Source organism: Diceros bicornis, chromosome 20, assembly GCF_020826845.1.
Source record: "Diceros bicornis minor isolate mBicDic1 chromosome 20, mDicBic1.mat.cur, whole genome shotgun sequence".
Classification (NCBI taxonomy): Eukaryota; Metazoa; Chordata; class Mammalia; order Perissodactyla; family Rhinocerotidae; genus Diceros; species Diceros bicornis.
The window spans coordinates 55,780,749-55,844,695 of NC_080759.1; the positions used below are offsets into that span (position 1 = coordinate 55,780,749).

The 63,947-nt window shown below is 41.1% G+C and overlaps 2 protein-coding genes across 5 annotated transcripts; one reads left to right on the forward strand and one right to left on the reverse strand.

The window, feature by feature from the left end:
• Window positions 1-19,089: 19,089 nt before the first annotated feature.
• Window positions 19,090-51,266, reverse strand: MTRR (5-methyltetrahydrofolate-homocysteine methyltransferase reductase). Of its 3 annotated transcripts, none has more exons than XM_058564367.1 (15): window positions 51,193-51,266; window positions 49,053-49,216; window positions 47,121-47,274; window positions 45,182-45,299; window positions 41,799-42,177; window positions 36,682-36,804; window positions 34,770-34,923; window positions 33,599-33,687; window positions 30,373-30,553; window positions 28,171-28,213; window positions 27,414-27,600; window positions 23,930-24,048; window positions 22,770-22,862; window positions 22,472-22,654; window positions 19,090-19,876 (listed from the first exon to the last, which is right to left on the reverse strand). In XM_058564367.1, exons 2-15 carry the CDS (start codon window positions 49,179-49,181, stop codon window positions 19,732-19,734), a joined length of 2,097 nt encoding a protein of 698 aa, XP_058420350.1. In that variant the 5' UTR covers window positions 49,182-49,216; window positions 51,193-51,266; the 3' UTR covers window positions 19,090-19,731. The 3 variants fall into 3 exon arrangements, with proteins under 3 accessions (XP_058420350.1, XP_058420349.1, XP_058420351.1); XM_058564366.1 differs by lacking the exon at window positions 51,193-51,266 and adding an exon at window positions 50,216-50,724; XM_058564368.1 differs by lacking the exons at window positions 27,414-27,600; window positions 28,171-28,213; window positions 30,373-30,553; window positions 51,193-51,266 and adding an exon at window positions 50,216-50,723.
• A 168-nt stretch (window positions 51,267-51,434) lies between these two features.
• On the forward strand, window positions 51,435-60,584 carry FASTKD3 (FAST kinase domains 3). 2 transcript variants are annotated; one of them, XM_058564369.1, is made up of 7 exons: window positions 51,435-51,490; window positions 52,371-53,841; window positions 54,484-54,569; window positions 56,943-57,117; window positions 58,266-58,335; window positions 58,669-58,783; window positions 60,221-60,584. In XM_058564369.1, the coding sequence occupies exons 2-7, from the start codon at window positions 52,404-52,406 to the stop codon at window positions 60,317-60,319; spliced, it is 1,983 nt and encodes a 660-aa protein (XP_058420352.1). In that variant the 5' UTR covers window positions 51,435-51,490; window positions 52,371-52,403; the 3' UTR covers window positions 60,320-60,584. The 2 variants fall into 2 exon arrangements, with proteins under 2 accessions (XP_058420352.1, XP_058420354.1); XM_058564371.1 differs by lacking the exons at window positions 51,435-51,490; window positions 58,266-58,335; window positions 58,669-58,783; window positions 60,221-60,584 and adding an exon at window positions 58,152-58,259 and having other exon boundaries at window positions 51,507-53,841.
• Window positions 60,585-63,947: the final 3,363 nt, after the last annotated feature.

Consider the following 63,947-nt stretch of genomic DNA (forward strand, 5'->3'; position numbering starts at 1 on the left):
ACTGCAAATGCCTCCTCAGTTTTGCACTTGCTCCCTTAGCAAAGCTGCTCCACTTTGCCTTCCTCTTCACTTGTTTCTTCCTCCGTCTCTTAGCAGTTATTTGCATTTGTCTGGGAGCTGGCCTTTCAGTCCACTGGGGTTCCAGACACCTGCAGCGTGATTATAACCAGCAAAAAGAACCTGCGTCTTCCTGAACAAGGTGTTTTCTGCTGGCACAGCGCCAAAGGCTCCTCTGTCTCCTTTAATACTAGAACCATCTCTGCATCCCTCCTGCCACAGCTCTGGGTGCAGCCCTGTCACCTTCATGGTTTCCACCCAACCTTCCCACAGGCAGAGGATCTGTAACCCGGTGCCTCATGGCCATCCAGAGTGCTGGTCTGTAGCTGTGTATCCTGCCTTTGGCTTTTGTCAGAGGGAATGCTCCAGGAGGACACAGACTTCTGTGACAGTCTCACTCCCTGCAGTGCCCTCAGCTCCCAGCACGGGCCTGGCACACACTAGAAATAAGTATTAGTAAAGGTTAGTTGAATAAGTGAAGAAAGAAAGAATTGGTCACTTGATCTTCCTTGCTGGATGGATGATGGATGAATGAGTGGATGGAAGGATGGATGGGTGGATGGGTAGATGAATGATGAATTCAGGGATGATGAATGGATGTATGATGGATGATGGATGGATGGATAGATGAATAAACTGTACATTAAACTGAAAATATACAGTTCTCAGCTTTGTAGCCAAGGCTCCCAACAATATCCCTGCTCCTACAGCTGCTCTGCCCCTCCTAGGTTGTCTCTTCCTGAGTTTCTCCATTCTCAGGAGAGTCTTCTCTCTGACCATCCAGATATCCTGGCCAAGCAATGCTGAGGGGCTGGGAAAGGTCACAGAGCCAGTTCTTTCCCACAGCCCCAGCACGGAGAGTGGAAAGATTCCTCTTCTGGGGCTGGAAGGAAGCCTGTAGGGTGACACCATTAGATTAGGGTCCATGCTGTAAACTGAGCAAGGAGGACAACATGAGAATGTCAGGACCCCTCCATCCACCATTGCTCCCCAAGGCTCCAGGCACGATTCCTTGTTGCCATCGGCAGAACATGCAGACTCATCCAGATGCTTGGATGCTGCACTGGTCATTGAGTGCAAGGCCAGGCCCCCTCAAAGACACCCCATTAACATGATCTGGTGGCTGTTTTTATTTTTATTAGCCTTAATATCTTGGCCCCACAGCTATTCCTTCCCACCCCTTCTTGCTAAAATCTAATTGCCCAAAGGCTGATAAACTGCAGAAAAATTTCTCTTTCTTCTGAGAACCATCTTTAACCAACTATTCTGGAAACTAGCTAAACTTAGACGGATCCACTTGCTAGGGCTCTATAAAAATTCCCCACTTCTTGCCCAAGGCAGAACACTCCTAGGTAGTAGTCTCAAACCATACTCTGTCCTCTGGTTCATCTTCTTCCACTGGCAGACATGTCTTCCCAGACCATGCCAGCTGTTTATCAGATATGGAAAACCAAGAGACAAAGAGTTCTAATATGGGTTGAATTGACTTGAGACTTCAGCTCAGCTCAGCTTTGGCTCGTTGGAAGGAGGACTTGAGCCCCATGAGTGTTGTTTGAGTTCCTTAAGGAGAACCAGGGCATTTACTGCTAGGTGGGGAACTATTTTGAGTTTTGGTTACTAATACTTCATTTAACCAGCAAGTGGAACTACAGATCTGATATTTTAGGAGAAGGTGGGCAAGAAGTATCTCCCTTCACTTTTCCCTTGATTGTTTAGATTTAATATTGAATTATTTTGTCTTATAGAATTACAACAAGAGCTGGGAACTGGGTCTAAAATTATTGAAGCACGTCAGTGCATCACTGATGGGCTCCACATAGCTGCCTAATTAGCAGTATGTTCCCAAATATTATTGGATCAAGTCACATTCTTCCTCTGGATTTTTCTAGTCCATCTCTAAATGAAACCCTCCCCAGTCAATCCCTTTTGACCCAAAATGAGGCAAAAACGCAGGTGAGTGATACCCTGCCACGACTCGAGCTCATTTATCTGTAGCTGCTATTACATAGGGTGCCCGTGAGAAAAGAGTCTGTGTGTGTGGCAAAGTCCCTTAGCTGTGGTAGGTCTTGTGATGGTAGTTCACATATTTTACTGAGAAACTTCTTACAAAGAAAATACAGCTTTCTCACTTCCCCTTGAAAATCTTGCAGGAAGAAAAAATCTTAATAACCTGCAGATATGTTCTGAAATAAATGCAGAGTTTAACTCACAATGGAGTCACGCTCTTTTGTTAAAGCCCTCCTTCTGGAAAAATAGAAACATGATTTAGACCTTTTCTGAATCTGTTCCTTTACCCGTTAACCTTTGGAAAGTGAATTCAAGTTGGTGAAAGGCGCCAAGTTAACTGCTGTTGAATCAAGGACCATGGAGACAGATGTGTGTCCTGGAAGCATGCAGTGGGATGGGCGCTTGCCAGGAGAATTAAAAAAGTATCAGAGTGACCCTGCCGTACATCAAATGCTCCTCTGAAATTCAGAGCACACCTATCCACAAAACGGTGTTTCTCCAGAAACAATTGTAGAAGTGACAGTAGTAACAGTAGCAGCAGTAGCAGTGTTAGTAATAAGCACTAACACAGTTTAAATCCTTATTTTGTATCAGGCATAGCTCTGAGCACGTTACATGTGTTAGCCCATCTAATAGACCATCATCAAAATTCCTAGTAATTTAGGTTAAAACTCCCACCCAGTTGCCAAAATTGATAAAGATTTAATAATTTCCTCAAAAGGCAGGCAGTGTGACACAGGCTTTCCCACAAAGTCTGCCTGTCAGAGTTCTTGGTCATGAGAAAGCAAGCGGACCAAGAGGTGTACGCATCACTAAATGTCACCTCTCCTGTTTACCTAGAGTCTCCAGCTCAAAATGCTGTCGGGATTCTTTTCAGAGAAAAAGAATTAAAAGTGTCAGTCTGTATACATCATTAACTTTATGATTAACCACTAAAGAAATACTACGCAATTAAGTCTTAGTTGCACGGTCAGAGTGAAGGAGTGGCCCCTGCCTTTTCAGAACATCCATACCCACAGTGGGGTCGTATCGTGGGCAGAATTTGAAGCCATGAAGACCGACAAAGTCTCCAGACCTTTATAAGGCAAGTTCATCATACACTGTTAAGGGGAATAAAAGACATCTTTTATGAATGAATACTGCACTTGCCCTTGGCTTATATTCTAATATTTACAACAAAGATCAGCTTTGGTTATATGTAACTGAAAACTGGAGTTAAAAAAGGTGAATGTTCAGAAATTAGAATGTAACTAATACATATGGAAACACCATCACATATTTTCTCTTCAATTTGTTATGATTTAAAAGAAGATATGAGGCAGTCTGCTTTGCAATAACGGGATAGAGGACTGGAGGGGTGATCGCACTGGTCACCATGGACCTCAGTCTCTTAGAGGTGCCTAGCAGTCTTGGCTCCAGCTGTCACGGCAGGATTTCAGGAAGATGCGTGCAGGACTGTCAGTGATTCCATTTTCTTCCTCGATTTTCAGGGCTGGCAGATTGCTCCATCAGAGCTGGTGCGACCCATATGGCCAAACTGCAAGTCAAGGCAACAAAACTTTCCTGGCAAAATTCCTCTTCATTTTCTGGCTAATATATTACAGCAGGCTTAACATAGCACTTCAGCAACCTCCCACTCACAGTTTCTGGGGCAGTGTACAACACTAAACAATGAAGACAGTGCATTTTTTTAAATGACAGAAATAGTAAAAACAAAGGAATGACAGTCAGATGCTAGACGTTCTGTATTCCAATTTCTGTATTTTAACATAGTAAAGGAAAATACAACATGTTAAGAAAATGGTAAAATGTCTTTCTTTTTCTTTCATTCTGTTTTTTTTCATTGATGTCATAATAGTTTATAACATTGTGAGGTTCCAGTTGTACATTATTATTTGTCAGTCACCATATAAATGAGCCCCTTCACTCCTTGTGCCCACCCCCCTACTCCCTTCCCCCTGGGAACGACCAAACTGTTCTCTCTGTCCGTGTGTTAGTTTATACTCCACATATGAAAGAGGTCATACAGTGTTTGTCTTTCTCTGTCTGGCTTATTTCACTTAACATAATACCCTCCAGGTCCATCCATGTTGTTGCAAATGGGACGATATTGTCTTTTTTTTTATGGCTGAGTAGTATTCCGTTGTATACATATACAACATCTTCTTTATCCAATCATCTGTTGTTGGACGCTTGGGTTGCTTCCATGTCTTGGCTATAGTGAATAATGCTGCAATGAACATCGGGGTGCATAAGCCTCTTTGGATTGTTGATTTCAAATTCTTTGGATAAATACCCAGAAGTGGGATAGCTGGATCATAAGGTATTTCTATTTTTAATTTTTTGAGGTGTCTACATACTGTTTTCCATAGTGGCTGCACTAGTTGGCATTCCCACCAGCAGTGAATGAGGGTTCCCTTTTCTCCACATCCTCTCCAACATTTGTTATTTTTTGTCTTGGTGACTATAGCCATTCTCACAGGTGTAAGGTGATATCTTAGTGTAGTTTTGATTTGCATTTCCCTGATGATTAATGATGTTGAACATCTTTTCATGTGCCTGTTGACCGTCTGTATATCTTCCTTGGAAAAATGTCTGTTCATATCCTCTGCCCATTTTTTGATCGGGTTATTTGTTTTTATGTTGTTCAGATGTGTGAATTCTTTATATATTATGGAGATTAACCACCTTGTCAGATATATGGTTTGCAAATATTTTCTCCCAGCTAGTGGGTTGTCTTTTCATTTTGATCCTGGTTTCGTTTGCCTTGCAGAAGCTCTTTAGTCTGATGAAGTCCCACTTGTTTATTTTTACTTTTGTTTCCCTTGTCAGAGTAGACATGGAATTCGAAAAGATCCCTTTATGACCAATGACAAATAGTGTACTGCCTACATTTTCTTCCAGGAGTTTTATAGTTTCAAGTCTCACCTTCAGGTCTTTGATTCATTTTGAGCTAATTTTTGTGTATGGCAAAAGCAGATGGTCTACTTTCATTATTTTGCAAGTGGCTGTCCAGTTTTCCCAGCACCATTATTTGAAGAGTTGTATGTTCTTTGCTCTTTTGTCAAAGATTAGCTGCCCATAGATGTGAGGTTTTATTTCTGGGGTTTCAATTCTGTTCCATTGATCTGTGTGTCTGTTTTTGTACCAGTACCATGCTGTTTTGATTACTATTGCTTTGTAGTATGTTTTAAGTCAGGGATTGTGATGCCTCCAGCTTTGTTCCTTTTTCTCAGGATTGCTTTAGCTATTCGGGGTCTTTTCTTGCCCCATATGAATTTTAGGATTCTTTGTTCTATTTCTGTGAAGAATGTCATTGGGATTCTGATTGGGATTGCATTGAATCTGTAGATTGCTTTAGCTAGTGTGGACATTTTAACTATGTTTATTCTTCCAATCCATGTACATGGGATATCTTTCCATTTCTCTATGTCATCATTGATTTCTTTCAATAATGTATTATAGTTTTCATTGTATAGGTATTTCATCTCCTTGGTTAAATTTATTCCCAGATATTTTATTCTTTTTGTTGTGATTGTAAATGGGATTGTATTCTTGAGTTCTCTTTCTGTTAGTTCACTATTAGAGTATAGAAATGCAACTAATTTTTTTAAGTTGATTTTGTACCCTGCAACTTTGCTGTAGTTGATTGTTTCTAATAGTTTTCTGATGGATTCTTTAGGGTTTTCTGTATATAAAATTATGTTATCTGCAAACAGCGAGAGTTTCACTTCTTCATTGCCTGTTTAGATTCCTTTTATTCCCTTTTCTTGCCTAATTGCTCTGTCCAGAACTTCCAACACTATGTTGAATAACAATGGTGAGAGTGGGCACCCTTGTCTTGTTCCTGTTCTCAGAGGGATGGCTTTCAGTTTTTCCCTGTTGAGTATGATGTTGGCTGTGGGTTCGTCATATATGGCCTTTATTATGTTAAGGTACTTTCCTTCTATACCCATTTTGTTGAGAGTTTTTATCATAAATTGTTGTTGGATCTTGTCAAATGCTTTTTCTCCATCTATTGAGATGATCATGTGGTTTTTATTCCTCATTTTATTAATGTGGTATATCACATTGATTGATTTGCAGATGTTGAACCATTCGTGTGTCCGTTGTATAAATCCCACTTGATCATGGTGTATGATCTTTCTAATGTATTGCTGTATTTGGTTCACCAATATTTTATTGAGGATTTTTGCATCTATGTTCATCAGCGATATTGGCCTGTAATTTTCCTTCTTTGTATTGTCCTTGTCTGGCTTTGGTATCAGGGTGATGTTGGCCTCGTAGAATGTGTTAAGAAGTGTTCCATCTTCTGCTATTTTTGGAATAGTTTGAGAAGGATAGGTATTAAATTCTCTTTGAACGTTTGGTGAAATACTCCAGAGAAGTCATCTGGTCCTGGACTTTCATTTTGGGGGAGGTTTTTGATTACTGTTTCAATCTCTTTACTTGTGATTGGTCTATTCAGGATCTCTATTTCTTCTTGCTTCAGTTTTGGGAGTTCTATGAGTCTAAGAATCTATCCATTTCTTCTAGATTGTCTAATTTGTTGGAATATAGTTTTTCATAGTATTCTCTTATAATCCTTTGTATTTCTGTGGTATCCGTTGTGATTTCTCCTCTTTCATTTCTAATTTTGTTCATTTGAGCCTTCTCTCTTTTTTTGTTGGTGAGTCTAGCTAAGGGTTTGTCAATTCTGTTCATCTTGTTTATCTTCTCAAAGAACTAGCTTTTTGTTTCATTGATCCCTTCTACTGTTTTTTTTTGTTTCAATTTTGTTGACTTCTGCTTTAATTTTTGTTATTTCCTTCTTTCTGTTGACTTTGGGCTTTGCTTGTTCTTCTTTTTCTAATTCTGTTAAGTGTAGTTTAAGATTGCTTATTTGGGATTTTTCTTGTTTGTTAAAGTGGGCCTATATTGCTATGAATTTCGCTCTCAGAACCACTTTTGCTGCATCCCATATGAGTTGGTATGGTGTATTTTCATTTTCATTTGTCACCAGATATTCCTTGATTTCTCCTTTAATTTCTTCAATGATCCATTTGTTGTTCAGTGGCATGTTGTTTAGTCTCCACATCTTTGTCACTTTCCCAACTTTGTTCTTGTAGTTGATTTCTAGTTTCATAGCATTATGGTCAGAAAAGATGATTGTTATGATTTCAATCTTCTTAAATTTATAGAGTTTTGCCTTGTTTCCCAATATATGGTCTATCCTGAAGAATGTTCCATGTGTGCTTGAGGAGAATGTGTAATCTGTTCTTTTTGGATGGAGTGCTCTGTATATGTCTATTAAGTCCATCTGGTCTAGTTTTTCATTTAAGTCCACTATTTCCTTATTGACTTTCAGTCTGGATGATCTATCCATTGATGTAACTGGCGTGTTCAGGGCCCCTACTATTATTGTGTTGTTGTTGATATCTCCTTTTAGGTTTGTTAATAGTTGCTTTATGTCCTTTGGTGCTCCTGTGTTGGGTGCATATATATTTATAAGTGTTATGTCTTCTTGGTGGAGTGTCCCTTCTATCATTATATATTGCCCCTCTTTGTCTCTCATTGCCTTTTTATCTTGAAGTCTACTTTGTCTGATATAAGTATGGCAACACCTACTTTTTTTTTTGTTTGCCATTAGCTTTTTGCCATTAGCTTGGAGTAACATCTTTCATCCCTTCACTCTGAGCCTGTGTTTGTCTTTAAAGTTGAGACGTGTTTCCCAGAGGCAGCAAATTGTTGGATCTTGTTTTTTAATCCATCCAGCCATTCTGTGTATTTTGATTGGGGAATTCAATCCATTTACATTCAGAGTGATTATTGATATATGAGGGCTTAATGCTGCCGTTTTATCTCTCATTTTTCAGTTGTTATGTATTTCTCTTGTTTCTCGTCCCATGTATTTTGGACTGCTAATTCAGTTTCGTGGCTCTCTATCATGGTTTTCTCAGTTTTCTCTTTATCGTTTGTGTCTTTGTTCTGATTTTTTGTTTAGTGGTTACCGTGCGGTTTGTATAAAAGATCTCGTAGATGAGACAGACCATTCCCTGATAGCCTCTTATTCCCTTAGTCTAAGCAGGTTTCGTCCCTCTCCTCTCCCCCTTCTAAGTTGTTGCTGTCACAACTTATTCTGCTATGTATTATGAATTTGTGGTTAAAATGAAGTGATAATATTTATTTTTGATGTTTTCTTTTCCTTATCTTTAGAGTTGTAATCAAGTGTTTGCTAATCTGTTCTGACAGAGTTGCAGGTTCTGATGTTGTCTGCCTGTTTACCTGCTTGCTCAAGGCTTTGTAAACCCTTTCTTTTCATTTCAGGTATGAGGGCTTTCTTGATCAAATCTTGTAGGGGTGCTCTTGTGGCAATGAACTCCCTCAGCTTTTGTTTCTCTGGGAAAGTTTTTATTTCTCCATCATATCTGAAGGATATTTTCACTGGATGTAGTATTCTTGGCTGAAAGTTTTTGTCTTTCAAAATTTTGAATATGTCATTCCACTCTCTCCTAGCCTGTAAGGTTTGTGCTCAAAAATCTACTGAAAGCCTGATAGGGCTTCCTTTATAGGTTATTCTCTTCTGCCTTGCTGCCCTTAATATTTTTTCTTTATCGTTGACTTTTGCCAGCTTTACTGATATATGCCTTGGAGAAGGTCTTTTTACATTGGTGTAATTAGGAGTCCTGTTGGCTTCTTTTACGTGTAATTCCAGCTCCGTCTCCAGGTTTGGGAAGTTCTCAGTTATTATTTCTTTGAACAAGCTCTCTGCTCCTTTTTCCTTCTCTCCTCCCTCTGGAATACCTATAAATCCTTATGTTGCATTTCCTAATTGAGTCAGATAGTTCTCGGAGAATTTCTTCATTTCTTTTTAGTCTAAGTTCTCTCTCCTCCTCCATCTGAAGCATTTCTGTATTCCTATCCTCCAGATTGCTAATTCCATCCTCCATATTGTCAGCCCTGTTGTTTAAGGACTCCAGATTTGTCTTTGTCTTATCCATTGCGCTTTTCATCTCTAACAATTCTGCTTGATTTTTCTTTATAGTTTCAATCTCTTTTGTAAAGAATTCCCTCTGTTCGGTAATTTGGTTTCTGATTTCATTGAACTGTCTTTCAGAATTCTCTTGTAGCTCATTGAGTTTTCTTATGATGGCTGTCTTGAATTCTTTGTCATTTAGATCATAGGTTTCCATGTCTTCAGGATTGATTTCTGGGTGTTTGTCTTTTTCCTTCTGGTCTGGAGTATTAATACATTTCTTTATACCATTTGATGGAGTGGATTTGTGCTGGCGTATAGTGATAGTTTCCGGATGCAGGTTCCACCTACGGCCACTTGCGGGGGGGGAGTGGGCAGGAGCTGTGTAATCTGAGACCACTGTCGCGATCCCTGTCAGCTGTGCCCTTCCAAGTCTGGGTCACTCTTTGGGATCGCAGTGGCCCTGTGGAGTCTCCCACCAAATGGGAAAGTAGTCACGTGTGCAGCTCAGGGCCGCTGCCACCTGCTCCCACTGACCCCAGGGGTTGTGCTCCCTGCTTCTGGGCCACAGCGGTACTATGGGTGTTCACAGCAGCCGGGAGCTTGTTTGCCCAGATTGGGATCTCAGCCGCCCTCTGTTCCTAGGTCACATCAGTCATTATGCTTGGTTGGTGGGATCTCCCCCCTGGGAGCAAGCCAAAGCCTCTCCCTGGCACTGGCTAGGATTGTGGATTCTCCCACCAGATGAGAGAGTGATCACATGGGGGATCAGGGCCACTGCAGCCTGCTCTCACAGTCCCACTGAGACACGCTTCCCCCCTTTGGGGCCGCAGCAGTACTACGGGTGTTCATGGCAGCCAGAAGCTTGTTCACCTGAGCAGCAGCTCAGCTGCTCTCTGCTCCTAGGTGGCACCGGCCTTTGTGCTTGGTGGGCGGGGCTTCCCCACTGGGTCCAAGCCTGTGCCGCTCTCTGTGGGCTGCATGGCCCTGAGGGCTCCCCCACTAGACAGGGAGGTGATCACACAGGGGTCTCAAGGCTGCTGTCAATTTTTTCCACAGTCACGCTGAGGCATGCTCCCACCCTCAGGGCCACAGCAGTGCTATGATTGCCCGAGCCTGGAAAGTAATCACCCACGTGCGCTGGGTTGCCTGGGGTCCAGGGGGTGCTCACCTATCTCCAGCACCTCCTCAGGGTGGGGTAGTCCATCACCTTCCGATGTACAGCTGCTCGGGTCTCTCAGCTGTCCTGGTGTGCTGTGTGGGTATCCTCCGCTGATCGATGAATGTCCTTTTAGTTGTAATTCGAAGGGGGAGAGACACAGAGAACAGCTCACTCTGCCATGTTGCTGACGTCACTCCTCATTCTGTTTTTTTAATGAAATTCTTCCTCCTGCATGACAGAAAGCTCTTCCCTCAGGACACTGTGTTATTTACTGTTAGGATCTCAAACTTCCTCCTTCTGAAGCCTGCCTACCTAGGGTCAGCAGGGACCTACCTAACACATTCGACACCCTGAACAGATCATGGTTTCACACCACCCCTTCTATGTGACAAAATTATTTTCAGTAGTAATTATGTAATGAAACACATAACTATAATGGCAGAACAAAAACATAGACAATGAAAATTTCCTTTTATCAAACTTGCTATATGCATATATAATCACACCAGTTAAGAATAAGAAGTAAAATAAATATAATGTAAAAGATAAAAAGCAATGGATTAATTCTTTTTAATTGCACTAATTCATTTTTTGAAAAAAGGGAGAAACACATATCTACATATTGGTCTGACACCTTAATAAATTGCATTAGTGTCTATTTTCAATCTGTAACATTTGCATATTTGTCAAAATTAATACTTTACATATTCATGTTCCATAGACGTATAACAAGATTTGTCATGTTATAAACCAATGTTACTGCAATAAAAAAATAAATTTAAAAAAAATACAAGATTTGTCATGTCTCTTCACCCACAGTTAATTGAAAAACACTTCTTAAATTTTAATTTTGAAAAGTTTTTTTCACATGAAGGAACAGATGTATGAATAGTTAGAAAAAGTCTTAAATATAAGGATAAGTTTGTCAGAGATTCATAAAAATCACATTTCACAATAAATTCTAGAAATTGAAATGCTGTTCACATCTTTGTTTCTTCAGGATTGAGTCTAATGGCTTTCAAATGTCTCTGCAGTAGAAGAATTTCCCCTATTATATCTAACCAGAAAATTCACCATAAATTTCTATTATATTAAGTGAAAATGTCCAAAAGAATCTGAGAAAATGGCTGAATGTTAACAAACACTGAGAATGTTTAATCCATCATTTTGGAAGTGTCAGTTCTTGGTGGAATTAATAAAAATACTCAAACATGCCCTGCAGTCCCTTCTGGCAACACAAGGCCAATATCTTTTGTTCTTTTCCCTGACATTTTGCCTTGAAATTTGATTCTTTTTTTCTGTGTAAATGTCCATTTACTTATATTTTATTGTTGCACAGTTAATGGCTTTCTCCACAATGTCTGTGTGCTGAACTTGAAGGAACAATTTTAAATCTTGATTTTCACTATACCATTTTTAGGGTTGATCTTGGCTGTTTGTAAATATTTTTATATCTGATTTAAAATTTCACACAAGAAAAAAGATATTTCAGGAAAAAAACATCACATAGAGCAGAGAACAAAATCTGAGAAGAATCTCTTGTGTCCCTGCAAACTTTCAGACAGCAACTCACTTCCAAGGCTGGGGTAGACTGTCCATGCAGAGTTTGACTTTAGTCCATGCAGAGCTTCCTGAGCATAGCACATCATCGGGGGAGTCTTTTCATGGTTATACCTATATTCTAAAGCATTTCCTCCTATGAAATGAGACTGAAAGAAAACTAATTGTTTCCCAAATGTTAAAAAGTCACCAGGAAGAAAAACTTCAAGAGATCACACGGAATAACAGAACTGAAGTAACTCAAGTTCTATTTCTTTGCGTTTATAATCTCTATCCTATCATTTTAAATTTTGCTCTCCTGTTTAAATGCACTGGTAGATAATCCTGCAGAGACTGGAGACGTGGACTGCCCCTGAAGCAAGCCCTAACAATGCTGAACTCTTACAAATTTACTCTCAAAATACATGCATGAACTCTCATTCATTGCTGTTGGGAATGCAAAATGAGACAGCCACTTTGGAAGACAGTTTGGCAGTTTCTCAGAAATTTTTTTAAAAAGAAAGGAAAAGAAAAAAAAAACTTAGCATATGACTCAGACATCCCACTCCTAGGTATTTATCCAAGTGTACTGAACACATGTTCAGGCAGAAATCTACACACAAATGTATATAGCAGCTTAATCATAATTGCCAAAACTGGAAGCAACCAAGATTACCGCCAATAGCAGGTGAATGAATCTACAGTCGTATATTCACACAACGGAATACTACATAGCATAAAAAAGAACCAGCTATGAATTCACACAACAGGAAGGAATCTTAAAGACATTTTGCTAAATGAAAGAAGACCCTCCCAAAAAGCTATGTATTGTGTAATTCTAGTCATTCACAGTGCGGAAAAGGCAAAATCATAGGAATGGAAAAGAGATCAGCAGTTGTCAAGGGTTCTCTAATAAAAGGAATTAGGGCTCTTTGGAGAAATGGTTGATTCTAACACTGGGGCAAAGAAAATACAAGATGATGTTGGAGCATCTTGGAGTGCCAGAAAATAGGGAAGTGCTCCAGAAATAAAACAAAGGGAGCATGTCAAAGGGACACAAGAGTCAACCTGAAAGACTTTGAAGTAGCCAAAGATGAAAAATTTGAGCAACAAAAACAAATAATGTAGGATTGTATTATAACTCAAAGTATTAAATAAATACCCATGAGTCCATATTGATAGAAATAAATGATAAAATAAATACATAAATTAGGAGAAGGGACAAATTTTCCTTACAAAAGAATTACATATTATATACATAGAGACTCACTCCTCCAGTAGACCGAGTTTAATTTCTCTCCCTTTTAATGTGGGCTGGACTTAAAGAGACTTATTTCCAAAGAATAGACCAGAAAAAGGAAAAAAAATAGTAACTTCACAGTGGAGAAACCTAGCTGGTACATCTTAACCAAATGACCAGGGTTAACCTCACCAGTTATTAATCACATTGTACCACGTACCCCGTGAGACAAAGCAATGAGAAAGTCATGTCACCTCTGGAGTATTCTTCACGAAAGCCCATAACCCCAATGTAATTATGAGTAAATATCAGGCCGACCCAAACTGAGGGTCCTCCTACAAAACACCTGTCTAGTGCTCTTCAAAACTGCAAAGTCCTGAGAAACAGTGAAAGACCGAGAAACTGTCACTGATTGGAGGGGACTAAGGAGACAAGAAGACTAAATGCAACGTGGCGTCCTGGATGGGATTCCGGAACAGAAAAATGTTAGTGGAAAAAGTAGTGAAAAGCGAATAAAGCCTGGAGTTTAATTTTTTAAAATCTCATCAGAACTAATTCTACAATAATAATACTGTGTGGTTTAATAAGTTATTTATTAGTACTTGATAAATCTACTAAATTCCTATGATTAATATTAATCTAAATCATGTTTTCAAACTAGATTTTTAAGTTTTAGAAATTCATTGATTTAAAGTTTTAAAAAGGTAATTTAGAAATTATGGAATATCTAGTGTGCTGAAGAAAAAAATTAACAAAAGATGTGTAAACCCTGTGTGAATAAAATTACAAAAATTTATTGAAGGACAATGCAAAAGATTAACCAAATGGAAAGCAATACCATTTTCAGGGTAGCCAGCCACCATATGACAAAGATTTCAACCCTTCCAAAATCTATTCAAGGCAATTCCAATTTAAAAATCTCATCAGGGTGTTTTGATGAACTTTAAAAGCTGATTCTAAAATTTACAAAGAATAACAAAGACCAAGAATAATCAAGACATTCCTTCAGAAGAAAAATAAGGTTGTGTGAGTTTATGGAGCAGTTAAACCTTCTTAGCCCATACCTCCTCATTGCAAAGTGAAAATAACGACACATATCTCACAGAATTTCAGTGATGACTCTATGAGGCCAGGAAAGGTTTTCTGACACTGTCTTGACACATAGGAGTTGATGAACACTCTTAATTCTTTGAGGAGCATGGCAGATGAGGGCAGACCAAGGAACACCTGGGTTTTGAACTGGGCTTATTCCCTGACCACGCTTTCCTTAGACTAGTGGATTATGCACACACGTACACACAACATAAGAAATGCCGAAGAGAGACTGATAGACGATAAAATGCATTCAATCTACTTTGGCCAACTCTAGTTTAGCATTCTCTCACTAAAAGAACACTTTTAAAAATAAAATTTGTCCTAACCTAAGAAAATACATCTGAACCTCTAGTCATGAAAATTTAGTGGATGTCAAAAGCAGTATTTGGATTTCCATGAAATGTCAACCAATCACATTTAAAACGAAAAATGTTAGCATTAAATAAAACACAGATGAAAGCCCACAAGCCTAGAAGAATTGATTTAACGTCAGTATAAGTAACACTGCTTTTATTAGTGTTTGAGTTAATGTTCCTTTCCAAGTGAGGAAAATATATGCATTCAAATATTGCAAATATATTTAAATTATCTATTTGCGCTTTGATGTGTATGTCCGCATCCATTAGGCAAATGTGCCACCTGTAAAAGAGAACAGATCTTAAGCATTCTCATCACGCACACACAAAAACTGTAACTATGACAGGTGATGGATGCATTAACCTGATTGTGGTAATCACTTCACAAAGTATATGTGTATCAAATCATCATATATATTTTCAACAAATACAGTTTTATTTGTAAATTATACCTCAGTAAAGCTGGAAAAATCTTAACTTTGGCTTTGCTGGTTTTCTCTATTGTACTTTTTCTATTTCGTTGAATTCTTCTCTCATTTTTATTATATCCTTCTATATTCTTGATGTTTAACTTTAAGGTTCTTTTCTAACTTCCCAATATAGGAGCTTAGATCATTGACTTTTAAGCTTTTTTATTTTACAAGAATTTAGATCCATAAATTTCCCTGACAGCACTGATTTAGCAGCATACTACAGATTTTGGTATGTCCTTTTTTTCTTCATCAAAATATTTTCTAATTTCCCTTGAGAGTTTTCTTTGACTCATGGGCTATTTTGTGTGTTGCTCATTTTCCAAATACTTAGGAGTTATTCATTTCATTTAGTTATTAGCTTTCGGTTTAATTCTCAGACAACCTGTTGTATGGTTTCTATCCTTTTGAAGGTTGAAGGTTGGTCTATTCCAGTATTCAGTGGAAACCAGAGGAGAATTTCTATTTTGAAGTTGTTGGTTTTAGTGTTCTATATGTCAGTTAGGTCCAGTTGGTATTACGTTACAACTATTTTAAATGCTTACTATTTTGTCTGCTTGTTCTTCCTGCTACTAAGAGTGGTATGTTACATTTTCCAACTCTAACTTGGGATTTGTCTTTTCTGAAAATTTTTATTCGACAATTTTTTATACATTTTGAAGCTTTGTTATTAAGTGCACATATATTTAGAATTTTCATGTTTTCCTTATCAATTGACTCTCTAATCACTATGAAAATATCTATCTCTAGTAATAGTTCTTACTTTAAGTTTGAAAGTTTGGAAAAGGACATACTGTGCAAACAAAAAGAAGGCAGATATAGTTTAATATGAAAAGGAGTCAAACTGTTCTAAACAGCATATGTGGGTTTGCTTAATCTTTTTTTTTGGATTTAGTACAATTACATTTAATATAATTATTGAATACTTTTGGCAGGATGTATAGACATATGGGCATGGCTCTCCGGAAACGGTTACATTAGCTGTGTAATTTTCGACATATCAGAGACATTCCACGAACCCAATAGCTCCTTCTGTGTAAGTGATGCCCCATATGCAACATATGCATATTAAATCTCAGTGAGGAACTAAGGCAGCACGGAAGGACCTGGGGAGTGGTGTAGGGAGTCTTTGATTTCTCCACACACCACCTGTGTCCTGAAATTACCCGCACCCTTCATATTAGTCAAGCTTGATACTGGTTAAGATTTCTTTTTTTTTTTTAATTTTTATTTATTTATTTTTTCCCCCAAAGCCCCAGTAGATAGTTGTATGTCATAGCTGCACATCCTTCTAGTTGCTGTACGTGGGACGCGGCCTCAGCATGGCCGGAGAAGCGGTGCGTCGGTGCGCGCCCAGGATCCGAACTCAGGCCGCCAGCAGCAGAGCGTGAGCACTAACTGCTAAGCCACGGGGCTGGCCCTGGTTAAGATTTCTGACTCTTGTAAGTCTGATTTGATGATCTGACCCTTTGCATTACGTCAGCTCTCTAAGTGGTTTCCCCTCTTCAATCCTTGGCCCCTTCAATTCAGTCTCAACCACAACAGCCAGAGTAAGCCCTTTAGAATGTAAGCCAGATCATGTTCCTCTCCAATCAAATGGCTTTCTAGTCGCTCCGAGTAAAAGCCAAAGCAATGTATCACCAGACCTCTCCATTTCTTTTCTGTTCCTCCCATGTCCAGACACTCCTACCTCAGGCCCTTGTACAACTGTCCCCTCTGCCTGAAGGTATCCACAAAGGCGGTTCCTTTGTCTCCTTCCCAAGGGGACTTCCCCTGACGGTCTGCAGTTGCCAGCCCCTCCAACACTGCGTACCAAACCTCCTTTAGCCTGATTTCTTTCTCCATAGCCTTTATCATCTTCTCAGACACAATGTAATTGGTTAGTTATTTATTCATTACTTTAGGTTTCTCCTCAGCATAAGAATGTAATCTCCCCAAGAACAGAGGTGCTTTATTTTGTTCACTGCCAGATCCACAGCACTTTGAGCAAAGTAGGCACTCAAACATCTGTGCCATAGATGAACGAAATTTCCCTCTGGGTACTTTTTTGGCTGCATCCCACGTGTACATTTAGTACTTAAAGAAATCAGTCCTAAATATTCTATGATCCGTTCTTATTTCCTCCTTATGCCATGAATCATTTGCATGCATTTAAAATTCTTCATTGTGGCCTTTGTGAGTTGCTTTCTCTTAGGGTCAGAGAAAAATGACTGACTTGATGCAATTTGTTGAGTGTCCTTTATGGTGTAGTTCACCTTCATGGTCAACTCTAAAAAACGTTCAAGTATATTTGAAACCAATGTGGGTGCCCAGTTTGTTGGACGCAGCATATACATCATCTAGTTTGCTAAACGTGAAGTTCCAATTCTTCTATTTCTTCACCTGACAGTTTACGACTAAACATCAGTGGCCCAGTATTAATGTGTAATTCAGATTTTAGAATACTTCAACACAGATATATAGGTGTGCTACAGAGTAAAGAACCTTCTAGGTGCAGTTAGCATTCTAATGAGGAAAACCGTATTGCAGACAGCTACAAGCTCTTCTCTTATTTTCATCACTGATCAGCATTGTTACTGAAAATAACGGGTCCACTAGTGGCTTGTTAGAATAACAAAGGTTAGAAAAGCGTCTCTTATTGGTAAAACTAGTGGTATTCAAGATATTGTGGAGTTTGGATAGAATTCAGAGGCACTCCCCACCCCTATATAAACAAGGTCAAAGACTACCTAGCAAGGCCTTGGGGGGGTGCCTGAGGCTTAACCCTAAAATAGCAGTGTGTCCAGCCATTGGGTTGGAGGACAGCTCACAGTGGTAAGAGGAACAAAATCTTGCCCCTGGAATACTCACAACCACTTTGAATAAACTTTTCACGCAAGATGGGAAACTTTTCATGCAAGGTGTGGCTAGACCACCTAAAGAAACAGGGTTGCAACTTCGCCAAGCTTACAAAATACGTTCTAAGAACTGTTTTGTGACTGATTGCTAACCAACTTTTAATAAATATGTTGCGGAATCTGAACTGAGACCTATTTTCACTGTCATTCGCTGACAAGGCTGTGAGGGAGCAGCTGATCAATACTCACCTAATAGTGAGCTGGTATCTAACAATATCTAATAGAAATAACCTGCATGTTGTACATAAACAAGGTGGCTCAGGTCAGTGCCCACTATGATTAAATATTGTTGTCACCTTAAGTCTACTTTGGCTGACACATAACACGTATGCATGTAATTTTGTATGTAATCGAGTATTCCTTTGATTGTTTCCTTCCGCCTTTCATTTTTTTAGATTTGTTTCTATCGTAAAATATATGAAATACATGATTAGAGAATAATGTAATGAACAGCCAAAAAGCCTTATCAAATCTTAAGATTATATTTTCTTCAGATCTTTATTTTTCAAAATGACCATACGTCTCTGACATGTAGAGATTTGTTTTTTAAATATCAATCTCTTTAATAAAAAAAGCAATATATATTAAAGCCTAGAAGGAAAATCATATACCTTTACATTTTGTTTTCTGTTTTGGTAAGTTTTAAAGAGAACATTTGTCACTGGGAATTGTCTTAGTCTGTTCAGGCTGCTGTAATAAAATACCAGACACTGAGTGACTTATAAACAACAGACATTTATTTCCCACAGTTCTGGAAGCTGAAGTCCAAGACCAGGGTGCCACTGTGATTGAGCTCTGGTGAGGGCCTCTTCCGGACTGCAGACTGCTGACTGCTCACTGTGTCCTCACAGGGTGGACGGAGCTAGAGAACTCTGTGGGGCCTCTTATACGGGCACTGATCCCATTCCTGAGGGCTCCACTCGCATGACCTAATCACCTCCCAAAAGCCCCACCTACTAACACCATCACACTGGGGGTTAGGATCTGAACATATGAATTTTGGGGGACATAAATATTCAGACCACAGTAGGAATTTGAAAAACGCAAAGATATTAATTTAAGTAGGTATTTTAAGTCTAGGATATAGCTTGAGTGATATCATGGAGGTAAGATCAATTATGTGGAAAAACTAAAAAACACAACAAAAGGAGCAGAAATGAAAGGACTCGGGGGGGGGCTGGGGGGTGGGGAGGGGGTTGTAGCTTTACTAAAATATCTACTTGTCGGCGACTGTAAATCGAATGCAAATTTCCCTAAATTCTGGAATTACGATATTAAAAATAACTGTGATAAATAAATCATACATCAGAGTAGAATTTCAAAATATATTTCACATTTCTAGCATCATAAAAAGAAATCCCTGTAAGCATTACCTTAAAATACTTTTTATCAGAAATATAGTTTGATAATAAATAACCATTTGATAAAGTTATATAAACATATAATCAGATATGCTGTACATGTATCATTTGAACATATTAATATGACTATTCTTTATGGCATATTTCATATAAGAAAATGACAAATTGCTTTTACATTATTAAAAAAACCTGGCAACCTAAGTTCACCAGCTTTAACTCTCTACCCAGTCAACTCTAGTGTCCATATCCTGGACTAGGAAGCCATCGCATGTACAGACATGGATTCCCTGTGAAGTGCTCGAGGTTCTCCAGGATGGAAAGGGCACCTCAGGAGGTGCTGGTGGAGGAGTGGGGGCTGCCTCTCAGGTCAGGGGGCCCACAAGCAATAGGATGGTTTGGGGAGTGGCAGATATGAAAAACTGAACCGGAAGTTTGCTATACTGTTAAGTGACCCACACTCCCCATCTTTCCTTCTCCAAGAAATGTTAAAAAAAAATTTTAATTTTAAAAATTGAAAGTCTCAGCTTCCGTAAAATTGTCTTTTAGTACTTTCAGCCAAAAAAGCTTAATTCTCTTCCTTTATTTTCTGATTTTATGACCAAATATCCTGAAGATACCGTTTTTCTTCTTTTAAAGTAGCCAATGTTTTCATCGCTTCTAGTTTTTCAACTCCAGCCTCTTTACATATTATTTCCACAAGGGTATCATTCACATCCTTCGCCATATTCTTAGCATCTCTAGAAAAAAGAATAATACCATCAATGTTTAAGAAAGGAATTTTTACCAAATCCTTCTTAATTCACCCATCTAATTCCCGTTGCCTCTACTATCACTACACCTTAATCCTCCCTCCATTTCTCTGGAAAGTCTCCCAAGAGATTCCCCAGCCTCAGTCATCTATCACTCCTCCTGAAGCCCAGGCCTTCACCCAGTGATCACTCTAATATGCAGAGCTGACCACGTCGTTCACAGCTTAAAATCCCTCAAGGGCGTCCATGTCCCGGGAGCAGCCTCAGTTGTAGTAAGTGTCTAAGGACCTCACAGTCTGGCTCCTGGTCATCTCACTCATTCCCTTCCCTCTAGTCTCAAGGCACATGGTGAGACTTCACTCCTGAAGGCAACAAGCTCTCTTACATTTCTAAGCCTTCATACACTCACAAACGCGCAAGCGCGCACACAATTATTAACAGGCACATGCACACAATTAACAGACTGACTGAGGACTCAGTATGCGCCTGGTCCTTTGCCAAGTGCTTCGACAAGTCTTCGTCCTTTTCATTTCCAGGACTGGGTGGGATGCCCGCCTGTGTGCTCCCACAGGCCCCTATCAGCACCTGCTACACTCTAAGCATCTGCTGATGTGGCTTTCTCCCAGAGCGTAAGCTGACTGGGGGTAGTGAGTGAATCTCATTTATCCTTCTATCTCTCAACATCTAAACAGCATCAAAGCACTCAGTAGCCACTCGAATGTTTGTTGAATGACTAAAAGTATCAGAGAGGACTCTAATGTCAGTGACTGAATTGTCTTGGCCCTGTACACTAAAATTTCCTGAAAAAGTTGTCTATAGTGGCCATCTTAACTTTCTCAACACACTCTCCCCTCAACCACTCCAACGGAGCTTCTACCTCACAGCCCTTCCCTATATCACAGCAGCTGCCAGCTGCCAAACCTACTAGTCCCCTGTCTTCTTCTTACTTGACTATCAGCAGCACAAGCCCCCCACCCCCTTGGGAACATGTCCACTAGCCTTAGGCCTCCTTCTTCTGTGGTTGCTCCTTCTCAGTCTCCTTTGTCTGATCCTGCTTCCCCGAGGGGCCAGTCCACGTTAAAGGGCCACGGAGTTTCACTCTGAGCCCTCACCTCCAACCACCGTTATGAACGCTATCAACTCCACCTCACAGATGTGAAAAGTGAGGCATCAGTGATCGTGAACAGCTATTTCTGGGTTAACGTTTTAACCCAGTTTGTACATTTAGGATATCCTCCAAGTTCTCAATGATCAGTTCTTCATATATTTGTACAACTGACTTTGCCTCTATGATTTAGAGGTGCATCTACAACTTTAGCCTGTATTTGACCATCGACAGCACTGTCCTCCACAAACAAAATGAAGATCAAATACTTCATTAAAAGCCAAATGAAAATGTAAACCAACACAATGTCCAGAATCTCTGCCCTTTATCAACCTAAAGAAGTATTTTTCAACTGAGAGTCAAAACCCATTAATGGGCCATGAAATCAACTTAGTAGCCCAAGCCAGCTTTTTTTTTTTTTTAAAATAATAGACAAAATAGAACACAAGTTACCAGAATGTGTCATAAAAAGTAGAAAAACTAAGTTTTATTAAACTTGTTTTAATTTTATTTATATGTATTCTAGGTCACTATGCCAGTATTTCTTCTTCTCTAGCAGTTTAAAAAAAAAAAAAAAAGATCCTGATTATATGACTTAGAGAATGTGTTAAATGCCAGGGATGTGTTAGGATAAAATAGAGTTATTTCTTACTTCAAAATTTTTTTTTTTTTTTGTGAGGAAGATCAGCCCTGAGCTAACATCCATGCCAATCCTCCTCTTTTTATTGAGGAAGACTGACCCTGGGCTAGCATCTGTGCCCATCTTCCTCTACTTTATATGGGATGCCACCACAGCATGGCCTGACAAGCGGTGCCTCGGTGTGCACCCGGGATCCGCACCCGGGATCCGAACCCGGGCCACCAGCAGTGGAGCACGCACACTTAACCTATGCCACGGGGCCAGCCCCTCAAAATTCCCTTTTAATTAGTAAATTTTTTTTTGTCTTTCATTAAAACAAGTAGATAAGTTTAAAAATTTTTCTTTTCTATGGCAATTTCGGGTTTCTATAACAGATCTTGCCTCAAAAAGTAGATAAAACTTAAGAATGACTACAAATTATGCCTTGAAGAAAAAAGAACCTAGCATTCACATTCTCAGAGTCAATACCATATTTCTCCTTAACTAGGTGAACTGCAGAAATCACATATTCTTAGATACGATGAAATCAATCCAGAGATTTCAAGTTAAATGATTAGCTTCTTACAGAATGTAATTCTTAGAGGAGAAAAACATGTATTTAAAATGTCACAAAGCATTCCCCAATGCAAGAATTAATTTTCATGGCTAGTTCCCTGATAATGACAACTTCTTGGCTATTAAATGTTATGAAATCATTTTAGAATGTGTATTTCTATTCCTGTACTTAAGAATCACATCTCTCATCCCTATATGTCTAGATTAAGTGACCAGTCCCTTGTTTCTTTAGTATCATCGGCTGCCCTCCCCTCCCCAGCACTTGCGCAGGACGGCCACTTACCCACACACATAAATGTACCCATTCTCCTGAAGAAGGACCCTTGCCACCTGCTTGCTGTGAAGCTGGATGCTGTCTTGCACGTACTTTGCTGGGGCTTCCTGGTCCCCGACAGGAGCATCTCTTGAGAAAGAAACCTTCAGGTGAGTTAGGATTCCAAGCTTATGGAAACGTCTGAGCTCTTCTCTGAAATACAATATATAATAGGTCACTGGAAGGTTTGTAATCTAAAGTTGAAAAAGTCTGAAATTAGAATTGTATACCCATGGTTGAGTCTTTCAACACTACAAGTGTACAGTACCTGAATAAATAATCTCTATCCTTATGTCTGCAGCCAAAAAACAACCACATGGCTCCAAAGTCTCCATCTGGGTGTTGTTCTTGGAGTTTCTCCCTAAGTGAAAAAGAAAGTTGAGATGTTGGATATTAAGAATATGTAAAACCAATCTCTCTCTTGGGTCAGGAAATACCACCAACAAACCCAGACAGGTCTATAAAATCCATCTTTGCAGTGCCTGAAAGTTCATTCACTGAATTAACATTTTACTCTCCACAGGGGGCCTTGGCCACTCCAGCAGACACTACAATGAGTAAGCGTATCTGTGGGCTGTAGACAGCCATGAGCTTTACATGACATCTCTATAACAAGGGCTATTCAAAATATCACACCGTGAAACCTAGACTACTTTCTACATTAAATATTAACAGCAATTTTATGAACAAGATTAACTCAATTAACATAAAGGAAAAGTGGCACTGGGCTGTAAAAGGCAGAATGATCTGCTGTGGAGTGTTTCTAATATGATGGACACACCAGTAAGTGATGTCTGTCATTACTCTTTTGCTTTCTTGAGAAAAAAACTAAAACAAAATAAAACAACAAAAAAACTGTGACCAGAGGATATTACGCCACTATCTGGTGGACAGTACACAAGAACTGTTCATTACTTCACAAACAGGAGAGAAGCACAGTTTTATATATTTTATACCAAATAGTTCTGAACTGATACAAAGCGTACATCTGTTAATATCATTCTGTTGAAAATTACTGATGTTTGTGGTTTAACTTTGAAACTTCTGGTATACTTAGATCTGTTACTAGCAATTTTATCTAGTTGAGGATTGAATGGAACAGCCTGCACATCATCACAGCATAAAGGTGTGCCTGAACTACATACGCTATAAACTATAGTGCAGCTGGAGGAAAAAAAAAAAAAAAAGTGCTACAGTAAAGAGGGAAGTTCCAGTTCAAAGCAAAATCTCTAGAAAACAGCGTATTTACTTTCCCCATGGTGACAAATTATGTTACGCTATCACACATTTGATAATAATTTTTTAAAATAAAAATTTTACAACCAAAGTCCAATATCCTAAAAACTACTGAAGAAACAAAAAAGCTACTATATTTCCAGCCAGGATCACAAGGGATACATTTTCTCACCAGCCAAAGCAAGCACGTACCTATGCTGCAGGAAACCAATGAAGGGCGCCACACCAGTCCCCGGACCCACCATTATGATGGGGACCGAGGGGTCATCCGGTAAGTGGAAAGAATTTGTTGTTCGAGGAGAGATGGATATCTGGAATATTAAACCAATGGTCATAAGTCTGAAAGAAAAGCTAGACAAAAGCATATAACCAAGATGATCTTTGCTAAAGAAATCAGAAAGCACTAATTCCCCTTAAAGAAGCTTCATTAAATTAAATAGCAGCATTAAATCTTAATAAAACCATTAACACATTTTTTACTACAGAGAAATAAACAAGTCTTGCAAATTTTTCTCTCCATCCAAATCAAAGCTGTTTTAAACATGACAAGCATGATATTTCTGAGGTAGAACACTGATACAATCAAATTCTTTTTCTAGGTCCATGAATAAGATCAGCTTCCTAGTAGGCAACCCATTACATACATTATGGAGAAATGCCCAAAAACATGAAGACATGATTCTTCATGTGTGCACGTAAGGGGGCAATGAAGATTAACAAGATGGGGTGAAAAGTTTTAAGTAAAAATTAGGCAACCGAAAGTGAAATTAAGGGGTTGCCCCTAAAATGATAGAGAAGTGTGCTATAATTGTTATTCTGGGTCCAATGTTATTTGTGTTTGTGCAAAACTAGAAGTGATACATATAGGTAAACAAAATCTTTTTGCTAAAATTTCAGATTTTTCTTCTAAATCATATGCCAGGGACACTCACAAGGAATCAATTTGTAAATGCATTTCACTCACAGTTTCATTTTGTCACATGCATAAGTTACAGCGAGTGATACTAAGAGTTAAGAATGACAAGAATCTGTTCTATACACCATGCTGGTACAATTGTATACATTTTAACCTTTAATTCAAGGGAAATTGTATGAAGTTCATCAACAGGATGAACACCATACTTTAAAATAAAGAACTGGCAGAGCTGTGTCTAATTATTCTTCTCCTTTTGGAATGAATCTGTAATAATATTAGCCTTATTCACTTGATTCATTCATTTAACAATTTTATTGGAAGTACTCACTATGACAAACACTAGGGAGAGAGAAATGAACAAAAGCCAATCCCTGTCTTCACGGGACTTACGTTCCAGTGGAGGAAAGGACAATAAACGTGGAATGACGGGTAATGAGAAGACTCATGAGGCCAGACAAAACAAGATATGATGAGTAAAGCAGGGAACGGCTAATTTAGACTCCAACGTGGAGAAGGCCTCTGTGGGGAGACCCACGACGGAGACCTGACAGAAGCCAGTCAGCCACGCGGGAGTGTGCCCAGCAGAGAGAAGGGCCGTGCAAAGACCCTGACATGAGAGCACACTTTCTATGCCCCAGGGACAGTAAGGAGAACAGAATATCCGTCAGCTCTTGCTGCAGTAAATCTCAAGTGTCTTACAACCCCAGACACTCCCTTCTAGCTCTCCTTAAAGGCCGTAGGTAGGCTGCAGCTCTGCTGCAGGGACCTCCTTCACTTGGATCCAAGCCCAAGGAACATCCCTGACCCGGGTCATCCTGTCCTTATGTCACAGGGTAAGAGCAAGAGACAAGCCACACCACACAATCAGGTTCAGTGCTCCTGCTCAGACGTGGTATGTACCCCATCTGCTCGCCTTTCACTGGCCAAAGCTGGTCACGTGGCCAGACTAAACATCAGTGGGAGAAGTCTACTCCTCCCGTAGATGGGGTATCTGTAAAAAAAAAAAAAATATCTACCAGATGGAGGAGGGCATGTGGTGGATCATGCCAACATTAATACTCTCCATACTTCCTAATAAAATATGGTACTACTGAGCACCATGAAATTTACATAGTTTTAAATTGTATCCTCTATATCTGTACCTCAAGCATATGAATACTGGGTAGTCAATAAAAATCTGTTACAACAGGGAAGGAAGGAGAGAGAAAATGGCAGGGGAGGAAAGGAAGAATATGTGAAAGGCAACTATACTTAGTTCTTGTGATATGTTATGAATGTATTTTTTTTTTTTTTTTTAACTTTCTGGAGATCGTCTGCTATTTTTAAACAACCATGAAATGACATAACACTTTTATGTCACTACTATAATATTTCTTTTCAAAAAAGGAACAGTTTCTCAGGTTCTCAGTATTTTGTTGATGTATAGTCAACCTAGGAGTATGGAGGGGGGAGGAGACCGACACACACTGTAAAGCACCTCTCTGTTCCAGGCAGCAGATTGGGAAAATATCAAGTTAAAGGGCAATTTCCAGCAGTAGTCTTCCCTTAAGCCCTGCAAGTATATACAAGAAGCCTTAATTACCCCTCAGGCTTATGAACTTTTCAACTCCAGTAACTTACAGCAACCAAACTGGTCATGAGATAATGCTACAAATGACACATTCATTTCTTCAATACCATGGTATCGGCACCATGATAAAGCCTGAAATGTTTTGTTGTTGTTGTTGTTTTATTTCAACCATCCTTCTGGGTAAGGAAACACAACTTTAAATTGTTCCCTATGCATGTGGTCTCGAATGAAATTCTGCTGGGTGCTATATCAAAATATAATAGATGTCACTAAGTCCAGATGTAAACATGTCCAAAATCTGTGCAGAAAATCAAACAACACTTTCCTCCTATGTGTTTTAAAAGTGACTCCTGGGGCTGGCCCCGTGGCTTAGCGGTTGAGTGTGCACACTCCGCTATTGGCGGCCCAGGTTTGGATCCTGGGCGCGCACCGACGCACCGCTTCTCCGGCCATGCTGAGGCCGCGTCTCACATAACAGCAACTAGAAGGATGTGCAAGTATGACATGCAACTATCTACTGGGGCTTGGGGGGGGTGGGGGAAGGAGGAGGATTGGCAATAGATGTTAGCTCAGAGCCGGTGTTCCTCAGCAAAAAGAGGAGGATTACCATGGATGTTAGCTCAGGGCTGATCTTCCTCAAAAAAAAAAAGAAAAAAGTGACTCCTCCTCATAATGTCTTAAGCACTAACAGCTCTAATTTAGATTCCACACACCATGGCTATGACAAAGGGAAGAAACAGGAGCAGGGGAAATCCCACCACCCAAAATTGAAGGACATAAAATTAATCTTTGGTTGTCAACTGACCTCCAATTTAAACTACTTATTTGGACACAGGATACAGACCCAACATAAAATGAGGCTGTCCCTCACCACCAGCCTTCAATATTTACTTGGCTCCTTCCACTCTGCCCAGTGCCAACCTACCAAGAATATTAACAGAAAAGGTCTTCTACGAATGCTACAAGCAAGGAGAAAATTCATGTTTACACATGGAAATACACAGACTATTTAATAGTGAGTATAAGTATGTTTTCCTGACTTTCCAACAGAGATTTTAATATTCAAGCACGGCATAAATTTTCCTTGGAATAATTTGATGGTAATGGACAATGCAGGGAAGACTACATTGTTTATTCTAACCAGGCAAAGGGCATAATTTTAACGATGCCACAACTAACACTCCTAGTACCTCCGGAGCCAGGGCTTTCCCGCCATTTGCATGGGACGCATGCGTGTGTGGCTGAAGAAATGATTCAACCAACATGGCCAGCCAGCCCGTGCACACGCCTTTCCGCAGAACCACCGTTGTGGTGTTAGACAGAAACTCCACAATGTTAAAAATGAAACGAAGCTTCCCTGGGTGAAACAGACTTGAGCTGCAAAGACACAGAAAGATGCTTTTAAACTCTGCATTAGGACTAATATCTTCAGGCCAAACCACGTCTTTTTTATTATAGTGAGAAAATATTTCCTTATGGGCTCTAACCTGCTTTCTAAGTCCTCAGAAGAGCTCTTACTTACTTAAAGGCTCCCCTCCCTCATTCTCTGTTATCATTCAGGAAAGTTTCCAATGACCTGCTTGTTTACAAGATGAGGTAAGATTTATATAAACTCTCCTCTCTCTTCCCTGCCCTCCTCCGCCACCCAGAAAAGCAGCTGGGCACACCAATGAAGGCAGCAGATGGAGGACCTGGAGACTCGCTGCCCTAAGTGGGGAACAGGGTTCTGGACCACTGGAGCCACTGACCATTCTATACTCTATGAACTCCCAGAGGACAGGAGTCCTAAGATTGCTCTTCTTCATGCCTCATCATGCCTCCTACGGCCTTCCACAAACTGGGCAAGTTTTCACTGAATGAATTTGTAGCTACTAAAGATTTGGAAGTCGGAGTTTCATAAAATTTTAGGAGAAAGATGCTACACATTATGTTAATAAATATCAGTACCTTGCACATGAATATGGTCTGGGTTGAAGCTTAGGAAGATGTTCTAGAAAAAAATAAAAATAAGCAATTATTAATTCACTCCTACTGAAAACAAATTACATGTAAGGGGTAAAAAAGTCAAGGTCTGAATTTGATTCCTGTTTTATTTAGAATATTAAAAATAAATTATGTTTTAGCTTTAAATCATATTTTAGACCACATGTAAATTCACTGTGTCTAAGTAAAATATTTAAATACTTAAATTTTTAAATAAAAATAAAAATATTTAAATTTAAAATACTAAATAATTTCTTCCAATCCTAAAGTTAAAGACCAGATATACTGTATTTCCTTAAGCTGAAATCAATATTTCTACCTAAAAGTTACTTTCTTAAACCAAAGGATAATAAGAACAGGGTCTGTGATTGGACTTCAGAGTCACGGAACCCATTAAATTTTCTACGTGCATGTGTAGTTTTCTGGGGAGAAGTGTCCAAAGTTTTCATATTTTAAATAATATCATGACTCCAAGAAAATTAAGGACCACTATTTTAAAGATTATGGGAAATACTTAGGCTTGAAATATTTTTCCTTCTTATATTTATATAACAAAAAAAATGAGAGTATAATAGTGAACATTTTTAAGTCAAATTATCTAGAAACCCAGTGGTTTCAAAATACAGAGGTGCTCTTTTAAAAGTAGGTTAAGGAGCCAATATTTGAATACCTGATTATCCACTAAAAGCTTTGGAATTTTCTTTTTGTTTAATATGTTATATTTTTAATAGGTATTTAGCAAAAGTTTGGAAAGACCTTTCTAAAATGGCTTTAAGTTATAATAAATGTCAGAATAAAGTTTAATAGAGAGCTCAACTTAATACTAAGCTTTAGATATACTGTTTTCTTAAAGAAATCAGAAAATAATTTAAATTTTTGTAAGTCTCAATGCCTTTATATTTTTACATAACTATGTAATAAGTGATATATAAATAAAGTTACAAAAGGTAACAGAAAATTCGTTAAAAGAACTGAAACCTATTTTTCTGTGAAGGAGAACTTTATAAGCTTGCTGAGAACTTCCCTGGACGTGCTCTGATTGCCATCCCAAGCCCTCCATTAGCTCTGACAGACGCAGCTGAACAGAGCAGGAGCGTTCGTGTAGACACAGGCAAGCAGGAAGGGCAGCCTCACTTAGTGACAATTGTCTCCCTATGCGGAGAAGCAAAGAGCAGAGCACTAAGAAATAAAGCGGAAGGGAAAGCAGGCCCTGACCTGCAAAGGAGAGCGCCCCTACCTGAGTGGGCAGCCAGAGAGGCCTTGTTGGCCGAACAGTAGAAAGCCCATACACATTTTCCCGTCACCAAAGACAAATGCAAATTTTAAGGCCTTTACTACTTATCACCACAGGAAAACAGAGAGGAGATGACAAAATAACAAGCACAGTAAAGTAGCAAAGGTTTAAAAACCCTATAAAATCCTTATAGTCATTGTCCCTAGTAAAGGTCTCCCACACCTTACTGTGACTGCCACTGAAAGCCCCTCCTGAGGATCTTGACCTCTCTCCTGCGGGAGTATGAGGACCCCAAGAGACGATGCGGACGAAAAACAGGATGAACTTACATTTGAATATTTGGTGACTTGTCTCCCCAAGCTGAACGCCTGGAAGCACCCTGAGTAAGGCCTCTTGTGCTGGGACAACATGAGGAGGCGCCTTTTGCTTCTGAAGAACCCTCAACTTGGACCCGCCCAAACGGGGGCATTTCTGTATACTGCACACAGAGTGCACGCTTCATCAACCTCCGTGAATTAAATACGATGTTCATTATCTTTGGAAAAGATCGTTTTTTTCCCCCCTGGAAAGCTCATTTTTAGATAAAATTTGGCTAAATGCTTTTTCAAAAATAGTAAAATTAATAGAAATGATGTTGAATGCTGAACAAAAAAAAGAGAATTAAGACTGGCTATATTAAGAGACAAAATGATAGTGGCAGTGGTAGAAGAAAAAAATAAGGAAATAAAAAAAACTTGGAAGAGGGATTCCTTCTGACTTCTAGAAGGCAGTTCAGATGCCAAGGCACCCTGAAGACAAATTGTAAGATGGTTACTTATTGATCACAGTTCATTTAAACACATCCCCAAATGCCTGCACAGAATTCAAAGGGTGACACGTGAGCAGCCTTTGTCCAGCACCCTTGGAACTCAGGTGTCTGGGAGCTCACTCACCGAGCAGGAGACTGAGCGGAGGCTGGCAGGACGGGAAAGCGAGGAGGAGGTCTAACAGGCTGGCACAGGCATCTCGCACAAAACGGTTATAGTCGGCCGCTCCTTGTCGACTGCACAGCTCTTGCAGCCTTCGCCTTTCCGCACCATCGCTGGTGCAGTCCACCAGGGCTCGCAAAAATGCCTGTGGCCACGGCAAAGGAAGCAGAGTTAAATTCCCACATGCTCTGTGGTTATGGTTGTTAGAATATTCAGTTAGTATCTACCTGGGGATGTGTCCAATTATTCAAGAAAAGGTGAGAGAGCCACTAGGAGCGTGGTCTGGAAAAGAGAATTTAATTTGCTACTTGCTTTAATGTCAACTGGTTAGGGAAAACACTTTTACATTGTTTTTAGTCACCTTTCCTATGTTCTAAACTGACCTAATCAGTCACAAGTATGAGCAAAAAAGACATGTCAGGTATATCTGAGTGAGAATAATCAGAAAGTCTCATAACTCAACACTTCATCTCTGGACACAACACTGGATCTTTTCTTAGCTGATGGTGACAACCTAGACTTCAACATCTACTTGACAATCATTAAGTGCTCTTTAAGGGACAGGCACTGGGTGGTGACGCATTGAGGACAAGATGACACCTACCCTGCCGGTAAGGGTTCACAGGCTGCTGAGAGCAACAGAAGTCAAGGAGTAATCAGTGTGCAACAGACTAACAGCCCCAAGAGGGGCACTCACAGGATGTGAGGGCTTGCCAGGACACAGGCTGGGTTGAAGGCTGGCCACATGAAACAAGGGAAGTGAAGAACAGCTAACAGATGGCACATCTACATGAAGGCACAGGAGGCGGGCAAACGCATAGTGCTCTTGGGGACCACGTGCAGTTCAGTATGGATCCAGGGAAGTGTGGACATGGGACAGAAGGCTGAAGAGACAGCGAGGGCCAGAACAGCAAGAACTCTCCTACACGTGGACTCTTAGTCACCTCAGATTCATTGTGGAATGAGGAGAATATGAACAAATAAAGCTAAACAAAGGCCTGAATCCCAACTCTCAAAGACGGAACCAAGTCTAAACTCTTGGACAACAGACCAAACTTGCTAATTACAATTTTTGGTTTCAACGCAATTCTAAGCTTATCAATCACATGACATATATATCTTTTATTACTCAAGGATTCTTCAGGTACAAAGTACTTCAGCAAGTTATCTGCGTCAAATGCTATCTGCAGTGCTACTGGTACTGCTACTTGGTATTCCATGGTCAAGCACCGTCCTGTCATGGAGGGACGACATTGCTGTTCTCGTGGGGGGATCACAGGTCTCCACTGGCTGAGCTAAGAATCTCTGCCTAAACGACCCAGAGACTAACAAACTGAAGGGCCTGATACAGTGCCCAACACAGTACAGCACTCGGGAAACGCTGTGGAATGAATGACACCCGAGGTCCCTGCCTGGATCTCTGGTAAGATAAGAGTTTACCAGTAACACTTTCCACCATAAATTCTCAAGTCCATAAAATTTCCTAAATTACAGGCTATAACAGTGCCAATCATAAATCCTTTAAAATATTTTTCACTTTAGAATTACAGAAACTTTACAGTACTAAAGTAGGAAATACTACACTGTCTGTAGAGAACAAGCTGACAAACACTACTAAAATTTAAACTGTAAATATATATATATATTTTTTTGTGAGAAAGATCAGCCCTGAGCTAACACCTGTTGCCAATCCTCATCTTTTTACTGAGGAAGATTGGCCCTGAGCTAATATCCATGCCCATCTTCCTCTACTTTATATGTGGGACGCCTGCCACAGCATGGCTTGGTAAGTGGTGCGGAGGTCCACACCCGGGATCTGAACCTGCGAACCCCAGGGCGCCAAAGCAGAGCACACAAACTTAACTGCTACACCACTGGGCCGGCCCCCGTAAATATTTTTAAAATAGCAATTCTACTCTAAAGAACTCATTTTTAAAAAGTACTTCAAACAAGTATGCAAAGATCCATATAGTACAAGAATGTTTACCTAGATATATGTTTTTAATAGTAAAAAACTGGAAACTCAATCATCAATGATTAAATCAATAATTTAATTATAGTGTGCCCATGGCATCTGTTAAAAACATCTCCAATATCTTTCCATGTTGGCATACACAAACTCTTGATTTCTTTTTAAATAAAAAAGGCAAGTTACAGAACAGCATCTATACTACAGAATCTTATTTCTTAGCAATTCAAATGTTAACTCTGAGGGTTTTATTATAAAGGACTCTTGCTTCCTGAGTTACTTATTTTTGTGTCCAGAATTTTTACAATGACCATATTACATAATACTGTAGTAAGAAAATACATGTATATATATTTTAAAAGATTTTTTTAAATGCTAGAGTTGAACTAAAATTGTGAATTTATTGAATTTAATCAATAAGTTCTCATCACAGTGAATTCTAAATTTACTCAAAGCCTATCTAGGGCTGAGCCTCTCTCTAAAGTAGTTTGCTTCCCAAAGATTACAGATGTAATAAACACGTTAATAAAAACTGCAGTGTAGAGAGGGTGGCCGAATAACAGCACTATTCATGCTCTTTGTCAGTTCAAGTTTGGCAAAGCCCAGCCCGGAAAGTTTATCCACTATTATCCACTTGAGGGACTGAGAAGAATCAGTAGTTCCTGGCATAATACTGACACCTCGTGGATTGTTCTAGCTCCAAACTCACCTAAACATGAATATAATCCACCAAAACCCTTTAACTTTACCTGAAGAATGCGACTTAACAATAAGTAATTACAGATTTTTTCACAACAGGGATCTTAACAACAGTAACTGGGTGGCAGTAGAGGGGAATGCTACACTCTCAGAGCTTCCTGTCACCAATCAGAGAGAGAAAGTGTCACTGTGGAGTTGGATAAACACAGGGTCATCTAGGTCACCGTCATCACTGATTAATGAGCTACATCAAGTGAATATCTAGTACAAGCAAGAATAAGAAAAAGCCCTACTTTTAAAATCTCATTTCAATAGAAAACAAAATTCAACATAAGCACAACATAAAAATATTTGTCTGTGACAATTATAAGGATACTACACACTCTTGGGAACTATTTTGAAAACATGCTGTGAAGATCATATTTTCTAAGCCTGTTTCAGAGGGCAAATACCAAATTTAATAAAAACTACACAGAGCTAAGTATATTTTTAAATGGTTACCCAAAGAAGAAAGAAAAATACCTTTTTAGGAATTGCTCGTATTTCTAGGCACCAGGTAAGAATGAACTGGAGAGAACATCTCTCACGTATATGCTGAGGCAAGGATGCTCCTTTTCAGACAGACAGGAAGGAGTTCATGACACAGAAGATAAAGAATAAAATCTTTTGCAGCATTCCTAAAAACGCAATAACTGTAAAACTTCACATTATAGGGCTATCAAAGCGTAATATGATTTGTGGCCATGTTTACTCAGTAAAAAACATTTCCCCAAAATGAATACAGCAGAAAAATCCACCTTACAAAAAAAATAATTACAAACTCGATAGCATTATAATATTAGCCACATCTATCAGATTTAGGCATGGCAAACAAAAGAAAGGAAAATTATCCAAAACCGAGGAACAAAAAGCCAAAAGATGGCAGTGGTCCACTAAAATTACATATTATTCTCAGAAAGAATTTTAGAACTGACTGAACTCTAGTTCAAGATTCTAAGCAAATAACTAAAAACATGACTTCCTTTAATTATGGAAAAACCAATTTTTTTTAATATCATAAGCAATAATAAATATGCTATCGGAAGTAAACATAACAGGAAAACAACTTTCTAAAAAGGTTCATATAATAAAAAGTTTTTATTGCATGATCTTTTTTTTTTCTTTTCCTCAAAACCCCAGTATATAGTTGTATATCCTAGCTGTAAGTCCTTCTAGTTCTTCCATGTGGGACACCGCCTCAGCATGGCTTGATGAGTGGTGAGTAGGTCCGCGCCCAGGATCTGAACTGGCGAACCCCAGGACACTGAAGCGGAACTCTTGAACTTAACCACTAAGCCATCGGGCCGGCCCCTGCGTGGCCATTTTAATATGTGAACTTACAAACAAAATAATGCTAACTACAAAAACTAACAAACCAGTCCAACTAACCAACCTGCTTCTCCAAGACTACAGTTACATTCACTTTTAATGTCCATTAAGCGTCCAATAAGCACGAAATCCATCATCTCATTCAACGTAACTGATGTGGAAGTTAAGAAACCAGCAAGACTGTTGAGTGCCTGTGTTCCGCCCACCCACGGGCATCCGTGCAGCCACCACACAGGGCCTTGAATGGGGAGGGGGACACTCACGCTTGTCACCTCTGATCCATTGGCCCAATGACACCCTCAAAAGTAGCAGATCAGGGCTGTACCTTTCTTCTTTGTGTCTGTCTTAATTTTCAAGAGGACACAGTGTTCTCTTCGGTCTGCGAGCTGCAGTCTTTGCAGGAGGTTTTGTACCTCAGAATCACTGTTGGGACAGATCACGTTGAAGGCATCACCAGGCTGATAGGAAAAATCCGTTTTCTAGAGAAGAACGAACATAAACGAAAAAAATCCATATGAGCTAGACTTTTAGCTGTGGGGTAACAAAAACATCATTTTTATTATATGACCATTTTAATACTTGAATTAGAAACAAAATGATTCTAGTTGCAAAAAAAACAAATAAGCTCAACAAACCGAACAAACATACTTTTTATTAGGAGTTATTTTAAAAAAGAAATTATATAGTTATCCAATGTTTTGCTCTCTATCACTGAGCACTTATAGAATGGAAAGTAAGATCTTCCTCATTTTCTACAGAGTAAGGGACCTCTATAAGTAGTGTTTTAATGATCCATGTAAAAATCCCTCTTCTGAAAAGATACACACAGGCACATACACATTATGAGAAAAAGAAACTACTTAAGGCTGTCTGCATTGGTTTTCAATTTCTTTCTTCTTTCCCTTGGAGAGGAATACGGGTGAGAGAGGACACTTTACATTTTCCTTAATGAACATAAAACGTTATGTCATCTGGCTTGAGAACACGGGCTGGAGAAGGAGCCACTTCCCACAGAAAGTCTATTTACAGAGGGATGCAGAATACAGCCCAGGGTTCCGGAAAGGGGCCTCTGACCACACACACTCACATTCCCAGTCTGTGAGGGAGGCAGACTGGAGCCACCAATCGGCCAACCCTTGCCACTTTATGACAAAAGTGTAGAACAGCAGAATAAAAAATAAAATGTTTTGGTGTACATAGAATATTTAACAATATGGAGTAATATATTCAAAAGAAATACAGAACTACTCAATAGTCTGTAAACAAAACCATCTAGTTTTGACGGCTGCCACATTTTTTTCTATTAGAAGTTTAATTAAATCCACATAGACAACCCTGGTGTGCACTCTTCTGAAAGCACAACCCACTTACCTTCTCAGGACCTTCACCAAAATAAAGAGTTGAGCTATATGACTGTGAAGTGGTACTTCAGCACCGAAGTTTGAGGATTATCAATCAGTTTCTTAACCTGAGGTCAATGGATGTGGGTAGGGGGCGGGGTGGGGGAGGGGCTCATGGATGGAGTTCAGAGATGTAGTACATAACCCCCCTGAAACTGTATGCAAAATGTCTGTATATAATCATGTCTCTGGAGAGGAGGATGTGACTTTTTCCAGATCCTCAAAGGAATGAGAACCACCACTCTGAGAAATGAACCATTATGTGACTCTAGTCTGAGCTCTATTTCCAACTAGCTGGCTGCCCTCAGGTAAACAGCTTCCTTCCCCGGGACTCTTCTTATAAGAAAATGTTTTTCTGGGGCCGGCCCAGTGGTGTAGTGGTTAAGTGCACGCACTCCGCTTGGTGGCCTGGGGTTCGCAGGTTCGGATCCTGGGTGCGCACCAACACGCTGCTTGTGAAGACGCGCTGTGGCGGCCTCCCATATAAAGTAGAGGAAGATGGGCACAGATGTTAGCTCAGGGCTAATCTTCCTCACAAAAAAAAAAAAGAAAGAAAATGCTTTTCTGATTGTGTCATCCTTTGGTGGCTTAATGAGTAAGACAGCAACACTGTTCTCTCAAGCTGGATCACCTCCAGTCACTCCTCATCTTAGCCCCTCCCTGAAGTGGAAAGAAAACAGGTGTGAGGTGGGAAGAAAAGATGATGGGTCCAGAAGAAAAGCCCAGATGTCCTGTCAGAGACTCTCTTTCTTCCTGAGTGTACAGGCTAGAACACCACACAAGTCTCTGTACTTCTTGACAACATAACTGTGCTGAGAAATAAATCTTGTAACTTACTGAAATGTCCAATTCGACCAGAAGAGTGGTTTTTATGGCATCATTCGTAGTCAGTTGAACTGCCTCTGAAATTGGAACTTGAAAAACTTGATCCACTGAAGTCACAGATGCCTGGCTTTCCTCCTTGAGAAACAAATGTGACAAAATATTACTACATGCAATTTTCAATTATACTTACCATTGCCTCCCTTAGTGACTAGGTAAGACTTGTAGGATCTCATGAAACTTACTGTCCATTTAAATATTCTTTTCTAAGGTAAATGGCTACAGAGAGATGCCTCTCAATCTTTCAGAAAAGAAGTTAATCCATATTTTAAATTTCTTGTCTACTGGACATTAGGATTTCTAAGATATATAATGAAAATACCAAATACCAGCATTTTCGTGCAAAGGTCTAATAGTCTTCTTAATAAACTGTGCAAAAGGCAATAGTGTGCATGCATACTTCAGGGAGGAGATTCTAAAGGAAATGACAGATGTTTAAGATTGGAAGGTGTCTATATAAATAGTCACAAGAACTCGCAGAGTGGCACACAGTGCTGTTCAAGAGAGCTTTCTGGATGATGGGAATGTTCCATACCTGGCCAGCAATGAGAACACCACACTGGTGACAGATGGAAAACAGACAGCACAAGGCAGCAGTGAACAGCTAAGTGGGAGGCTATACCAGTAAGAGAGAATGCAGTAGCTGGTGTGATGAATCAGGTGCTCAAGAACTATGAGGAAACAGTACTGATGAGGCCCATAGAACGGGGCCGATGTTGCTAAGCTTCATTGACACTTTTGAAAAAAGCGTAAAAAGCTGAGAAAAATTAGTCAACACTTAAAAATTAAGTGTGAAAGCCAGAGGACATCCTCAGTAGTATACAGGGAAGCACTCATCTCCTGCTGCCTGAGGGCAGAGAAAGCTATGGACCAACTCTGAGAGGGAAAGAATGGACTCCTGACGGCTGGGAGAGGGACAAGTGGGTTGAAAAATCTTGAATCCCTAGATTTCCTTGAAGCCTTTGAGTCTGCAGAAGTGGCCATGCCTTCCTGTTAAAAGCAAGAATTCCCTCTTGCATTAAGACAATGCAGGGACCTCTGCCCTGCAAGACATGCTCATGCCCCCACCCCTGCATTCCATCTCCTCTCCTGGCTGCTGGGCCAATAACTAGGGTGAAGTTGCAACATACCAGGCCGCAGAGGTGCTGGGCCAGCAAAGGCAGACAAAGGACTACACTCTGAAGAAAGTGCAGGACACAGCAACAGACACCAGCAGAGCCAGCAGAGAATGCACAACACAGAATGGTCAGGTCCTGGGCCAAGGAGGGCAGACCATAAATTTGGATAAAGGAGTCTTTTCTAACTGGGATACACTCTCCCAGGACACAGGCTTTAAAACCCTGACAAGAACCCCTCAAGATGATATAAATATGCTGACAGCGTGGCTACCAGAGCAAGGAAGAACTGAGAGCCTGCACTAAGTGAAGTAGAACCGCCAAGACTTCTACCGCCAGCATTTGAAGACAGGATTAAAAGACTCAGAGAAGTGGCCCAGTAGAGTGGATAAAACTATGCAGAGCCAAAACCTGGGAGATTGCGATGTTCCTGGAGACCCAGAGCACACACCACTGCCAGGCCAACAGGACTGTGCTGGTGAGAGAGGCACCGGCATCGCTGAGAAGTTCCGCTGGCCTCCCTGCTGGCCAGAGCGAACAGCAACAGGAAAGCCTGGGCCCCCAAAGAACAGAGGGAGGAGGGTACAGGCTAGAACACCTAAATAAAGCCAGCGGGCACAATCATCGTAGTCGTAGAAAGGCCGGAGGGGCTGGGCTGCCAGATGCCTGAGTCTCAGAATTAGTGGACATGGTTGAGAACATGGCGTCGCCAGGGTTAAAATAAATAGGCAGCCTCATGGGCACTGGATCAATCCTCATAATGAAAAGAAATCAAGAAGCCATGAGCAGGAAGCTGCGGGCAGCTGCCCCAGTGAAAATTCAGGATTCCTTGCCCAGTTTCTGGACCTGAGCCACTTTCCAGACCTGGAGCCCACTGACTTGAGGAGAGGATAGGCCCCCAAGAGGAAGGCCCCTGCAACACCACAGGAACTGTACTCAAGAATGCTTCCCACAGTCCTTCTCCCAAGGGGCAAATGTACACTGGGCCAAGAAGAATATTCAAATATTTCAGGAACTGCTAGAAGGGGGTCCAAGATGATGCTGTTCCTCAGGAACCCAAAGTGTCACTGGGCCCATGTATTACAGTGAGGCCTATGGGGCCAGGCAGTAAATGAAGCCCTGGCCCAAGTCTGGCTCAATGGGTCCAGTGGGTCCTGGACCCTCCCATGGTCCCTTGGTAGGTGGCACAACCCCACAATGGACTATTGGCCTGTGGGGTAAGAGCTGTCATAGTGAGGAAGGCCAAGAGGAAGCCTCTGAATTTGACACTGTCCTCTCCCTTGACCAAGATAGAAAATGCAAAACAATACAGCATCCTGGGAGGAACAAGTATCAATACTATCATTAAAAATCTAAGGGATACAGGGATGGTCTCCACCATATCTCCATCTAATTCACCAGTTTGGCCCCTGCAGAAACGAGATGGATCCTGGGGGAAGACACTGAACCACCACAAACACAAACAAGCAGCAGCCCCACTGTGGCCTCCACACTGGATGGTTTTCTTTGAGAGCAGATTAACATGGCTGCAAGCACACGGCATGTGGACAGCGATTTAGCCCATGTGCTCTTTGCCATCTCTATCCCTAAAGAGAACCAGACACCTTCACTTCCACTGGGAGCAGACAATGGTATATACATTTGTAATTTTGCCCCAAGACTGTGAAAATGCTCCTGCCTACTGTTGTAAGACAGTCTAAACAAACATGGAACATCTGGATATTCAGCAAAACATCACACTAGTCCACAATATCAATGACGTTATGCTAATCTGACTGAATGAGCAACAAGTGGCTAGTATGTTGGAGTCTTTGGGAGAGACCTCATGCCCTACGCAGACTGAAGGGCCAGTACTGTAAGTATGATTTTCAGGAGTCCAATAGTCTGGGACATGTCAGGACACCCTTCCCCAGTAAAGAATACACTACTGCATCTTGTACCTCACTTCCAGAGGAAGACAACACCCAGTAGGCCTCTTCAGAATGTGGGGCAGCATATCCATACCTGGGACTACTGCTCCAACCAAATATCAGGTGACATGAAAGGTGGCCAATTCTGAGTGGGGCCCAGAGCAGGAAAGGGCTCTGTAGCAGATCCAAGCGATGGTGCCAATAAGAGGCCTTGTATCAGACAACCCAGAGACCCCAAAGCAGTGCAGACATCAGTGACGGGGAAAAGACGCTGTGTGGAGTGTGACTGGTCCAGGTCTTGGCATCAAGGCTCAGCTGCCCACTCTGCCCAATCCTGCTTCCACCTACTCCCCCAGTTCCCCAAGGTGATGATCCCAAGAGGACACCTAAATAAAAATCTTTTCCAATCCCCTGCCCTCTAAGTATACCCCTTCAGCAGATTTATACGCGTCTCCCTTAAATGACTGAGATTTTAAAAACCTTTTAACCACATTACCAACAACTCAAGCCTATTAACGACATCCACCATGAAAGAAACTCTTAGCAGATCCTCCTCCTAACCGAAGCCCCTTGTCAGAGCAATCAGTGCTCACTGGGCCCTCTGCCGCACGCATCCATCCTCACAGTGTGCAGACAGGGACTCTACCGTGTCTGCACTCTGTTCCCACGAGTCAAGCCCATGTTTACTAGAGTTACTGCGTCTGTTCCCAAACCTGACTAAAATGTACTTACTGTAATTATCTCACAAACAATTCACAGAATAATGAAGTGTAACTGCAGGAACAATAACCCATAGTTGTTTACATAAAAACATACTTGTTTATCTGAATGCTTTAGAAAGACACTATAAAAATATGCTAGAAAACTGCTAACATATCAGGTGTTTGCAAACAGTTCTAATATACAGAAAACTGTACTTAAATTGTTTCCCAAATGTCTGTCTTTTTTCATTAAAAATAAGAAAACAAAGAGCCAGACTGGCGGCGTAGTGGTTAAGTTCACATGCTCCACTTCAGCAGCTCAGGGTTCGCAGGTTTGGATCCCGGCACGGACTGATGCACCACTCATCAAGCCATGCTGTGGCAGGCGTCCCACATAAAAAGTGGAGGAAGATGGGCACGAACATTAGCCCAGGGCCAATCTTCCTCAGCAAAAAGAGGAGGATTGGCAACAGATGTTGGCTCAGGGCCAATCTTCCTTACCAAAAAAAAAAAAATAAATAAGAAAACAAGAAACTAGAAATCATGATCCCTGCACTGAGGGTGTGGTTTATGTAAGAAAGCCCACATGGAACTCCAATCAGCCACTCTAAAGAAAGAGGGCTTGGCTACACTGGAAATTTACTCTAAGGACGCTGGAAGAAATTTCAGGGTACCAAATACTGGCAGTCGTGGGAAGAAATTAGTTATTATTCAACTTGATGCTCAAAAATTTACAGACCACTTTAAACTCATTTATTTATTGATAGGAAAAATACTCCAGGCCAAAAAAAAACAGAAAGACTTAATATGGACAAAAACAGGTCTATGAGATATTATCAAGAAAAAGAGTAATCTCTAAAGGACAGCTTTCCAAGATTCCAAAAATCCACACTGGAAAAGGGGTTTTACTGCAAAGGAGTCCTTTAAGTTTAGGTGCTAAGACAATTTCATGACTGCCCACAACAACCTGCCCTGGACTCACTCACATCTAAAAAGAAACCAAGAAGTTAATTCTCCAAAACAATGGAGAAACTGAGCTCTTAACCACATCCTTCTTCAAAGATAGACGTAATGTAGTAACACAGGCACTTCTGTAATGCATGGGGGCAGGCCGCTGTAGTAACTATTCAACTCTGCAACTGTAGCACCGAAGCAGGCACAGACAACATGTGACTGGATAGGCATGGCTGTGTTCCAATAAAACTTTATTTACTAAAGAGAGGTGGTGGACCACATTTGGCCAATAGGCCAAGGTCTATTGACCTCTGTTGTAATGTAACAAAAAAACAAACAAACTACCCATGTAAGATAATATACAGCATGAAGCATAGACTGAAACTGCTTACCTGGCCAAGAGACTCCTGCAGACACACCTGTAAATACTCCGGTGGTAAAGCAGGAATATTCAGGGAGGCCTGGGAAAGTGGAGGCACTGAATGGGTAAGTGAGGACTCATAGTCTGCAATCAAAGCAGTCGAGTGACCTCCATTCACTGCATTGTGTTCCAAAACCCCAGAATTCTTTCTTCCTGAATCATCTAATCTCAGAAGTTCAACTTGTGATTCGATATGTAACAATTCTGGTTTCACAGGGTCTGTCCTCCAGAAGGCCTTAGATGCCATTGTGAGAGCTCCATTCATCTCTTCTTTTCCTCTACTTGACATAAAATGCTTCGTGAGGGCAGCCCAGAGTCCGTCAATCCATGGCTCAACCACAAGTTCTAAACTGGATTGTTGTAATAAAAAAAGAAAAAAGAAACAAATGTCTAAGTTCTCCATTTAAATACATAATAACGGCATAACTGCAGTCTGTCCATTTGGCAAAATGCTATGCAAATGTCAAAAATACTAAACATGATGACTATTCAGGATACAAAAAATACTTATGAATAATTAAGTTAAAAAACAGAACATAACGTGTTCATTAGCACTGAGGTGTAAAAAACATGAGCACGTATAAAGGTCAGAGAACAGAAATGAAAATATTTTAGTAACAGGTAATAGGTATGTGATTCCTCTTAATTTCCTAAAATAAAAATAGTAATCTTTAAGAAGTTATGATTTTAAATTCTAAATTCTGATGAGGCTAACAGAACTTACCCAAAATCCAAGCTTACTCTAACATCACAAATGATAATTATATCAACTGAATGCACCATCATTTTGCCTAGCTAATTTACTGGTCTTTTCTTCCTATAGATTAAAATAACACTAAGAAATAACTCTGGATTAATGCTAACTTTTTGACTAAGTAAATCGTTCAAACCTTTTATCAGTTGCGAACACTTTTTTTGTAAACTTCCCAAGAAGGCTGACCACAGGGGGAACAAAAAAAATCATCTTTCAGGAAATCTGAATTAATCATTAATACATTTTAAAATGTGGCAGTCTATTTACTGCTAACAAAGTAGGATAACTCAACAAGACCATTCCTACATTCCCAGAATGGATACGAAAGACTGCGTCAGGACCTTGGAAATAACATCTTGATCATTTTTAATCACAACTCAAAGGAGGTATCAATTACATTCCAATTCATAAAGCTAAATGACAATTAAGAGGAGACACATTTTAGACCTGTCTTCTTATAACTCTGGCTATCATTTCACTGTATTCATTAGGTGCTCACATAGTACATAGCTCAAAATTTGGTTATACAGTACACCTATCCCTCAGGAGCCTTTGGAAAAATATATAAAATTATGGGTCCAATAACAACAGCTACATTTAAAACACCATTCCCACAACTCAGAGATATTAAGATAAAAATACTCATAATCAGAGAGAGAGCTAATGTTCACTGAGTGTTTACTATATGGCAGGTATTGTTCTAAGAGGACAATGTGTATTATTTGATCTTCCCAAGAACCTTGCACAATACATACTATTATTATCTTTTTCATGGAGGGAGAAACCGAGGCATAAAAGGTTTACATGATCTGACCAAAGTTTCACAGTCAGCAAGTGGGGGAATCAAGGATTTGAACCCAGGTATTTGAACTCGGGTCTCCATCCTTAACCCCTTCAATGTGGTGGTCGGTACATTAAGCCAGGACGTCTTCTTGAAAATATTTTATTTTTAGAAAAGGGAAAATTCAAGTAAGGTAGTTAGGTTGAAAATTTAAGAGATGCAGGCTGCTGAAATATACATTTGATTCTTAACACTTGATCCAATAAACAAACAGGGCAACTGAAAGCCTTTGAAGAGAAGTAAAATACGGACTGTGACAGGCCTAATGGATTACATAAGGAGTTAGCAATTAAATAGCTCCTATAGGACAAAAAATATTTAATACCAACAAAGTTCGGGGAAAAAAAATCCCAATATAAAGGGACAAAACTAAAAGCCAGGATGCAAGAAAATGTGGTAGAGCTTTGTCACTGTCAAGAACACACACACTGGGGAGACGGAAAAATCCACAGCATCGCAGCTGCAGAAAATGACGGACAGAGTGGACGAGAAGGGTGAGTTAAGTGAAGGGAAGGGAAAGAGAAGTGCCTCCAACACACTCACGCAAGGTGGTAATACAGAGAAAAGCAGACAACAGCATTCATCAAATGCTGAATTTCCCATTATTCGTAAACACAGACCTAGTGAGTGGGAATTTATTTAAAGCATGCACCTGGGAGGAAAAAAATCAAGATCATGTGCTGTTATCTGGCTAAAATAGTTAAAGGCTAACTGATAGAATAAGTTGTAGGACAACAGCTATAAGATCTTTGAATAAACACATGAAGAGGATTTTAAAAGTGGCGCATAGGGTAAAACAATGAATTTACGAACAAGAATAAATAAAAGTAATAGAAATAGAAATTATATTTCTGGTTGACATGGCGGCAAATGTCCATTAAGATGTATGGGAGAGAGAGCCAAGGAACCCAGCATGCTGTGAAGGCCTCTGACCTGTGTTCTCTATCAGTGACAGTGGCCCACTGGGTGCCCCCCATGTGAGAGGACCCACGTCCAGTCACTCCAGTGTGCACAGCAGAGAGAAGCACACACGCACACTATCAAACATCCTCAACGAAATGCTGATTTGTACAAACACCTTCACGCATGGCAGAGAGAAGCACACAAGCAAACTTTCTCAAGAAAATGTTGACTTTTACAAATACCTACACGCTTTAAGATAAAGCTAACTGGGGCTAGCCCCGTGGCTTAGCGGTTAAGTGCTCGTGCTCCGCTACTGGCAGCCCGGGATTCCGATCCCGGGCTCACACTGACGCATCGCTTCTCCTGCCATGCTCAGGCCAAATCCCACATACAGCAACTAGAAGGATGTGCAACTATGACATACAACTATCTACTGGGGCTTTGAGGGGGGGAAAAAAAGGGGGAGATGTTAGCTCAGAGCCAGTCTTCCTCAGCAAAAAGAGGAGGATTAGCATGGATGTTAGCTCAGGGCTGATCTTCCTCACAAAAAAAAAAAAAAAAGAAAAAAGATAAAGCTAACTGTACTGGGGCACCTTTTCTAATTTCTTCCATTCACAGATACCGAGAAGAACGAGGCATTTTAAAAAGAAAAATTAGCAAAATAGGTGAATCAAGCTCTGGCTGATCATCTTGGGTCCTAGATCTAAAAAAGCTTATGAAACTAAAATACAACTTTCAAGATGAAAGTCTCCGTGCTAAATCAAAAGTCCACACCTTTCATAAACTCGCTAACTCTCATCACCTGCAGACCAGGGTTTCTGGGAAAGGAGGGACAGGAGACATGCGCCGCTCTTACCCCACGCAGTCATCCGCATGGCCAGTGTCATAGAAACGCTGGGCACCAAGCTCCTGGAGCCGTGCATCAATCATCTTCCCCCCATTACAGAAGTACGTGTATTCTGAGTCACCCAGACCTAGAGCCCAAACAGGTTATCAGTGCAGAATAAGGTTTAAATTTAAAGATATGCAGAACAGATAAATATTTAAAACAACACCATTCCATGCTCTTACTGATGGAGTAAGAAATAATGTATAGTTTCACATTTTCTTCTTTTCTGAGTAATACTAAATACGCAAATAATTTTCTTCAATTTTACAATGTAAAAGTACCAGACATACTGAAACAAACACTTTTTGACCACTGTTAACAGAAATATATTTCACATTTTTGTTTCCATGAATCTGTGTAAAACTACGGAAATCTTAAAACAAGGATTAGATAGGTTTAAAAATACATAATATCTGTATTTGCAGACTTTTCTGATCTAGTACAGGGGATCTGCAAACTATAGCCTGTGGGCCAAATACCACCCACTGTCTTTCTTTATAAATAAAGTTTTATTGAAACACAGCCAAGTCCATTTGTTCACATATTGTTATGGCAGCTTTCAAGCTACAACAGTAGAGCTGAGTAGTTCATATTGAGACCACATGGTCTGCAAAGCCTAAAATATTTATCACCTGGTCCTTTATAGAGTTTACTGACCCCTAATCTAGAGCATAGACAGGCATATCTACAACATAAATAATCATTTGCTATGTTTCTGTGTTGGATAAATTAAGAATTGCTTCTGTCTTTCCTGGTAAGAAAACGGATTAACATTTTCATACTTGGTTGAAAATTTAAAATTAAAAGCTTAAATTTCTCAGCTGTTTAATCATCTCCACATATTTTCCCAACAAGAATAAGGTGAACAATTGGTGCATCCATATATGGGCCTAAGATCAACTAGAACAACTGGATGGGCTTCAGTCTTTCCTTTTAATAAGTTTTTTGAGAAATTTTTAAAGCAATACATACATGTTCACTCAAAAATAAATTGGAAAAACCTGAATTAAAAAAATGTAAAAACTCTAAATACTCTCTTGAATATGTTATACACGATAGATCGTTGCCAGGGCCATAATCTCAAATTTCTAATCAGTTATTTATCATAGCATAATCCATCCTCGCTAGATATCCTCCCCATAAAATAATTCTCAAAGATGAATACAGATCACAAACCACGAAAAGGGACCCTGCATTAAGAGAATATCTAGTGTCATATCTTGCTGAGCTGGTCTTTCCGATCCTTTATTTTAATCTTTTTAACCTATAATTCACAGAGCCCTAGGCCAGTGTTTAACCTGGGATACATGCTAGAATCACGTAGGAGCTTTTAAAAATACTGATACCAGGGCCCTACCTCAGAACAACTAAGTCAGACGAACTGGAGGTGGGCCCACGCAATGGAATTTAATGAAAACTCCCCCAGCTGAGGCCAGTGTGTGCGGCAGCACTGAAAACCACCATCCTAGTGGACTGGTTTTCCCCTGGAGAAGGTATTAGATCCACCTGGAAGCTTTTTTTTGAAAATAAACTAATAATAAATAAAACAGCACCCAGGGTTGCCCCTTGCCCCTTAAGGAACCCTGTTTTAGCAGGTTTGGGGTGGGGCCCAGTCACTACTATTCTGAGAATGTTTCCCGGTTGAACTTGATGTGCACCCATGGTTAGGAATGCTACTCAGGGGGTTCTGCAGAGGTGCTGCTGTGGGGTGAAGACTGGGGAAGCATTCACAGAACATAGCACATTATTTACACTTAAAAATTATACATACATAAGATATTTACATAAGGAACCAAAAAGGACAAAAGCCATACAATTATCTCATAGTTTTGAAAGATACATTCAGATACCAGAATTAAAGCCGGTAACCACAGAGTACAGTAAAAGCACAAAATACAGTCCATACCCAATAATCCATACCGCAGGTGAGCAAAGAAATCAGCCGGCAGTGTCTTGTCCTGTATTTCTTTAACAAACTTTCGGGCTGTGTCGGGTGGGTCTCCGTCCCCCGTGGTAGAAACAACAACAACGAGAGGCGCTGTTTCGGTTTTTAGATCATACTACAAAACAAGGATGCCACGTCAGGGATCTACTGCTACCTGTATTTTGACTTAACACAGCAGCAAGGCAATAGCTTAGTTTCCTGTCTTCAACCAGTTCCCCGTACACAGACGGCATAACCGCAGAGAGGTGCACAGAGCATTTTCAAGTTGGGAGAGCAGAAGTGCTCTCCTCAGGCATCAGGGCACCTAGCTATGAGGACCACTTCCTCACTCCCTCAGGGATCCAGAGAGCTGAGAATATCGTCAGGGGTAAATTGAAATCATCACTGTTTCCAAGTCTTACAAATCAAGTTTCTTCTTTCCAATTCTCACCTAAATTTAAATATTTCAAAGAGAACACTTCACTGTCTCTATTTATAATGACTCCATGAGCTCTACTGCTCATGAATATCATCTAATTTGGCTCCAAGGAATTCACTTTATTTTTCATGCTGATATACTTGATAAGAATTTGAGTTAATATTTTAGCAGGTGATTCAATGCTTACAAGATATTACACAAGTAGTGCACTAAATTGTCTACAGTTTGTTACAGTAACTTCACCTTGAAAAGGGCTATCACGATCTAGGATACCAAACTGTTTACACTGGATTAGGAACAATTGGAGAAATCATTCAGCTGGGGAGAGCAAACATGAGTCACATGACACTAAAAAAAAAAAACTACTCACCTACCTTTCCAGTAGCTGCTGACCTAGGTGATGAGGTGACCCCAAAGGGCCAAATCAGGGCTAGTGATATAAGGCTGATGACTTTGTTCTTGTGTGTAGAACAGATTCAGACTGTATTCCGTCACGTGGCTCCCACAATGTAAATTTACTTTGAAGTAAATTTACTGTAGAATTACGGAGGCTGCCAGATTGGCGTCCTCCGGGACGTTCCCTGCTGGGTGACTGAGTCACCTCGGCCCTGCTGCATAAAGGAACTAGGTGGTTCTCCTTCTATGAGCTGAGTCTGTAATTCACCTGTGCTGCCAACATCTAGTCTTCTGAACCAAAGATGTGAGAAAGACTAGAGGAGGTTGTGAACTTGAGTGCGAGTGTACAGGCAGAGTAGTTTTTGAAGTACTAAACTGAATTTGACTGCTTAATGGCTGACACCTCATCTTGCGGTATAAAAGCCCCTGCTAGTTACTATGGCCTGAATTGTACGAAACAGTATAATCTGGAGGTCTCAATCAGAATAACTGAGAGAAGATAGATCTGATAAGACCTTATGTACCCTAAGGTAGGCACTTCTGCAAAGACAGAACATAGGAAAAAAAAAAAAAAAAATAGTAGTCCCTGACCTAAAGAAGCTGTCTTCTCCAGATCCTCACACTTCTTTACATTCTCTTTCACAAAAGAATTATGTGGTCCCTCACCTGAAGTGACTCTGACATGAACGGCAGGATCTTTATTTGGGGAAAAACAAATGGGGCACTGGGATCCACGGGGTGGAAAGCACACACGTGCATGTGAACACACACATCTCATTTGTCCTCACAGCCACCCCCACCCCCCTTGAGATAAACAAGGCAACTACTACTACTTCCATTTATGGTTGAGGAGCAGTTACATGTTTCAATTTCTGAGACTGTTTAGTCTAACTCAAATGTACACTTATGTGCAAAAACAGTTGGCAGGAATCTCATAGCAGTTGATAAAATACATTTCTGAGTGTTTAAAAAACGGATTACGGTGGCAATTACCATCCTACTTTGTTAACAAATGTCACTTCCCAACCAAAGTACTTCAAAGCATAAACCAGAGTAAAAGTCATGAGCACAGCTCTCACCTTATCTGACTCACTAATACAGTGAAGATCTGCAGAAAATCCATGTGCACCTGCCTTTTCACATATTTCCTCTGCTATGGCCTTCGCCTGTCCTCGCTGTGTAGCATAGAGTAACAAAAACCTCCTCATCACCTCAAGGCAGATGCTATAGGTACACAGTCACACTGGAAAACAGAAGAGGGGATTTTCTTAATTAAGTAGTAACAACCTGCAAGTATTAATTCTCCCTCATAATCTTTTAAAAAGACTGCAATAGCCACACATAATATGAAACAGACTTCTTTAAGTTCGTTAGCATTAATTCTAAATAAATCTAAAAGAGAATTCATCAAACCAGAGAGAATACAGGAATGAAGCTCTAATTGTATGGTTCAGAAATCAGATTTTGGGGTCAGACTACTTGGGCTTGATTTCAGGGTCAGTCACTCTGTATGTAGTCACAACTACATAACTTGAGGAAAGCTACTCAGCTGATCTGTGCCTCAACTCCTTCACCCTTACAATGGGGTTAATAATGCTCACTTGACGAAGATTAAGAGATGAAGGCACCTGAGCAATGATTAAGACACAGCAGTGCTCAAAATAATCTTAGACATCTTTTGCTTTGCTCTTTTAAAAAAGGTAAAACTTGGGGCCAGCCTCGTGGGGTAGTCATCAAGTCGGCATGCTCCACTTCAACAGCCTGAGGTTCTCAGGTTTGGATCCCAGGCTTGGACCCACACCACTCGTCAGCCATGCTGTGGTGGTCCCCACCACATACAAAATAGAGGAAGACTGGCACAGATGTTAGCTCAGAGCTAACCTTCCTCAAGCAAAAAAAGAGGAAGATTGGCAACAGATGTTGGCTCAGGGTGACTCTTCCTCAGCAAAAATAAAATTAAATTTTAAAAAAAGGTAAAAGTAAAAATTCCATTAAAGTTGTAGGATTCTTGGTTCCTTCTTGATTCTACGCTAAATAAACTAACCATAATGCTAAAGTTAATCAGAGCACGTTATGCTTCATTAACTCAACATGAAATATATATACGAGCCCATGTGTTTATACATATACTTATAAATGCATAGAGAAAAAAAGAGAGAAAATATCTTCAATCCACTCAAGTGTTTACCAGTAATATGTCTTTCCTGACGAGAAAACCAGGAGAAAAATAAAGGACACTCACAGACTTTTTCCCATATTCATCCAGTGTCTAAACCAGGAGACCGTCACTTTGTAGTGACAGACTAAAACTGAAACTCAAATCAAACTCTTGGCTTTTGGTGAATAAACTACCAATAGTTTTATGCTCCTCAGGCCAGTTTTATCTAGACACAAATTAAGCCACAAGGAAACTAAAAGATAAAAAAAACCTTGTTACATAACATGTTAAGAACCATGGAATATTCTTAGGGAACAGACTAGAGCCTGGCATATGCAGATGCTCAATAAATTAGCTGAATGAATGAACGGACAAATGAATAACATGAAGACACCACACATTCAGGGCTCATCGACAACTGCGCAAGTGTAACGACGGAAAGACCACCACCTATTCTTATTATAGTTAGCGACCTGGATCACCTCCTGGGAGCCACGCACGGCTCTAGGTGCGCCAGAGCACGAACCCCTTAGTCCCACAACCACCTTTATGAAACAGGTACTCCGCGTTTCTCAGAGGCGGTTCCCCGGCACCAGCAGGGCCAAGGTCAGGCGGAGGAGCCGTGGGGCAGGACGCCGCCCCCTCCCGTCCGGCCCGGGTCCACGCTCCGAACAGTCGCGCGTTCCCAGAGCCCCTGCCCTGTCCCCGCGCTGGGAACCCCCGTGTCCCCGCGCCCCCGATGTGCCCTGTACCCCGTCTAGAAAAGCGTTCGCAACAAAGACGCCCCCGGAGGAGGGGCCCACAGCGACCTGCGGGACCAGCTCCGCCTGCGCAAACGCCAGCGGACGGCGGGACCCGCTCCCGGGAGGCGGCGGGAGGCCCAGGCCGAGTCCCCGGCGCAGCCCGCCCGCGGCCCCGCGGCCCCGCGGCGCCGGGCTCCTGACCGACCCGCGCGCGCCCAGTCCCTGGCAGGCGCGGAGGCCGATGCCCTCGCCGGCCCTCCGCCGCCTCCCCTCGGGCCCGTGCTGGGCGGGCGGCCCACACAGGTGAACAGCCCTCACCGCTTCCTGTTCTTCGGGGGCCGGGCCGGGGACACGCCAGGAGCGGGTGGGCACGGCGGGCACTGCTCCCGCAGCTGCGCACACCGTCGCGGCGCGCACGCTCAGGGCCCGAGACCAATAGGAAGCGGGGAAGGGGAGCTGCGCCAATCACAGCGCGCCGGCCGTGGGGGGGGGGGGGGTGGCCTCCCATCCCTGCGCATGCGCTGGGCTCCTCGGCCCCGCCGCGGTGTGCGCGTACGGAGGCCCACGAGGCTCCGTTGCCTCCGCGGTTGCTTGGAGCTCCGGCGGGCTAAGCTCGGTAGGTGTCCACGCGGGCTTGGGCTTGGTTGTCGTAGCCTGGGATGCATGGTCCCGCGGCGTCGCTGAGGCTCCCGTGCTGCTCTGGCCCGTCCGCGGGGTGCTTGAGCCCCGGGCCCGTGCGGGTCTTTCATTCCGTGGAGGTCGCGGTCCCCGGGGCGCCCCGTCCGCTCTGTCCTGCCTTCATGCTGCGGATTCCAAGCAAGGTGTTGGGTCTGGAGCGGCCACCGCCCTTCCCCCTTCATTGACCCGCCTCGTTTTACTTTTTTAAGATCCTACTTCTTTTTTGCGTTTACAAAACTGAAAGTGTTTCTTCCTCAATCCTGGCCACACTCTAACTCCCCGGGGAAACCTACATCTCAGAGCCCTTGAAGCGCGCTTTTTACTCTTACTTTGCGTCGACCTGTACGAATTTTGGCCACTTTACCCTTTGCCCTTTTTGAGTATATTTAACCAAACACAATTCCTTCCATTAACCAACAATAGAAGGCGTGTTTAGGATCTAGACTGCCTGAGATTGAATCCCAGCCCTGCCACTTACTAGCTGTGTAAACTGGACAAAATAACTTCTTTGTGCTTCAATTTCTTCTTCTTTAAAATGACCATATGAGTATTTAATTCATTGTATCGTTGGGAGCATTAATTAAGTTAGTAAATGGTAAAGCACAACACTGCTTAACAAATGATATTGATGATGATTGTTAGATGCCGGCCCCGTTTCTGAGCTCCAGGAGGCAGACTCTGCTCTTCTGGTGCTTATGTTTTAGTGGGAAATATTTATGAATCACTTCGTTTAGGTACTCATCCTTAGTTTCATAAGGATTCATGTTGTTGAGTGAGTCATGTTCTCAATATATTTGACCATGTTTTTTATTCTTTAGTTACAAATCAAGAGGAATCGAGAATCTGATGGCATGGCTTTAATTACCTTGCGCAGGAACCTTTGTCATTTATCTGATTTTCGGATACATGGAGCTCTGGCTGCTCTGAAAAATCAACCTGTAAATCATGTTCACAAGGTCGTCAGGGAGCATCTGTGTCCATGGTTCTGTTCCTTACAACCTGAGCCTTTCAGGGTCAGGTTCCATCACGCCTGTTGTAAAAAGTTCCATTCAGAAAATGGAAATGACCTTCATTCAGCTGGTGAGCCGGTGTTCTCTCAAGTACATGATTGGGACAGGCTTGAACAAAATCTTAAAAACGTGGATGAACAGATATTTTACAGGAGACTAAACAACTTCACCTCATCAGAAGAACTGTTACATTTTATAAGCACACTGCAAACTTTGCCTGATACGATGGCAGCAGGAGCCTTGAAACGGATTTGTGAAGTGGAAAGAAAAGATGGCGATCAAAGGCTGCCAAAAGAAATACTAGAGAATAGTGTCTTTCAAGCTTTATGCATTCAGTTTGAACAGGAACCTTCAAATCTGTCAAACACTGGTTTGGTGACTGCTTTGCAGGCCCTGACTCTGTTGTATGTGGATTCCCAAAGTAGCCTGTTACTGAACCTGCTGGCAGAATGCCAGCGTCGTCTCCAAAGGGGTGACCTAGAAGTTCACAGTCTTTGTGTTCTGGGGGAAAGTCTCATTAAACTGCAAGGTCCAGGTTGTGCAGCACTAGAACTGGTTATATGTCAACTGCAAGGTGAAAAATTGGAAAAATTTACCCCCGGGGGTATTGTGGCCCTTTATAGAATACTGCAGGCATGTCCTGAAAAAGTGGACCAACACCAGACGTTTCTAAATAAGATAAACAACTTTTCTCTGTCAATAGTTTCCAACCTGAGTCCTACATTGATAAGCCAAATGCTCACTGCCCTAGTGGTTCTTGATCAAACTCAGGCACTTCCTCTGTTTATAAAATTGGGTAAATGTGTTGTGAGGCATATCCCTCATTTCACTAATGAAGAACTCGTAAAAGTCTTAGAGGCTTTCATATACTTTGGGCACAATGACAGGTTTTTTACAAAAGCCCTAGAGCAACACGTGGCCTCACTGTGTCTCACCTTGGATCCTGAGGTTGTCAGCAAAGTTATGGAGTACTGTGGTCGAAAACTGATTCTTTCAATACCCATCCTCGATGCAGTGGCAGAAACTTTTGTTTGCCAATCAGAAAAATTTTCACCTAGTCAAATTTCTGAGTTAATAGAACCATTTGGGAAACTCAATTATTTGCCACGAAACGCCTCTGCTTTATTTAGAAAACTAGAGAATATGGTACTTGCTCATTTCAATTATTTTCCACCCAAAACACTATTGAAACTTCTCCATTCATGTTCGCTTATCGAATGCCATCCGGTCAACTTTATGGCAAAAATATTCAGCCCTTATTTTCTTCAACAGCTGCAAGGTGAGTTGATTGAAACTTCTGAGAATGGAAAAATTAACCTTTGACCTTGTGATGTTTTCAAATCACATATGTAACTTTTACACTGAGCTATCTGTTGCCTTTTGTTTTCTCCCATAATAATCTGAAGAGATCTGAAGTTGCAGATGCTGCTGTAAACACAGAGTTAAAGAATGATAGAACATTGCATAGAGAGAGGACAGTTTCCCATAAACACTGCTGCCCTAGCTGAGAAACTGAGTATTCTTGTGGGGGTGTAGTGACGGCAATGTTGATAGTCACAATACCATGTTAGAATCTTTGTGGGAGAGCAACTGGGGAAAGGATAGTACTTTTCATCTTAATTGAAGGCTACCCAAATATGTCAAATTTCTGCATCTCTGTAGGTAAAGGAAATTATAACTAATTCTGCTAACAGATTTTGTCACTTAATTATATTCTGTAGTTAAGAGCTTGAGTTGTTGGAAGTCAAAATGAAATTTCATCGTTGGCAAGCAAGAAGGCATAATGAGTTCTAGCAAGTTCTTTCCCTAGTGTCATTTAACATACATTACTTCCAGAGTGAATAAACGTTGTATGTTCTTTTTTCTCATTACACCTGCGAAAATTCAAACTTAACTATGGCTGTGATGCTTTTTCTTTCAGGTGATGAATCATACTTGGACAGACTGAGCCTGGCACAACTGACCCAGCTTTTCTTAACCTCGATCCTAGAATGCCCTTTCTATAAGGTAAAAGCAGGTGCCCTGTTGTTTTATTTCCCTGTGGGGGCAGTGTCCTTTTGTGTCCGTCCTCCCCCCAGAAATCTTGTAAGTTCCTTCGCTTTTGATCTGTCTTAGTAACCTCATTAGAAAGCAGAACTCTCATCACTGGGAGTCAGTTGCCATCAGATAGCCTTTTCTTTGGTAAGTTGACCCCATTCCTGTTTTCTTGTCTTTGAGGGACCCATTTCCTGCTGTATAAGATTTCCTGGAAGGTTTTGTCAAGTGCTGTAGGCATATGTGTCTTAGTTCTCATAGATTCACTCAGGGTTTTAAAAGGTTTTAGCACTCCCCATAGGTGTCAGCTGTAAAAGTGTGAATCTCTGGACTAAACGTGTCCTAAATAATTTCTGAGTGTGTTTTTAAGCCAACTCAGAAATTTCACTCCTACCTGATAGAGTTTAGTGGAGGTGGAGTTTGTGCTTCTAGGCAAGTACTCTAAAGATTCACTCTTACAACATTATCACGCACCGTGTTTGGGATCAGAAATGGCTCTCCAGACTTGCGCATCCCTGCCTGGTCCTCCCTACTTGCCTGCACCAAGGCAAGAGCACATTTAAGACCAGCTTAAATTTAAGAGTAGCTCATTTTGAAGTACGGTATAAGAATGGAAAGATACCACTGTTTCCTTTAAAACAGCTTAAACAGTGCTAAATCTAAATAATAGGTACGCCCAAGTTCCTTCCTTCCCTGAAGGAACAGTATTAACAGCAGTTTCTATGTCCAGATGTGCACAAATACATAACTACTATCCAGTTTCTCTCTTTTCATGGAGTGGGACTGTTCAAAGTACAGTTTGCTTTTATGCCCACTATAACAAAGACATTCCTCTGGGGGCAATACATAAAGATCAAATGCATTCTGGGGCCGGCCCGGTGGCATAGCGGTTAAGTGTGCGTGCGCTCCACTGCAGCGGCCCAGGGTTCGGATCCCTGGTGCGCACTGACACACCACTTGTCAGGCCATGCTGTGGTGGCGTCCCATATAAAGTAGAGGAAGGTGGGCATGGATATTTAGCCCAGGGCCAGTCTTCCTCAGCAAAAGAGGAGGATTGGCAACAGATGTTAGCTCAGGGCTGATCTTCCTCACAAAAAAAAAAAAAAAGATCAAATGCATTCTTTTTAAGAACGGCATGGTATTTCACCATATTTATTCCATAGTTCCATCATTGATGGACTTCCAGGTGTTTTCCAACATTTGTCTCTATCAACAATGCTGTAATAAGTGTTTTTGCATATCCTTTCATACTGGAACCTTTATGTTTTTTTAATCTAGAGACTATATTCCTGAAAGTGGGATTACTGGCTTAATTTTCAATAGATACTAACAGATTTTCTTCCCTAATAGTTGTAGATGTCACGTTTCACCAGTGATGAATGAGGCGGCCTTGGCTCCCCCACTTCTATTACAGTGTTATTAGTCTCTTTAATTTTGTCATTCTGCTCAGTGAAAAAGAGTATCGTGTCACATGTTTAAATTGCATTTTAATGAGCAGTAACGAAGCTGAGCATATTTTCAAATGTTGATTGGTCGTTTACGTTTGCTGTGAATTGCCTTCTGACACTCTAACTCATACTATTGGGTTGTTGGTCATTTTTTTTTTTGTCCTAGAACACACTGTGAAACGAGATAATAACTATTATGTACATTGCACATATTTCCTCCTAGTGTGTAGTTTTTAATTTTTTTGGTTTTAATTTAATATTTTTTATGATGTCTTTTTGCTATACAGAAATTTTTAAGTTTTCTGTAGTCAAATCTATCAGTCTTTTATGGCTTCTGAGTTTCCTATCTCACTTAAGAATAAATTTTTTTAAATATTGTTTTTCTGACTATATTTAGATCTTTAATCCACCTGGAATTTATTATAGCCTGTGATGTGTGCTAGAACTTTAACTTAGTTCTTTTCCAGATGGGTAACCAATTGCTAAAGCACCATTTATTACATAGCTATCCTTTTCTTACTAAATTGAAATGTCACCTTTATCACGTTTTCCACTATTAAAAACTTCAGTTGAGTGTTTTTAAAGCAATTCTGCGAGTTCCAAAGATGTTTTTGAGCTGTATATACTATCATTGTTGTTCTCCCTTTCTTTCTTTCTGTGACCATTGACTACTTTTACAACACCTTTAGAAGATATTTTGAACTTTTGGACTTGAACTATAACAAGAATATTTTGTATTGTCATTTTGAGAAAGATATTTGTCCTAAGTCTTGGGAAAGTAACCTGCCTATAAAGTAATCTCATATCAGACTTTTATACTTGGGCAACCTTCATTTTATTCTCTGGTTTTGTTTTGTATCTTATTTTTTTGTCTCGTGTTTGCACATATGATTTTTAGGGTCCAAAACTTCTTCCTAAATATCAAGTGAAGTCATTTCTCACTCCGTGCTGCTCCCTGGAGACCCCTGTGGACTTCCAGCTTTATAAATCTGTGAAGACTGGGCTGATCGATCTCCTAGGAGCAAGGGTGTATTTTGCTTCAAAAGTGTTAACGCCCTATCGTTACACGATAGGTAAGTGGTGGGGAGTTCTGCCGTCGTTTGTGTACTAAAGCTCAGCGTGCTGTCCTGTTTTGGACTGTGCGGGACTTAGTAGCCATCGGAGGTCTGGAAACATGAAATGGAATTGGCCCGTCCCTGAAGGCGAAGTGGAGCGGGGGTGAGCAGGAGGGCTGTCAGTTGACACTCTGGGTGTGAGTCCACGTGGTGGCCACATAGGAGCAGAATGTTTTGGGAGGCATATTTAACCTCTTTCTGCTGGCTTCTTATCTGTAAAATGAGAGCAAGAAGAGAAGTGACCTGGAAGACTGGTTTAAGGACTAAATGAGATAATGCAGAATAATACCTGGAACATAGCAATTGTTCGCTGCTCTTATGCTCTAGGCCAGTGCTGTCCAATATAGTAGCCTCTAGTACATGCCGCTGTTTACATTTAAATTAATTAAAAATTTTAAAACTTCAAGTTCAGTTCCTCTTTAGCAGTAGCCACATTTCAAGTGCTCAGGTGGCTCGTGGCTGCAGTATGGGACAGTGCAGGGATAAAGATTTCCATCATCGCAGACAGTGCTGTTGGACAGCGCTGACCAGAGAGTCTAAGTCCTTCTGCCCTTAGAATTTTTTTAATCGATGAGTAAAAGAAAATCAGCTCAAAGAAGACAGTGTTTATAGGCTTCAGGTGGTCACATCTCACTCCTCTCCTACTTAATGGGCCCCTTTTACAAAAGGAATGGCAGAACCTCAGAGCCAAGGAAGCGGAGTCTGCCCGTGCTCAGGGACCATGTGTCTGTCAGGGTGTGGGATGCTCTACCTACCCCGAGGCACTGGGAGCTCCAGAGTTGCGTAGCTGTCTAACTTGACTTATTGAAGGGTTCCTGCCACTTAATATAAGGAGAGAGAGGGTATGCATGGTTCTTGTCGTACCCCAGACACCTGAGGACCCACTTGTTTTAAAGTAGTTGAGCCTTCTTTGTTTAAGGCTGACTTGGTTGAGCATAGAGCCGGTTAAATTAAAATTCTCACCATTGTCTGGTGTGGTCATTACTTTGCAGCCTTCAGCCCACTTGGTAAATGCAGTGTGGAAGAAATCAGAACAAGGAGGAGTGAAGGAAGATAATGTTTGTGAGGGTATCACACGAAGAATTTTTCCTTTCTTGTCTCACCAGATGTTGAAATTAAATTAGATGAAGAAGGATTTGTATTACCATTTACAGTTGATGAAGATGTACATAAAAGGTAAAGAAACTGGTGTGGTTTTTATGTTACAAAACTTGTTGAAGTTAATAAACAGTAGTTGTTTTCTTAAGGTGGAAAAAATAGACGTGATTCTGGAAATTAAAACACTACTTTGCAGCATACCATTTTTGGAAATTCCTTGTAACATTTTATAAACATTAATAAAATTGAGTGCTTTTTCAACAGATTAAAGGATAGCATATTAATGACTCATTTGAAAATAATACTGGCACATAGCAATAGCAAAATCCCAAATAAACTCTGGCAGCTAAAAAATATATAAATATTTTGGATTGTTCTAAAAAGTAAGTTTCTCTCTCTCTCATTTTTCAGGGTAGCACTGTGCGTTGATGGTCCAAAACGGTTTTGTTTGAACAGTCAACACTTACTGGGGAAGGAAGCGATTAAACAAAGACACTTGCGCTTGCTTGGCTATCAAGTGGTTCAGGTACAGTTTCACCTATGTTTTTTTCCAAAAGCAGTTTCACATTCATGCTTTTTCCAGGGTACTAAGTGGTCTGCCAGCCCAGTGGACCAAACTTACTAAAAGTAAAGTTTAAATGCCAACTTTGGGGGCCAGCCCACTGGCATAGTGGTTAAGTTCACGTGCTCCACTTCAGCGGCCCAGGGTTCACAGTTTTGGATCCCGGGCACAGACCTACACCACTCATCAAGCCGTGCTGTGGCAGTGTCCCACATATGAAATAGAGGAAGATGAGCACAGATGTTAGCTCAGGGCCAATCTTCCTCAGCAAAAAGAGGATTGGCAACAGATGTTAGTTCCGGGCTAACCTTCCTCACCACCCCCCCCAAAAAAAACGCCAACTTTGTTAATTAGGCTTAAATCTCTGGATTTATATTTTGAAATACAGACTTTTCAGACCTTCAGTTTTCCAAAAGTGGGGCATACCTGGATTATCTATAAGCTATGCTTCAGCCTGCTTTTAGAATTATAAAATTATTGGAATATCTGTTTTAATTTCCCTCTGACTTAATAAATAAAATGGACAAGATGACCTATTAAAACCAGGATCTTCATCAACACTTAACTGTGTAAGACCTTATTTGTGTTTACGTCATACATGACTTGACAAAGTCTTATGTGAGGAGTCAGCAGTGAATGTGCATGCAGCTTCCCCAGTTCCCTAAGCTGTCACCAGTCTGCTCTCTGCTTTCCTGTCTGGTTACTTTTTTCACTCCGTGTTGTATATCCCCAGATTAATTTTCTTAAAACTAATCATGCCAGTGTGTGCTCAGAAACCCTCAGTGTTTCCTTACTGGTTACGGGAGAAACTAAAAAGTCCTCTACATCTTAGGATTCCAGACCCTCCCTAGTCGGCCTGCTCCAAGCTGAGTGGTCTCTTCCTCTTTCACCAAGCTGCCTCCATTCTCTCTTGCCTTCCTTCGTTTGCCTGTGCTTCTTCCACCACCAGACTGCTGTCTCCCACTCTGAGTATCTAAATCCTGTCATTCATCAGCTCCCACCTCAGGTTCTTGTTTCACTCTAATCTAAAATCCTGACTCCCTGTCCATACTAGAGCACCAATTTTCTTTGCATGTTCTGCTTTCTGTTACTGCTTACTTTCCGTACTTATTACGTATTTTAAGTTGGCACCTAATTTGTAAGCTTATTGAGAACAGAGATCATGTTTGATTCTTATTTAAATATCCCACTTACTGAGTCAACAAATATTTATTGCGGGCTGGGCACTGTGGTGGGCACTGGGGATCCAGGGTGAGTTAGCTGTGATCTCTGCCCTCGGGAGCTGTGATCTCTGCCCTCGGCCGCCGTGGGGGAGGGCAAGAGGCAGACAAGGTGAGCGCAAAACCAAGGTGGTTCAGGCTGTGGAGGATTATAACTATCTTTATTTTCCTCCCCTTACAGATCCCCTATTACGAGATTGAGATGCTAAAATCAAGACTTGAGTTGGTGGAATATTTACAAAGAAAACTGTTTTCTCAAAATGCTGGTGTTCGTCGGTAACAAGAAGGAATACTGGCCTCACCACTCAGATAGTGCAAGAACTTGTGTTTTCGTGGGACTCCGTATAAGAAAAAGAATATAATTTGTGAATTAGCCGTTTGCATATGGACTGGGGGGATCTGGAAAGGGTGTTTGGTGTTCCTTATACCATGTGTACACTTACCAGTGGTAAATTTAAAATTAATTTTTATTTTTATTTAATAGTATCATAGATATTTTTATACATCAGAATTGATCAAGTACAATAAAAGAATGTAATGAGTAAGTGTTGTTATTTTTAAATCTTTTGTTTTCTAATAGTTGTCTGCTAACAGAAAATATTATGCTCTTTCAAGACCCTTACTTCCTCTTCTAACAAATAGAAGGAAGAAATGTTATCTCCCATGTTCTTTTACATTTTGTTATAGGAAGTAATATATGGTAAGGAGAAGGAGCAATGAGAAATAGACTAGTACTTTGCATATAAACATGTAATTATGGACTTATGCAGAGATAACCGTTTAGTTAATAAGAAAATATGTTAGTGTGGGAGCTTTTATCTTGTTTTCGTTTTGAAAAGCAACTTAATTTAGGTAACGTTTTTTGGAGGGTGTTTGAGTGGAGGCAGAAACTTCTAAACTCTAAATCAAAAATGGATTAAATTGTCTCCAGTTCATTGCAGATGCCTCGTTGTCCTATTACGGTCAGGGGGATGTCTCCGGGGAGAGGAGAGCGAGGAGGCAGACTGGTGGAGTAGAAGGAGCCCTGGAGTTGGAGACTTGGGTCCTTCCACCAGCTCGTTCTGCGACCTTGACGAGGAGAGGGAGGGAGCTGCTGTGTAACAGTCACTCGCTGTGTGAGCCCTTGCTGAGTACTTCAGCATCCCGCTCCTGTGAGCCTCCCAGCCATCTGATTGAGGTGGTGGTCCCACTTCACAGATCAGTGGACCAGCTCAGAGAGGATGCCTGTCGTACCCATCATTTCATTAATCACAAGTGGTGAATGAAGACTTGAATCTGGTCTTGAGAAGCAGTAGAGCATAGTGATGAAGAATCTAGCCTGGGCTTGAGTTCCAGCTTCTCCGCTAGCTGAGTGACCATGGGCCTCAGTTTCCTCAGGGATAATCATAAATGATAATGGGGTTGTAAATAATTTCCTGGGACTGCTGCAACACAGGACCACAAACTGGGTGGCTTAAAACAACAAATTTATTTTCTCACAGTTCTGGGGTCTAGAATTCCGAAATCAAGGTGGTGGCAGGGCCATGCACCCTCGGAAGCCTCTAGGGCAGGATCCTCTCTTGCTTCTTCCAGCTTCTGGTGGCCCCAGGGGTTCCTTGGTTTGTGGCAGCATCACTCCAATCTCTGCCTCCATGTTCGCCTGGTATCTCCCTGAGTGTGTGTCTCTGTGTCTTCACCTGGCGTCTCCCTGTGTGTGTGCGTGTGTCCAAATTTCTCTCTTTCCAAGGACTCCAGCCATATGGGGTGAGAGCCCACCTTAATGACCTCATCTTAACTTGATTAATCTGCAAAGACCCTATGTCGAGATAAGGTCACATTCACAGGTACTGGGTTAGGACATCGATAGAGCTTTTTGGGAGGCTATAACCCGTAGCAGGTTGGAATGAGAATGAGTTAATATACATAAAACTCTTAGGAAAGTGCCTAGAGCAGAGTAAACCTACGTTAGCCAGCATTAGTTGGTCTGAACCACCCCATCATGCTGTGTACTTCACTTTATCTTTTTGGGTCTGTTTATCTTTAGAACAGGAAATGGAGACTAGATGAGCCCTAAGATCATTCTGTAAAGTCTATGCTTCCAATTCCAGAGAAGGAAAGAGACAGTGGGAGCAAATGGAGATTGAACAGGAGAGAAGCCATTGCTGCTGATGTGTCCCTGGGCCCTGTGGCCTCACTCCCAGTCTCTGGGCCAGCCCACCTGCACTGTGCCCCCCACCGTGACTCGGCTCAACCCTGGGTGTGAAGCAACCCTGAAGTGTGGGGGCGAGGTAAAGAGCTTACGTTTAAAGAGGGAGAGACACTGGACTAAATAGCCACCCAGAGAGGTAGTGACGGTCCATTAGAAACGATAAGGAAAAGCACAGCCTAAAATGTTCTTCCTCCACCTTTTCGGTTTGTCTAGATCTCTCTCACCCATCGTGACCTTTTTCCTGTTGCTCTCATCGGAATCAGATACTCCTCCCTCTGCACTTCTAGTTACAGCCTCTGTTGAGCCTCTCTCTCCTGAGGCTCTCCCCTACCCACTTCATTCATTCATTCACTCATTCACCAAACATTTACCAAAGAGCTCTGATCATCCTGGGCACCCACTAAAGGCTAGAGCTCCAAGGGAAGCAGGAATGAGCGGTGATCACAGTGATGAGCTGGCTGACAACCAGAAGAATGTGCAAGACTCTGGGAGTGCAGAAGACCTCAGGCCCGCCTGGGAGGGAGCAAAGGCTGTGTGGGGTGATTTGTCAGCTGAATTCTAGAAGGAAGGGAGGCGCCTATGTGGTGAGAGAGCATTCCAGGCATTGCATGGCCACAGCGCCCAGCACAAAGCAGACAGGGTTAGTCACAGGAAAGGAAGCTCAACCTGACTGGCATTTTGTTTTAAAGCAAAGTTTAATCCTGAAAATGTGTATGTGTATGTCATGAAAATAACTTAGGCAAATAAATAGATATAAGGTTGATGGTTTCATCAGCGGGTGAATTTGACAAGCTCTGTACAATTATAAAGCCAAGTCCTTATAAACTGAATCCTCTTGTTTACCTATACAAGCAAAAGTGATGTGTTTATTCAAATTACATATCCAGTCTAAGAGCTCTTGTTACCATATATTGATAAGAATTTTCAATAAGGCATAGTCTTGCTATAGTTTTTCAAAAGTACAGCCACGCATCATTTAATGACAGGTTTACATCCTGAGAAATGTGTCGTTAGGCAATTTCGTCGTTGTGCGAACATCCTAGCGTATTTACACACCTAGGCTATATAGTACTGATCTTATGGGACACCACCATATATACAGTCCATCGTTGCCCCCAATGTCGTTACGTGGTGCGTGACTATAAACGCAAAAAAAGAGAAATGGGTGAAAAAAATTGTTTTACTTGCAAGCATCACCGCTGAAGCACGGTGATATTCTTCGAGCCTACCTCTAGGGGACAGCAAAGCTTAAGACATTTATTGTGTTCCAGCAGTTGATGGGTGTATGTGTCTGTGTGTGTGTGTGCGCGCGCGTGCACGTGTGTGTGGCGGGAGGCAGGAGTCGTGGAAGGGTGTGGTGACAATCTGCCTGAACAAAACAGGCATTTTCATTACCTTCTTCTTAAGGATTAAGGAATACACTTTGCCTGAGCCAGGCCCACCTAGACACGAGAGGGTAAATGGTACCCTGGGATGAAGAGACGCCTGCTGGAGTGAAAGTTCCTTGAAGACTGGGATCCTACCTGCCGAGTCTTTGTACGCCTGGGTGTGTATAGAGACTTGGTAAACAATTGTTAGATGGAAGAAAGAAAGGAAAGGAGCATATTTCAGCCTCTTTGATAGAATTCTGGGAAAACAAGTAGGCAGTCAGTTCCCTCTTCAAAACCTACACCCACTGGAAGACTTTATGTACAAGTGCAGCAAGGGGATCTTGGCCCCG

Bases quoted from the DNA above. Each gene is read 5' to 3' on its own strand.
- MTRR (XM_058564367.1), bottom strand. From the start codon at position 49,181: ATGAGGAGGTTTTTGTTACTCTATGCTACACAGCGAGGACAGGCGAAG. The intron at 34,924-36,681 runs GTAAGTTACAAG...GTTCTTCTCTAG, and splicing joins TGGTCGAATTGGACATTTCA to AAAACGGATTTTTCCTATCA. The intron at 27,601-28,170 runs GTACTGATATTT...GTGTCTTTGCAG, and splicing joins AGACCATATTCATGTGCAAG to CTCAAGTCTGTTTCACCCAG.
- FASTKD3 (XM_058564369.1), top strand. From the start codon at position 52,404: ATGGCTTTAATTACCTTGCGCAGGAACCTTTGTCATTTATCTGATTTT. The intron at 57,118-58,265 runs GTAAGTGGTGGG...TTGTCTCACCAG, and splicing joins GCCCTATCGTTACACGATAG to ATGTTGAAATTAAATTAGAT. The intron at 58,336-58,668 runs GTAAAGAAACTG...CTCATTTTTCAG, and splicing joins GATGAAGATGTACATAAAAG to GGTAGCACTGTGCGTTGATG.